This window comes from Periophthalmus magnuspinnatus, chromosome 23 (assembly GCF_009829125.3).
Source record: "Periophthalmus magnuspinnatus isolate fPerMag1 chromosome 23, fPerMag1.2.pri, whole genome shotgun sequence".
Taxonomy (NCBI): domain Eukaryota; kingdom Metazoa; phylum Chordata; class Actinopteri; order Gobiiformes; family Gobiidae; genus Periophthalmus; species Periophthalmus magnuspinnatus.
The window spans coordinates 5428195-5489142 of record NC_047148.1 but is presented as its reverse complement, the minus strand read 5'-3'; the positions used below and the strand labels follow the sequence as shown (position 1 = coordinate 5489142).

The 60948-nt window shown below is 36.6% G+C and overlaps 2 protein-coding genes across 3 annotated transcripts; both read right to left on the bottom strand.

The window, feature by feature from the left end:
- Positions 1-484: 484 nt before the first annotated feature.
- cntn1b (contactin 1b) lies at positions 485-19776 on the bottom strand. The gene is made up of 23 exons (XM_033989078.2): positions 19677-19776; positions 17808-17949; positions 17179-17214; positions 16964-17090; positions 16256-16437; positions 14534-14629; positions 14210-14422; positions 13491-13590; positions 11513-11697; positions 11021-11145; positions 9155-9272; positions 8671-8821; positions 8470-8597; positions 7805-7977; positions 7381-7504; positions 6698-6865; positions 5789-5938; positions 5357-5427; positions 4453-4705; positions 3528-3839; positions 2960-3081; positions 2727-2883; positions 485-1115 (listed from the first exon to the last, which is right to left on the bottom strand). Exons 2-23 carry the CDS (start codon positions 17860-17862, stop codon positions 1033-1035), a joined length of 3129 nt encoding a protein of 1042 aa, XP_033844969.1. The 5' UTR covers positions 17863-17949; positions 19677-19776; the 3' UTR covers positions 485-1032.
- Positions 19777-24642: 4866 nt separating this feature from the next.
- nrcama (neuronal cell adhesion molecule a) lies at positions 24643-49117 on the bottom strand. Of its 2 annotated transcripts, XM_055231924.1 has the most exons (29): positions 49072-49117; positions 48489-48506; positions 48081-48186; positions 46697-46890; positions 46480-46602; positions 45507-45677; positions 43311-43422; positions 42586-42767; positions 42067-42198; positions 41566-41709; positions 41307-41418; positions 41066-41232; positions 40507-40654; positions 39221-39345; positions 38533-38562; positions 37833-37934; positions 37186-37383; positions 36576-36646; positions 36272-36497; positions 36076-36191; positions 35239-35449; positions 34611-34733; positions 34324-34530; positions 32136-32204; positions 31260-31382; positions 31019-31174; positions 29803-29934; positions 28992-29070; positions 24643-25396 (listed from the first exon to the last, which is right to left on the bottom strand). In XM_055231924.1, exons 4-29 carry the CDS (start codon positions 46830-46832, stop codon positions 25162-25164), a joined length of 3630 nt encoding a protein of 1209 aa, XP_055087899.1. In that variant the 5' UTR covers positions 46833-46890; positions 48081-48186; positions 48489-48506; positions 49072-49117; the 3' UTR covers positions 24643-25161. The 2 variants fall into 2 exon arrangements, with proteins under 2 accessions (XP_055087899.1, XP_033844967.1); XM_033989076.2 differs by lacking the exons at positions 31019-31174; positions 31260-31382; positions 32136-32204 and having other exon boundaries at positions 34354-34530.
- Positions 49118-60948: the final 11831 nt, after the last annotated feature.

Below are 60948 nucleotides of genomic sequence, written 5' to 3'. Positions count from 1 at the left end.
ACAAAACAATTTATTAACAAATAAATTTTTTTGGAATTTAAATTTAAATAGATTTAGCTTTTATGCCATGGCTTCATACCCCATGAGGCTTTCTGGCTGTTTTGAAAAAGTTCTAGTAAAAGCGTTTTGTAATTATCTGATATTTTGTGTTTAGTTAAGTTGTTGTTAATATAACTGCTTTTGTATGTGACACCTGGTTGCTACGCTGACAAGGTGATGGAAAGGTTCTATTCATCAGTTGGTCTGTTTAGAGACTAGCTCTAAGGAGTTGAGAGTGCTGTTGTTTTGCTCTTGTTTTGGCGTGGGTTACTTACAGCCTACAGTAGCCCTTGAGTTCAGAGCAGCGACAACAACCAAAACAACCAGAGGAAATTTGTTTTTTGTAAGTTTTCTTAGAACATAACACTACAATATATTATGAAAAACATACTTTGAATTATATAAAAAGAAAAAACAATACTGATTTGGTATTATTTATTTATTTGCAGCTTGACAGAACAAATCGAGGCGGCCTACGGCTTGTACCTTTACACTGGAGGAGAGCACATGATCTGACAGTTGGTATTATGTATTTCAGAGCATACAAAAATCAATATTGGTCTAGCCATAGCTCTATGAAAAGTGTAAATGTAATAAAAGCCTGCTGTTGTAGGTGTGATAAACGCAAAAATAAATAAAAGAACAAATAAATAAATAATAATACGCTGTGTGGTTACTTTGTCAGTATTTCCAATTCTAACTCCTGAATCATCACAAACATGTACAATATTTACACAGAACGTTCCACTGATGGATTTAGACCCTGTTTTTTCAGCCTGTAAATGTCATAGTTGACTCTGTGAATACAAAATACTGAGTTCCTTGCGTATTTTTTAGCAGTACAAAAACACTAACCAAAAACAACAGATGGCAGCGACTGGATTGTGGAATAATCTACTGAGTGGCTTGAGTGTTGAAAGGCAAAAAATGTGAAGACTTTTGATCATGTCCCAGAGTTAATTATATTACAGTGGAGAGGAAGGTGAAACAGGTTTAAATTTGCAATCCCACAATGCACAGGGCCAGGAGCAACAAAGGTACCATGCTCAAAGTGGGTGTTGTCATTGTAGCTGCACCTAAAAATGTAAGAAAAAAAACATGTAATTAGATTCAAAGATGATTGACTATTTCATAATTTAAATAGTCTGTTACAGAACTGCACCCACTATGTTGTTGTTATGTTATAGACATCTATGGAAGCCCGTTTCCGCCATGAAAAAAAAAATAAAAGCCCCACAGAAAGTCGAAATTACGAGTTTTAAACTCGTAATTATGAGTTTAAAACTCGTAATTATGAGTTTAAAACTCGTAATTATGAGTTTAAAACTCGTAATTATGAGTTTAAAACTCGTAATTATGAGTTTAAAACTCGTAATTACGAGTTTAAAACTCGTAATTTCGACTTTTAAAACTACTAATTATGAGTTTAAAACTCGTAATTATGAGTTTTAAAACTACTAATTATGAGTTTATAACTCGTAATTTTGGGAATGTAACATTTACAAAAAGTGAACCTCATCAATTTTGATTAAATGAATTTGGTATTTTAATAATTTCCTCAATAAACCAGCGGGGTTGTGACCAGCTGGCACTCTGCTCAGACCAGGAAAACGAGCGCTCACAGACACAGAGCACAGCTCATGAGTGGTCAGAACAGCACTCAGGGCCCACTGATTTGTTCAAGACGCCAGAAACTTTACTGGAGCTTAATTTATTCATTTTTTAAAAGTATGTAGGTGATAAACATAACAGTCCTCCTCCTGTCTCCTCTGCTCTGTACACTCAGTTGCAGTGTGCTACAAGCTCAATTAAGACTTTAAAAGTTCAAATTACGAGTTTTAAACTCATAATTAGTAGTTTTAAAACTCATAATTACGAGTTTTAAACTCATAATTAGTAGTTTTAAAAGTCGAAATTACGAGTTTTAAACTCGTAATTACGAGTTTTAAACTCATAATTACGAGTTTTAAACTCATAATTACGAGTTTTAAACTCATAATTACGAGTTTTAAACTCATAATTACGAGTTTAAAACTCGTAATTTCGACTTTCTGTGGGGCTTTTATTTTTTTTTTCATGGCGGAAACGGGCTTCCATAGACATCAGATTATTTTTTTTTTTTTTTTTTTTCAAAAGTCTTAAGTGCACATCACAAGCTAGATACAATTCAGATAGAATACAGATAGAATAATTGTTTACTAATCAACTAATACAAAATAATAGTTGGTTACCAGTGGTGGAACCTAACAAAGTAAAAGTAGTAATGTACTGTACTTAAGTAGAAATTTTGGTTATCTGTACTTTACTGAAGTAAAGAAAGTACAGTTTAAAGCGGATACTTTTTAATTTTACAGAACAGAACTGAAAAGTAAAAGTATTTTTATTATAGTTTGAGACATTCATAGTCTGAGCAAACTAAATTAAACAAATAAAAACAGCCAGAAAAAACAAAACAAAAAAACAATGGGTTCAATTGTTTCTGTTTAACAAAATTCTGCACAAATCAATTACTACATTTAAAGATTTAAAGACCTCAAAATACTTTTTACTCTTTAAACAGGTATTTTTACACTTTTATTTAAGTATTTTTTCATGTGATACTGAGTAAATTGAGTACTTCTTCCACTACTGTTATTAACAACATTGATCTGGCGTTACTTGGTGTCTTAAGTGAACACATATTTTACCTAATAGATGAATCATTCTGACAGGGCCGTCTCCTCCTTCATATCGTCCACGCACCAACAGCTCATAGTCTCCGAGCTGAGGCATCGGGAAGTCCATGAAGTGCCAACCTGTGACATACACTTTCCCATAGATGTAGCCTGTCTTCCTGAACAAAACCTACAAAAAAAAGTATTGCAATTAGTGGTACAATAAGAAAACAGTTCAATAGTAAATGTATGCTATGATGTTCAACCTTGTAATAGAGGGGGAAGGAGTAGTTTCCAAAAATATCATATGTGACGTGATCCCACCAAACGTACAGCCACATTCCAGTCCAGGAGATCCAGCGCCACACTCTAGGAGCCTCGGGAGGTGCTGGACAAGACAAAATTAATAAAACAGGGTCATAGAATATATTATATTTTTGAGCGATCATGAATTTAGTTTATTTGCAAATATACCACTATTAAACTTATGTCAGAATTGCTTTTCTGTAATTATGATATTAATTATGTAATACCCACCTCCTTTTATGTATGTTTTATTATTGATATGCACTGTAGTTTGGAGCAGGGGTTAGAGTTTGGATGAAGAAATTGGGCTATTAAACTGTACCGATTAAGATCTTTCTAGTTCATGTTAGTTAAGTCAATATTATTTTTGAAAAGAAACCAAAATTTAAATCGACATATCATGTATTGTGATTTTTTTTTGCAATATCACCTGGCTAGAGCCTAAATATTTAACGCAATAGTGAGTTATATATATGGAGATCTTCAAACCAACCACATTTTTCACCCCTATGATCCCACTGGTCTTACGCGCTCTCTTGGTGAACATCTCGCAGTGCTCCCCCGGTGGTCCCAGCCCGGCTCCGTTAAATGATCGTACTTCAATGAGATAGTGGGAGTCTGGCTGCATGTTCTCCAGTCGGGTTTGGTTAACGTGAGCTGGGACAAATATTCGGTTGGCCCCCGGCTCTGGGTCGTCATACTTTCTCCAGTATTTGACCTGGTACCCCTCGATGTACTGCTGCAGGCCAGTCCCAGTGTCCACCACCGGGAGCCACCACACCAAAGCCTCTGTGGAGGATACGGGCCGGGCGTACACATCGGTTGGAGGCTCTATTGGGACTGTATAAATTGTAGAACATATCAGGATTAGGGTTAATAGGCTTGAATGTATTCCAGGATCATTTTAAGTGCATTCATATTTCCCTGAATACTACTTGGCAGGCGAGTAGATGAGGGGACAAAGAGGTCTGTTATCCAGGGGCCCAGGGTCTTAGGAGCCCAGAATTAGACCCATATCCTATTAATTTATATTGGAGAGGGGCATGAAGAATATAGGCGTAAAGAAATAAAATCTGATAGCTTCAACATTAATTTGACATTATTTATTTTATATTATTAGTATATAACTTTTGTTTCGAATTATGGTTATAGTTATAGAATTACCTATAAATCATGTCATCTTGAAATAAAAAAAAAAGAAAACAAATCTTGGAAAACGGAACTGTACATGAGATATTTATCAAAATGACTGTAGTGAAATAGCTAGTCTAATCATATGTAGTTTTTAGTTATTTTGAATAAATTTTTTGTTTGCTACAATTCCATATGTGTTCATTCATAGATCTGATGCTTTCAGTGACTATCTATATTGTAAATAATCATGAAAAGAAAAAGAAAAATAAATGAAAAAGTGTGTAGAAACTTTTTCCTGATAGTGTATTTTAACCCTCACCATCTCGTGGGTAGTAGATGATCGTGGTAAGGCTGTAGGGGCCACTTCCTTTCACATTAAAACACTTGATTTTGACCTGGAACTCCCGCACCTGGAAGTCCTCGTCTGTGGGAATAAAATAAGAGTCCCTGTGCACATGCCTCCTCGTCTCTGGGTCCGAGATCGTCTCATACCACCAGTCGTACGCGTTATGGGGTTTGTACGCCAAAATGTAGCCAAACTTCTTTCCATAGAAATACCAGGGCTGAACAGGCTGGGAATTAAATGATAAAAACAGATAAAAAAGGGCCCATATTCTGCTAATTTCTAATCCATGTTATAATGTTTCCTCATCACAAACATACCTGGAGTTGTGTTATGTTTCATTCACATATGTTTAAAATACAGACTTCTTCTCTCAAACAGAAAACACTCTCTTCCACCTTGTGACGGAATGTGGTAATACAGGAAGTGCTCCACTGTGTTTTTAAACTACATACACCTTCACTAGAATCATTTGGATAATTTCAGCCCTGGAATCCCTAATTTCTACTGAACAAAAGATAAAAGGTAGCTGTTAAGTTGAAAACTAGGGGGAACAGAGCATTTTAAGCTTTGGAGATGGAGACAGACAAATAATGCAGGATTACTGAAACATGTGTGAATTAAACTAAACTTCAGGTATGTTTCTGAGGAGGTAACAGCATTCTAAAATTGTTCAAAGTTCACAGGAATCTATTTTGCACAAAATTGGACCTTTAATAATGACTTCATGATTCAACTCTATGCTAGAGGTGAGTGGTAAGATATTCATTTTGAGTTAGCAAGCTGCAACAGTTACTCAGGTATGTCACTGACAAAAATGGCCTATAATTCATCAATACGGTTTAAATACCAGTAAAGTTTCAAGTAAGAAGGTACATACTGTCCATGTGATAACAATCTCTCCATTTCTTCCTCCATAACCAGCAACATCAGTAGGGGACACAACAGGAGCTGAAAAAAAAAATCAAACTTTTTATTAAATAATTATCAAAAAAGCATGATTGGAATTGGACCACAGAGCATGACAAACTGCCGTCCTAACTTGCGGAACACATCTCGTCCCAAAAATATGTTTCTCAGCCCTCTTTTTTTCTATTTTTTTTACTTGTAAGCTGCCATGTCTGTTTTGACACAAACAGACCATCTGCCTGTCAACCATGCCCTTCTGAAATTGGGGACACAGAATAAGTTTCCAGATCCATATATCTTTGCAAAGTTTTGTCAAAGTATGTGGTTTTGCCTAGCCAGGTAAGTATTTTCCACTGAAATCTTGCATTGTATTGTATTTTGTGTTGTCTTGCTTTAAGCTTACGTGCGTCCCAGGTCTTGATCTTGAGTGAGGGAATACTGGCCTCTCCGGCTCCATACTCATTGTGGGCTATGATCCTAAACTGGTACTCCATCCAGGGGTACAGGTCTGTCACATCAGCCTTCTCCATAGAGCCATCAATCACTGTGGGGGCTAAAAGTAAAAGTGGTAAACAGATCATTACAAGACTGTGCAAGAATACTTCTCATCAACTAGTATGAATGGTGCTTCAAGTAACAGTGTTTGCCATATGGCAGATTGGGATCTAAAAGTGTACTGCACAAGAACGCTGAAGCCATATATATTTTATTGTACTATTAAAAAAATAAATAAAATGTAAATGTAAGTTTTCTACAGACATGTTATTGCTTTTCCTGGAATGTTCCACATTATAGTATGTAACAGTGGTAGAAGCGAACAAAGTAAAAGTAGTAAAGTACTTAAGTAAAATTTTTAGGTAACTGTACTTTAAAGTACATTTTAAACTACAAATGTACTTCACTACATTTGAGAGAATTTATCTGTACTTTCTACTCCACACTTGACTGAAAAGTTAAAGTATTTTTTTATTATTGTCTGAGACCTGCTGAAAAGTCTGTGGGGTTTATTTTTAACACAATCATAGTTTGAGCAAAAAAAAACAAAACAAATAAAAACAACCAGAAAAAAAAAATGTTTCTATTGAACAAACTTCACCACAAATCTGTATCAAAATCACTAAATTTGCAGCTTTATTAGAACTCAAAAAATGTAAAACATTTATCAATATAACATTTAACGGACAGACCCCCTACCAAAAAAGTAACATAGTACACCTTTAACCTTTAACCTCACAGTAAAATCAGCTCAGAGCCATGGGACTTACAATGAGAAATTTGAGTGCACCATCTTGTGGCTGGATGAGGTACTTACAGGTACTGGCGTTCCTCCAGTCATCGTCATACAGAGCCCAGAAAAACCTGGTCTGGATGGTGTAGTGTGTGATGGGACTGTTATGTTCTGCTCCTTTAGTCCACACAAGCTTCACCCAAGAGTCTCCAATCTCTTCAACCCTGATCACACCTGGAGGCCCGGGTTTACCTGGGAAAAAGGACAAATAAGTGATATGAACAGAGGCTAAGGATTCAAAAGTACATTTTAAGTGTAAGATATGTCAGAGAAAAATGCTTGTTTAAGAGTTTAATAGATAAACTGTGTAAATATGTCTGTACTGGTGCCTCTCTGTAATCTCGCTTCTGCCACTCAACCAGTTGCTAAAACATTCTTGTTTCTTGCAGTATAAGTAATTAACAAATCAAAAATTGTGGGGCCAAAATTGTCAACTGAACCAATTACAGTACATGATTTTAAAATCTTGTCTCATCCTCGTGGACCAAATAACGTGTCTTGTCTTGTGAGAATAGTGTCTTGTCCCACCGCTAACATTAATTACATGTGTGAAAAAATAATTTGCAGTGTGATGTCGTACATAATGTAATCTACACAAGCCCATAGGACTCTCTGCACTCCTGAGACAATATACTTCCTTGGTGTTGAAAAAACATTTGACAATGTATAAAAAGCCTGCAAATAGTAAGTAAAGTAGTAATACCAACCAACAACTTTAAGATCAGCATATGCAGAGTCACTGTCTACCACAGTCTGTGCTGTGCAGGCATAGCGCCCCCTATGCCACACCTGGGCATTCTTTATCCTCAGGTCTCCAACTCCATCCTCTGCCTGATTTATATGAATAACAAAAAGGTCAGTCAGAAATAAGAACGAGTATATATATATAGAAATAAGAACGAATATATATATATATATATATATATATATATATATATATATATATATATATATATATATATATATATATATATATATATATATATATATATATATATATATATATATATATATATATATATATATATATATATATATATATATATATAACGAATATATTGTTATAAGTTGTCAAAAAAAGATTATGTTCCTTATTTTCTAATGATTGAATAAACAAATGCAGTTCTGTACCATGACACGTTCATAGTGCTGCCACTCTAGACTGAAGTCAATGATCCTGAAGTCTACGGACCAGATGAAGGTGATGTCCAGCATAGGGTCGTATGAAGCGGAGCACCTCAGAATGATGTCATCCCCCACCCGCACCTCTGAGTCCTCAGGCACCACGGTCAGACTCGTGGCCTCTGGAAACAATAGACGGAAGGTAGAGACATTAGATCAGCTATCAATTTATCTTAATCCCTACATATATAACTACAGTTATTTTATATTTTTTTCAGATTACATTGAAAAAAATAATAACAATATTTTTGCAATGTTTTCATTAATATTTATCATACATTGCTCTTTTTTCTTATTTGGACTTAAAGGGAACTTACTAATATTTGCATGTAAAATATAATAATTATTAATAAATAAATGTACATAACTAAAGAAAAGAAGACAAAATAATTCTAAAAACATTCTTCAGGCCTACAATATTTAATACAGGTGGGGGCCAGTAAAATTACTATTGTATAATCATTTCTGATTTCTGAAGGATGAGTTAATAGGCCTATTTGCAGATAGAAAACACCAAGTAATCAACAAATACAACTCTTTTTTTTTTTGCCTCCTATCTCTTTTACATAGTTTCTGAATCAATATGTAATGTGTAATATTTTCAACAGACTGACCTGTGATAGTGAGATATCCAGTGCTGTTGCCTTTTCCCCTGTCGTTTTCAGCAAAGCAGGTGTAAAATCCCTCATCATTTTTAGTAGCATTCAGTATCTCCAGTGTCCCATCGAACATGATAGAAATACTGCATAGAAAACATATGCTCACTCAGTACAAATCCACTATTGTATTGCAGTATATATTTGTGAACACAGCACCGTGAGTTGTTGAAGAGCAGTTCTTTGCCCTTGGTCCAGGTGAAGCGAGGTCTGGGGGCCGCTCTGGGTTTACACTCGATCAGCACACGGCCGTCTTTAGCCCCCAACAGCTGCTTCTTCACCGGGTTAAACTCAAATGTCGGGGCGCAGGCTGGAGAGGAAGCATCACAAGTAGTCTTCATTAATGTACTGTGTTTCTGACCCTCACCTGTCTCAAATGTGTAGTTAGATAACCCTGCAAGATAACTTTTGATCTGTAGTACTGCACATCACTATGGAGGTCAGCACTTCGAAGCCCACCGTGGTTCCATCCCATTAAGTTTTCCCACAGACAAATTTCAAATATTTAAGTTTAAAGGCATGAGAAAGGTGGTAAGTAATGTTCATAACAATCCGAAAAACTGATTTTAAATTTGGGTTTAACTCTGAGTTTAAGTTTCATAATTGTAGAATTTGCTGTCATTAGTTAGCATATAGCACTTACCAATCACCCTTAGCTCAGCATTAGCATATTTAATCCCCCAGTAGTTTTCAGCAATGCACTGATACATCCCTGAGTCATCAAAGGTCAGACTGGAAAACTTCAGCTCTCCTTTTCCATACTGCACAAAACAGAACAGTGAATAGAAAACAATAACACAACACACAGTGCATATATACTGGATGGATACACCTCTGAACAGAGCCCATGAAGCAGATACACGCCTGGTGGAGGGTGCCCTCAACCCCTGCAAAGGCTCCATACCCTTGCAGGTGTAAGTCAAGGAGATGGCTTCAACAATCCATTGAAAAAGACTGGATATTGGTTTGCCCGAATATGGAGAAGCCCATGACATGAGCAACTAATCTGCCTTTCTAAGGCCAGGTGTTCTGCCAACATACACTCACATCGCCTAGACAGGGCAAATGGAGTGAAGTTGATGCTCCTTGGAGGAGAAAGACAGGATAGAAAGCTAAAGTAGTTAAGCCGTATCCACCTTTGGCAGAAAGGTTGGGTTAGGGTACTGGTACACCGAGGGGCAAAGTGCAAACAGGTTGGGCTAACTGACAAGCCAGCACTTCGCAGACGTCAAAGCAAGAAGCAAAATTGTCTTTAAAGCAGCATATTTCAAGGAAACAGCCTCCAAGGGCTCAAAGGGGTGAAAACAAAGCACATCCAGCATGACGCACAGATCCCACAGGGGAACCAGGGGTTTAACCACGATAAAAAGACAGACTAGGGGATGTTGACCTACTGCCTTGTCTCTAACACCACATGGCAGGATGATATGGCGGGTAAATAGACCTTGATTGTAGAGAAAGCCTTACGCTTGTCCACCAACTGTTGTAGAAAGCAGAAAGAGCCACAGAAGAGACACAGAAATGATCTGTCTGGCCTCACACCACTCTCCAAACACACTTGCAGTTAGGGTTAGAGATAGGACCCTGGTGCGGCTCCACATAATTATCGTCTGCGCCAGTCTGTGCAGCCACAGTGAGTGTGTGCTCCCTGGCGATTGATGTATAGGACCGTGATCTCATTGTCTGTTTTGTGTTGAAAATGTAGGAAAAGTTTTAGGGCAAGAAATACACCCTAAGGTTCCAGCACATTGATTGGTCCCAGATACTGTTCACTGTCCTGACCTCTCTTCGGAACCAGGAAATAACAAGAGAAAAAAACCTCGCTGATACAGGGTCTGGTACAGGGCACATTGCTTGTTCGTTTAACAGAGATGTGACCTTGCCCTCCAAGAATCAAGCTGCATCTCCTTTGGCCGCTCAGACCAGCATGCTTTTGAAAGTGTGTGGTTTCATAGCATATTGAAGCCTGTATCCCCAGTCAATGATCGCAAGAATCCATGGATGTGTTGCGCATGCACACCACTGGGAAGCAAGTGGCCCCATGAAAGTCCCCAGTGGCGTCACTCCCCTGCCAGGTGTAATGACACCTGCCTAAGAAAGAGTGTGATCTCTCTCTTGTGGCAAAGCCTGGAGAGAATTCAAACTAAATTAAATTATCTTTTGTGAAAGAGAGCTCACCCCTAGCCCATGGCCCTGATGTGAATGTAAAAGCTTTATGTTGGAAAAGCATGCACTGGACGAGAAGGCTGTTTGTGAGGCAGACATAATTTGAAGGCTGCACTTTTTTTACTTGTTAAACAGAAAACTGGCCTGAAGCACTGAGGCCAGTTAGCAAGAATGATTACAGTAAGGAGGAGGCCGACTGTATCGTGAGAGTGGGCGGAGCCCAAGATTCTGTTGTCCCGTCTGTCAGAGACAGATGTGGTGCAAGTGGAGCTTCCGTGGCTGGTCACGCCCAGGGAGATTCCCTTTGCAAAACACTGGACAATATTGGAAAAAGAACTCATACCATGTATCCATCCTTGTACCAGCGGATAAATGGGTAGGGCTTTCCAGCTGCTACACAGCGCATGGTGTGTTCTGAGCCAATGTCTTTTTGAGTGTTGTTGATGGTTTCGGCCCATTCAGGAGCAGCTAAAATAGAATCAAACAATTATAAATAATTACACATTTTTCTACTGTCTTGTACTTGTATACTTTAGGCAACACATGCTCACGTCTAGCTTTTTCAGTTCTTGTATCACATTAAACATAATTTTTTTTGTATCTGCCACAAACCAACCAGTGCTGATTTTTTTCTTAAACATGACCATGTTTCCTGATATATTCCTGTAGAAAATACAACATTCATTTATTTTCCTAACCCTTAACCAATACCCTACCTGAACCAATATGAACAATGACACAAATCTAGACAGAATTGGTAACACAGTACCCTGACTTATGAATAAAATAAACTAAAAACAAATAAATCATTGTAATATTTTTACTTGGTACTTACACTCAACATAGAGCCAGGCTTTGTGGTAGTCCTTTCCTTTAGTGTTAATGGCCTCACAGTCGTATCCTCCCACATCTTCATACTGTACATTATAAAGGTGAAGGACAGCCCCTGACTCGCTGATTTCATGGTTGGCAGGCAGGTCTGTAGCATCCACTTTTCTCCACACGATATGGGGGATCGGGCTACAGAAATTATATGATTTTATTTAACTATATATATACAGTGGTCCCTCGCTATATCATGGTTCACCTTTTGCAGCCTTGTGTTTCACAGATTTTTTTGTGTGTGATTTTACATATTTTTTTACAGCAAAAGAACGTGCATTGTGTTGTGCGTCCTAATTTGGACTGTAAACCATTGTCAATCAATCTCCGTGCCGTCTCTCCTGTACAGTACAGAATGTGTTCAGCCAAATTGATGTAACCTTTGATTTATTTGACGTATGTTGTTTTATGTATTAACATTTATTTGTGTCATTAGTATTTTGTTTATTACTTTGTACTTATTTTATTAACAATGAATATTATTTATTATATTATGTTGGATACATTATTTACTTTCTTCATAATAATATTGGTTCCTACTTATTGTTGCTGTACATCGCATTTGACAAGAGCACCGATAAAAATGTAACAAGAGTGAACGTGCACAGGGCGCTCACGAGATGAGTTAAGTTATACTCAGATGCGACTTATATGTGAAATTATTAAAATATATAATTTCACATCTTCATGCGTGAGGGCGCTCTAGGCTTGTGTAACACAACCACGCAGAAGAGGAAGCGATGCTTCATCTACTTCTAGAGCAGGCAGAGTTGTTCAGAAGCGACACTGAGGATGAAGAATTGAATGGATTTAGTGATTTGGAGTGAGATCGAGAGTAAATTTGTTAGCTTGTTTTTTATGCTTTAGTTAACTTCCTGTTCTCCAGTTCATCCTTGCTAATGCAAAGTCAATAGAGCAGTATTTAAGAAACACCTGAAAAGTAAAATATAAAGTTTTTGAGTCACCGGTTTGTTTACTGGCAGGCCAAAGTGGTATGTATATTTCCCATGTGTTCATATGGAATTTTTTGCGTATATGTATGCTTATGTTATTTTTTATGTGTTTGCTAGTTCTGTGAACTGTGATGAAGAAGTAAGACCACAGTAAATATCGTGTCTCTCTGTTTGTGGACAAGCCAGCATATATTATGGTTGGGTAGTTATCTGATTAACTGTTAATATCTTATGTCATACCAGACACATAATCAGTTCGTTGTCTATGGCCGTGTTTCAATTCGAGGGCTGCACACTTCGAAGTACCGTTTGAAGTACCATTCGAAGTACCTGGCCAACGAAGGGTAGCCTCTGTCATCCATAAAGGCCGTGCCGAAATGGGACAGGCCTACGTCACGGAGCATACTTCAACTATGCTTACGTTATGTAGCTTACGTTACGTCACCTAGCAACCATGATGGCTGCTGATTATTGAGCTATACAGCTGTTGACTCATGAGCTAAACGTGTAAAATGGACACTAGTAAGGAATTAATCTTTCCCTTTGAATATCCATAGGCAAATATAACGTTCTAGATGATTTTTTTTCCAAATTGTAGCTAGTATTGCATAACTTTAAGAAAATATACCTTTTTTCTCCCATAGAAGAAGTCACGCACGATACATGATGGGATGCACGCTTCGTTCATGTCCGATCTCCATGGAAAAGCTGGAATCGCAGGGCACATTTGTCGGCTGCATTCGTCGGGAGCATTGAAATGGGACAGGCCTTGTCGTGCCGGAAATTACTTACGTGCCCTTCAAATGCAGCTGACGAAGTGTGCAACCGTCGAATTGAGACACGGCCTATGTGTTACGTTAGCATGCTGTACTGTTATTCAGCCTGTTGTTCTCTATTTTATTGTTATTATAACTTGCCTTTAAATATAATAAAATACAGAAAATATGGTATATGTTATGGTATATGTTATTTGCTTACTTTCCAAGAGCAAAGCATTCCAGAGTGATATTAGAGGCCAACATGGCAGTGGTGTCTGGAAACTTCACTCTGATATCGGCAGGGTACTTTCTCTCTTCACCTGTATGGAGAAAAAATATGTCATAAGAAACGACAACCAGATTACTCTTTTTATATATTCTTAGGGAAGTGGACAAATAAAGGCACAACAAAGCAGTGTCAATTATTGCACAGTCCAAGAAAAAAAATATGGTAACCTCATCATTGCCAGACGACAACCTCTGAAATAGCTGCTTTTTGATCCAAAGGGTCAGACTTTGAAATAAGGTTTTTTATAATCATAAATAAATAAAATGAAATTGAAAACAAAAAAACAAAAACTTAATCAGATTAAAAACTGTTTTGTCAAATCGCCCGGTCCACTTTGAGACTATTGTTACTATTCTATTATTTTATTCTATTATAGCACAGGTACAATACCTGTGTAGACACATGGAGAACATGCCATAAGTCAAAAGAACAAAAGAAAAGACAAGAATGAAAGAAAAGGCCCCAGAAATAATTGATCATGGGACATTCTTGCAGGTAGATAGTACTGCTAACCAGCAATGCTTGTGTAGAGTTTTGAGAAAATCTGATAGAAAGGTGTCGTTGCGAATGGAGCTTCACATCAGACATCGTTACCACCAATAGCCAAATACTAATCAGTATATACTTTTTTGTTCTGTGTTGTTACATACCATCTTCAGGTGGTAGAGGGATGAGGGGAATGAATTTGGAGAAAACGCCCTTTCCGATGGTAGGGCTGGAGACAAAGCATGAGTAGTTCCCTGCGTCCTGGGCCTCTACTTTGGCAATGTAAAGGTTTCCTGTTTTCTGTGACACAAATCTGCGGTTGTCTGTAGGCAGGAAGACTGGGAACTCATTGTAGATCCAGCGGTATGTCACCTCCTCTGGAAAGACAGAAGAAATCATCACATTTAGTACTGCAAAATATTTAAAAAATGGGGATGTATTTTTTGTGTTATTCGTGAATAATGAGACATCAAATTCAAAGGACATACGTGGATAGGCTTTTGGAGGGACACAGAGCAGAACGGCACCCTGCCCTTCTTTCACATAAACTGGCTCTCTCTCCTCACCAGCAAACTCTTCTATATCTTAAGCAGAAAAGTAACAAAAAGACTTTATGAGGCATGTGTTGGATATCAAAATCCAACCAAGATACCGCAGCAAGGTTTATTTAAACTCTATGAAATGTGGCAAACACATTTTGTTATATATCTTTTGTTTTGGAGTTCCACCACCTGCTTGTCTTCATGGGGATGTTGTTGCCTTGCCTAGATTGTCCAACAATATGGTATTCACCAATTTGGATTTATTCAATTGCATGTGTTTATAACAGGGAAATATAATAACATCTAGAACAGACACTATGGCCCGCGGGCCACGCACGGCCCTTTTGAGCTTATTAATCCGGCCTGCTGAACGTGACCAAATTATATTAAAATAGGTAAAGGTAAACCTTGTTCAATTTACCTTTCTCCTGTAATGCTAACGTTTCCTCAAAAGGTGGTGCACTTCAGCTACATCAACCTTGTTTGTGTATGTTACTCTCTTATTCTCTTATCAGCCCTTCTGCAAAAATGAGCTAATCAAAGAAAAGAAAAGTGGATAGTGAGCGCCGAGTGTTCAGTACGAAGTGGAAAACAAAATATTTTTCCACTGAAGTCCAATCAAAGGCTGTATGCCCAATATGCTAGGAAACTCATCGCATAGGCTTTAAAATCGAACACACGGGCAGCGACAAACTGCAGCGACGAGCAGCAGCTTGTCACGTCGCACTCTGTTCCAGAGCAGATCGCGAGCCTCCTACACGTCTGATTGGCTGTTTATTTGGAGGGAATTTTGAGATTAATAGCGGTAGATGGGAAAAAGATGCTAAAATTAAATCTCATAAAGTTTTGCTTCATTTGACTAAAATATTACAATTGGTTGCACTCTACAAAACAAAACAAAAAAGCGATCCTGGGTCCACCGTATTCTGCAGCTAATTCTGTTTAATGTAAAAACCTTAAATAAATATATTTTTTTAATGTTGAATCAGTCTTTAATACATTTGGTTATTAGCCTCCATAAATTTATCTGAATTAACAAATTTGCGCATGTTAACTTACCACTCATATTCACCCTGGCACCAACGAGTTCCCAGGCAGCAGCTTTTTTGATATATCTCGGTAGTCTCTTTGAGATGTCAAAAAGAATTGGGAAATCCGACACCGTGAGTATAATTTTCTCCTCCATGATGTTTGTTAAGTGGACAGTGCATTGGCTCGTCAATCAAATTCTCGCTGATTGGCTGTTGTGCAGGCGACAGACATAAAAGTAGAACATTTTTCAACTTTCATTAGTCGACATGCACGAGCGCGAGGTTTTCACGTGCACGACTTTTGCTTATCGTGGAGGTGAGAGAGACGAGGGATTTTCGCAGTGTCGCACAGGTAACATTGAAAATAAATGGAGAGCGAGCGACATCGCTCCCCGTGTGTCGAGCCCATTATTCTGTTCTTATCCATAAAAACAACTTGAAAACAACTTGAAAAACAAGAGCTAGGCTATTTAAAATTACATCTCCATGGAGACCAGCAGATGGTGGAGAAATGCCAAATAGTGCCCCTTTATATCAATATATAATAAAAAGGTGAAAATAAAATGTCAAACACCACTCCTTGCATTGAACAGCAGCCTATCATGACTTTCACATTATAAGGGCTTGATATGCTCACATCCAAACTTGACGCGGGCCTCTTTGCTGATGACGGTGCCGTAGATATTTTTGGCCACACAGATGTAGGTCCCGGCGTGTTTCTTCTGTCGCGGGTTGTTTATGACCAGGTTTCCTCCAACCAAACTGTAGTGCTCATCAGGCTGCTCCATCAGTTTGATCTCCCAGTTATCACGCCTCCATCTTTACACAGAATAACATCACAAAATATAACATGAAGTTTTAGAATGAGGTTTTATAGATTTGCAACCTCACCAAAAAAGGTGTGTCCACATGATATCAAAGTATTTTGACTTGCCCATAGTTAAAGTTTGAGGTGGAGAGCTAATGAGTAATAAGCTGATTTCTTTGCCTTTAAACAGTCATATTGCAGATGTTTGACCTGGTGAATGGTTATTTTGGTACATATTAGGCCAAACAAAAAGTGGCACAGTTCAATGCCCACATGTAAAATGGAGTTGTCAGATGAAAAAAACCTTCAGTAACAATATTAATATGGCAGAATCCTTATCTTTGACAACAATTATAATTTACAACCTTTGTGGAGTTTCTGTTTAGCTATTTCTTTTAAGAATCGAAAATAATGCCCACAGTTACATAGGCCACTGCCATCTATCCAAAACTGTGTCCAAATCAGAACCAACAACGTGAATGTATCAGATATCATCGCAAATTACATCATGTCCTGAGTTTTGATATAGGGTATTACCTGTATGAGGCTGGAGGATTGGCTCTGGCTCTACAGTTCATGGAAATCCTGCCATCTGGAGAGTCCTCAGTGTAGACCACATCCACCGGCTCCTCCTCAAAGATGGGCCCGTAACCAGTGGCATCATCTAATCCATTTAATACAACAGACCTAATTCTATTACCAGAACTAAGAGCAATACATTTTACACAACTGGAAGATGTAACATCACCCACCTCCAAATATTCTTGGCTCATTGAAGAGGACTCCCACTGGAAACATGTTTACATTCAGAAAAGTTTGGATTGGCACACATTGTTTATGATGTTATGTTCTAGCATGAAGTAAAAACTGCATCATTTTGAGACATGTTTTTATTTATTTTAGTTCTACGGGTCCATTTACATTTTGAACCGGCATATGGAGTGTGTTCATTTGATTATTTTGTTGAAACTCAAATGACATTAGTTAATTGAAAGCTTAGGATAAAAAGACTCCAATTTTTGTCACGTCAATATTTGACATATACTTAATTAAGCACTGTAAACCTGAGCTTTTAATAAAGAGTAAATACATCATTTTCTGTCTGAGCTACAATAATTAGAGTTAATTATCTGAAACTAGCCTACAAAGCAATCTGCAAACATCATAAATAAAAGGTATAGAGCTTTTATGTTCTAGTTGTTTACCTTCTCATTCTTTTGGGTGTGGTTAAAATGTGAACAGAAATATTATTAAAACAACTGCCAATCTGATCGCAATCACAAATTTGTCAAATCGTTCAGCCCTAATAAAGCTATGCCACCTAGCCATTATGGTGTACAGTTATATATAACATATAAGAAAAAGGTTGACCTGTTGTTACCTGTAAATGATAATGAAGAAGTGAGGGCCAGTGACAGAAAGATTATAAACGCCATGTCAGTGAGCAGTGTGACTCAAGCCAATTAGAGAGAAGACAGAGGGACAAACAGAAAGGGGACGCAGAGGGAATAGACTGCAGTGATCTGAAAGAGAGAGAGAGGGGAAATAAAATGGACATACCAGTACTTTAGAACCACACAGGACCATGAGTACCACAGAACCACTGTTGTAGATGATATATTCAATAATTAAGCATAACTTCAGATGATATACTGACACATCAAATAGATGAGCTCAGCCCCATAGCTGTTGTCTTTTATTATTTTGTGTTTTAAATGTGTCTTCTGTATGACTTTTATAACCAGCTTTGTGGAAGGAAAAAATTCTGTCACCCACTGGAGCAGACAATTTTTATCTTATACAGCAAATGCTGTCTTTGCCAAAGTTGTCCCAAGAGTGAGATTATTACAGAATATTTTAAGAGATTATTATTTTATCTTTAAAGTGTTGCATTTTAGACTCAACAATAAACTGAAAAACCCTGCTCAAAACAGCCATCAAATAACTGCATCCCCCCTTTTTTATCACTTTCATTTGTGTTTTATCTGTCTTGAACTGTGTGAAGCATCTTTGAATGTCACAAAAAGCACTATACTAGTGTTATGTATAGTAATTATCATTATTGTTGTTGTTGTTGTTGTTGTTGTTGTGTTATTATGAACAATATTTCAAAGAGACAGTTGTCAGAGCAGTCAAGCAAGAGGTCAAGGAACACAGCAGGTGACTAAAACTAAAGCTGTAAAACTGAAAAGTATAAAGAACACAGGCAGAAACGGCACACGTGAAACAATTTCAATTATCAGTACAGTGTTTTCACATGTTCTGCTTGGTGCTAATCCTAGCTCAGATCCTCTTTAGACAGACTACACCAAACTGGGTCAGCAGCACAAGTATTAACTCTACACTCATTGAATGAATATCCAGATCTGTATTATATATATATTTTATATTGTGTTTTAAGGCCTAAAAATAACATGTTGACTTTATGCAGGGAGTGAACAGGAATATGAACATCCTGTTATGTAAGTATTCTTATTTATATACAATGTTGGGAAGTAACTGAATACATGTACCAAGAATATGTATGCAGGATACAAATTTGAGTAACTGTATTCTTGTATTCTCTGTTACTTTTTTCACATTTGGTGGTATTCAGAATACAGTTTTTACACTTTAATTTAGATGCAACTCAATGTAAAAGTATTCTAAGTATTCAGAAAACAGTACTCTGATTAAACCACTGTATACGTACCAAAATAATATTCTTTAACTAAATACATTTTCAAAGTATTCTTCCCATCACTGTTTATATAGTACAGATAGGCCTATATAAAACAGTTTCTACATATTGAAAAGAACAGGGCTTTGCATCCTGTTACAGAATAGCCACTGGTGAAACTGTTAATGATCTGTAATGCACAACTTCTAATATTATAAGAAATTGTTTTGACACGTGACCATTTTGGGAGTCGCCCTTTTATGATGGAGACCTGAAAGTCATCCAGCATCACTTTCGCCCTTGACACACCTTGCATCCTGCATCCACAAACTTAACATCCATAACTGCGTCTCCTTCTTGTGTCTAACCAACTTGACTTTGTCGCAGTCCTATCCCATTACATCCAGACATGCAGACGCAGCCCCTTGCATCATTTGACACTGTGACGACTGAGCAGCACCGCTAGTCTTGCAGTCTGCAATGCGGTACTCCACAGCCGGTCCACTTTAGCCCCACCAGGACGCAAACATGCCCGATTAAAAGATGACAAATCCCACAGACAGCAAGCGCATCTAAACACAGATGACCTACCTTTGGGTTAAAATGATAAATTCAGACTTCAGTCCTCATCATGGTATATTTGGACCGAACCACAACGTCCCAGCACTACCCGGCCCACCAACACCATCCCAGGGAGAAAGTTTCCTATTGGAGGAGAGTGCTGACAGGCACCTCTGGGCGGCGGTGCTCATCTGGCGCGGGATAGTCCATGTCCGAAAGGGGGGGATGGATAGTTCTATTCTGCAATCAAAATGTATATCCTACAAACAGTACACAGCTATACAAATTTTACATGATTTGACACAGTCTTAACAAACCAAATATTACCCAAATATTCTTGTGCAGTATACTCACAACTTTTTATTCACGTGCGTCGCTGTAAATTGTAAATTATCATAACACCAAATCACAAGAAGAAAGAAACGAGAATAACGAGTTAACTAAATAACTTGGATTAGCTATTAAATAACTAGGAATAACTATTTAGGAATAAAAGCTATATCCCAGTACCATCACAAACAAATTATTGTCCAGCACGCACATACTCTCCACGCATGCGCAGAGGAGTACATTAATAATCCATCACAGATTAACTGAGATTTATCCCCAAATCTCATCCTTTTCGCCAGATAAAATATATACGTATAAACAGACACTAGAGGGCATACTTTACACACTTACTTGGTTATGGCCTATGTTTCTAAAAAAATTTTATTTTTCACTCCAAGTACCACCTAAATCTAAGGTAATACTGGGTTTCCTAAATTGCGACTAAACATGGTATAAGATTAACCCTGGGTAAGGTAGTTCTAAAGCATGACTAACCCAAAGGAAGACAGTAATATAAATCTATACAGTTTTTGTCCCCTGTGTACCACCAGGGGCAGCCCATGTGTGACAGTTTGAGAAATATTTCCCTAAACAAAGAACTGAGTCACTGATTTGAAATCCTAAAACCAACATTTATTTAATTTTAACTTAAATTAAATACAAAATAGTTTGCAATATTATACTGTCAAGTAAACAACAATAATGACAGCCTTTCATGCGTCTTGTGTGACTTCAACATTGACCAGAAATCATCATACCATATTAATATAGCCACTATTCATAGAGAGGGCATTCCACTACAGTGTCCCAGTTTTCTCTGCACGCCAGTCTCTTTTTGGAGAAGTTGGTTTGTGACAATACGTTGGACAGTTTAGTCTGAGAAATACCGGGGGTGCAATAATTGTTATAGTCTTCATTAAGAGGTGCAAGCAGAAGTTCTTTGCAGGTGAATCCATATTGTTGATACCTTACAGGCTAAAGAGTTGAGCTGGGAATAGTATCTGACAAGTTCAAAGTATAAAAGAGAATTAAATAAACTAAAACACAGCAAATAAAATGTCCAAACTGCAAATATTCTCATCGCACACAACCAATTTGTCAAAAATATTACCTATAATGCAGCAGGGTTGACTGAGGTCTCACACTCAGACCTCAACACGCTCAGTTCAAGCCTTTATTTACAAAATACAACAAGAATATTATCTACATGGTGAAAGCAGACACATCATAAACCTAAAACTTGATGCAAGTTATGGTAACATAATCATACAATGGTTTTCTTGAAAATTAAGTATCCATTTGAGACTGACACACAACTGCTGGAAAAAATATGGTTAGTGCTAAATAGTTGGCTCCGCAGGGACTGGAGTGATGGCGTAGCTCTGGGTTCCATGGTAATGTGTAAACTTTTGTGGCTATGAACTGAACCTAAACTGTTTATTCTTGACCATTTTATTATTTGGTGTAAGCTGACATAAGATAAGTATGTTACAAACTGTTGATTTTATTGTTGTTATTTATTTATTTATTTTGTATTATATACTATAACATAAACCCACCTCTTCTCCCTGGTATTTAGTTCTAGCTAGGTGGTATATCTTGCTATTTTATTGTCATTTGCCTGTGTTGCATTACCTATATATTTGTTTTTTGTTTACTTTTGTGTGAACCACTTTGGGCAGCTCAAGTTGTATTTAAATGTGTCATATAAATACAAGTGAAATGAACTGAAACCTTAACCATAACCTGTTTCCAAACCTTAATTAGGGTTAAGGGCTAAAATATCAATATTGTGGACTGTTGTAACGGTATATATATATATATATATATATATATATATATATATATATATATATATATATATATATATATATATATATATATATATATATATATCATGAGACCATTCAACTGTGTGTTTTGTTAGAGAAACGACACATATTAAGAGTGTTAGTGTTTTACCAAAGAAATACTGTTTTAAAAATGTACTTAGTTATTAAAAATAGTGGTATATGGACTGTATAGAAAAAAATCATTAGGGACCTTGTGACTCCCAGCCCTATTAATTACACAATCTTGTTTTTAACCTTCCTCACTTCCAATAGCCAATCACAACAGACTGTCCCTCCAGAGCATACTATCTAGCACCAACCAAAGCGAATCAAGTCACGCACGCTATAATACGTTAGCATGCATGTGTCCACTCATTCACACAAGCTTCATTCAGTTACAGGTATAAAACCCACAGAGTGCTGCTGTACACTGCCTCAGTGTACCGTGACATACATAGATATAAGGTTAGATGCATAAATCAAAGTCATTAGTGAGCTTACTGGTATCACTTCAGAATAACTACATTTTTAATAGCATGAACAGAGTTAATTAACAAAGAAGAAATTGTTTATTAAGAATGATTCAGGTTTAGTAAGAAGTTAATTAATACTCCAAACCAGTGTTTCTCAAGCTGTGGAATGCAGCTCCTTCAGGTGGTACTTGGAGAGTTATGTGGGTTTGCCGAATTTAGAGTTTATTTTATCCATCTTTTTGTCCTGTAGTGGAAATTATGCAGTTCACTTTTAAACCTGATTCAGCTCTAGTTTAGGCCTAGAATAGAGCTGTTATATACTTGATTTAGATCTGGTAGTACTTGGAAAGCCAAATGTTTTCTTTGGTGGTGCTTAGTGTGAAAAGTTTGAGAATCGCTGCCATATACTCCTAACTTGAATTTCTTCATTATAAATTAGGTCTTTGTTCATGCATTACTAAGGGTAACTAAGGTGCAGTTATTATAAAGTGGTACCAGTTTACCATTTGGAGAGAAACAAGCAACATTTTCATTCACAAAAAAATAACATAACACTTGATTCCACATTCAGTTTCAATATCCAACAGCCTTCGCTTAGCGCCTAAGTGCTACCATTAGAGGAAGTTCTCATACCATTATTCACACTAATATGCAGCCTGCTTCCTGTTGGCAGTTACCTGGTAGGTTGGCAGTAGTTAGTCTCCTCTTTGGATGAACATATGGGAGGAGATAAATGAGACATGAACCTCCTTAACGTCTATGATGCCTTCTCAGTCCTTGTCTCACAGCCTACACATATCTGCATATTTAGTTTAGTTTTCTGCAGTCAGTAGATGTTGTGGTAATGTGATTGTTGACCACGGTCACACATGTCTTGCGCTATACCTGTTTTTCAAAAGTATTTGGCAACTTCATACCTATTAGCCAAAATGCGTGTATTTTTATTTATGCAATCTATATGCCTTTAAAGGTGCACCATGTAACTTTTTTCTGAGAAAATATGTTATTGTTTTGCCGGAAATGTTCCACTGTAAGATAATTAACATGTTTATCTCCATGTAGACAAGTAAGTGACACTGAAAGGCCAAGTTACACGTATGATCACACACACAGTAAGAATGCATGTGTTTTAGCAATGGTAACAACTGTAATTGAATCAAAAGCAAAAATAGATTAATTTAATGCCACATTGCGGAACATTCCAGACGAAAATGTAACACCTCTTTGTAGACAAGCAGACCACCAGGAAAGTTACATATTGCAGCTTTAAGATTGACCCTAGTTTAATCCATATTTAAGCCTAGTTTAGTCCTAATGTAGACTTGGTTTGGCCTTGTTCTAAAACTGGTTTAGTCCTGGTTTTATCCAGTCTCAGTGAACCAGTGACAACATCACATCACCTGAAACAGATGTGTCTGAGAATTGGATGGAAGCACTTAACAGAGATATCTATTCCTGGTTTGTTAGTTTTTAGTAACAATTTTGCAAGTTTAAGGAAAATTTGCAAGCATAAACAATGTACCTGAAAGTAGGTCAGTGTAAATATTCTGGCTGGTGTGTCAAATTAAATGATCAAAAGTGTGTATCTTTTGCCAGGTTTCCAATAGCTACAAATGGACATTCCTGACCTTAAATAGTTATATATCTTTGTCTTTACTCTATAACATATGTACAAAGGGTTACATGTCTCAAAAAGACATTAATTAGACTAGTTTTGCATTCTGCAGCTTTGCCCCACACAGACAAGCTGTCACTTTAGTCATTCAAAACAATATAACACTTCCAACAAAACAATAGAAGGCATAGCCAGCTCCTGTGACACGGCCCAGTCTAAACGTGCACCTCAACTCTCCGACTCTGAGGGTGGAAAATGCTGTATTGAATCAGTGAGATCGTCCATGCAAATGCTCATGTTTTGAAGTAAATGCATTGTACCTCCTTTCCGGGTTCACTCAAATTACTCATTGGGATACACAGCCCTGGAAATATTTAAAATACCACTCTTAAACACAAACCAATCACGACCCCACTTGCAGAGAGAAGTGATTATAGTTAAAGTGCATATGACAGGTTAGAACACTAAAACATTGTAAACATAAATGTACCAATTTTGGGGAAGTTTGTAATTTCACTGGTTGAACATGGGCAGGAACCATGTTATTAGACACTATAGGCTATTTGATGAACACAAACACCTTTATTTCTAATCCCTGGACATTGTGTTTTCAACTTTTCTTCACATACTTGACTAGACTGATAGGGAAAAGTAGGATATATATATTTACCACAGGCATTATCCCGCCAAACACTAATAATAATAACGACAAAATTAAAAGAAAAGAAAGAAAGAAAACTGTCATATGCAATTTAACAAATGTAATAATTCGGAGTGACAAATAGTTTTATATGGAAATGAGGAGTGACCAGAAGGTTGATGGTACCGTTCCCACACATAACCATTATATATTGTCTTTGTGTCCTGAGGCAAGACACTTTGGTAACCGCACTTAGAGTATGTGAACTACCAGCCAAGAGTGATTTCATATTTTTCCAGCGCTGCATATGAGATTATTCAAAAGATTAAATGGCACTGAGACACTTGACCATAAACTTTGTGTTATATCCTTGCTCCTTTTATATTGCTTCCCTTTTATCTCCACTCAGGACAGCCCATTCCTTTTTCTTTATTTGGGATGTGTGGCATTTGTGTGGTTTTTCGATGAAGTCACAGTGGGACAGGGTGGGGCGATGGGCGTGAAGATGGGAGCGTGTACCAGTAGTCCCGTGTTTTAATTTAAACCATCACGGTCAACAATTCAACAACAAAGTGGGGGGAGTGGCCAAGACGGATGACATCACAGCCAGGCCCCGCTCCTTTCGTTAGACAAAGGAGTTCATGGCGTTGACAGGAGATGGTGCCTCTGAGCTCTCGTTGCCTTCGTGTGTGTCTTTCTCTTTCTTGCCGCTGTACTGACCAATGAAAGATCCGTCTTCGTTAAACTGCCCATCCCCGCCTTCTCCATAGTCCACCAGGCTGTCGTCGCTCTCGTCCCGCCTCACTGTCCCGTTTGAGGGGGTGCGGCTTCCCTTCAGGGGCTTGTGGTCCTCGGTGTCACTGCGAGGGGATAGACAAACGAACAATTATTCCAGGAAGCTTGAACTGAAATTTGATTTTCAGTCAAAAACCCCTGTGCTACTCATGGCAAGCTCCAAGATGTAACTATAGAGTGAGCCTTTCCACTGCACAATTAGCTTCCTCTTAGATTATTAATTGCCTTTTGTATTAATAATTGTAAACATTAAAGGGTTTGTTTGTTTTTCTGGAGGAGGGTCTGCCAACTTTTGTTTTTATGGAGACGTTATTGTTTCACTTAGAATGTTCCATTGCATGACATTGCTATGTAGCATTTCATTGTATTCAATTAGAGACTTTTATTGCTAACAAATTACCCTGAAATACAATGGGCTTGCCTCTCCACCTGTCTGACCTGTAACTTGGCCTTGTGGTGCCAACTGAAAGTAGGTATGTTTAATGCCATACTGAGGAACTTTCCAGGCAAAGTAATAACAAGAGGTGGTGGACCCTGCAAAAGAAAAATAACACTGCTTTAACCGGATTAGCCTAATACTGAAATAATCCTCACTCTGTTTTTCAGCAATTATATAAAAAAACTGTATGCTGCAATATATTACAGAGTACAATATGGTGACAGTGGAGGAGCCGGTAAGTATACGCCCTAAAACCAGAAGATTGATTTGTCAAATGACACGCAACCTGAGGTAAAAAAATGTCAAACCAAAAAGACTGATTCAGAGTGATTATTGCAACATCTAATTCTCTGTTAAAGGGCCCATATTACACTATTTTCTGATCTGGTATAATGTTTCCTCATCACAAACATAGTGAGAGTTGTGTTTTGTTTCATTCATACATGTTTAACACACAAGCTCTGCATATTTAGGCTGAGTTCTTCGCTCATACAGCGAGCGAAGAACTCAGCTCATACTCCACCTTGTGAAGTCATATGGTAAGTGCTCCATTGTATTTTTAAATTCCTCACATCTTCGCCACAATCATTTTGATAATTTTAGCCCTGGAATCGCCAGTCTCTACTGACCAAAAGGTAAAAAGTAGATGTTAACTTGAAAACTACAGCTTTACGACAGAACAAGGTAGAACAGAGCATGTTGAGCTTTGGAGATGTAGACAGAATAATAATAAAGGGTTACTCAAAAATGTGTGAATGAAACAAAACACAACTCCAGGTGTGTTTTGGTAACAGCATTATAACATGACTTAAAGCCCTCAAGAGTCAATGTTGTGTAATATAAACATTCAACTTTTTTTTTTTTCCATTAGGGTCCTCCCAATAACATGTCCTGCTCAGATCTCGTTGATAAAGATGTTGACGTTTTCTAATGTTGAGCCATATTAAAGGTACAGTGCAGTGGATTAGCTCTAGCTCAAATGTTAGTTAGCTCTAAAGGAGAGCCTGGTAGCTACATGGTTCAGGGTTAGTGACTACTGCTTGATGTGCACGTGCCATTCACTTTCTCTCTGTTTACAGAATTGTCTACATGCGTTATTCAGAAATGCAGTCGTCCACAGTCTCCAGGCAGTCTCCAAAGAGGCATCCTTTTAAATAAAGTCATCTTGTGCATTAGTGAGTTTGCATTCAAAGTATTCAAATCCTATGCATGTGGTAAGAACAGTACAAGAATGTTGTTATATACATATCTTAAGTATGTTGTTTAATGCATTTTCACCACCATGCCTATGCTTGAGTTAGAGCAGTGATTCTCAAACTTTTCAGACCAAGTACCACCTCGGAAAAACAAGTATGCTACTAGGTGTGTATGAGAAAAATGTGTGATAATCAATGACTGTGTTTTGTAGTACAATAACCATATTACTGCAATATTTTATTATACATTTTGACTGAATAAGTTTAGTTATATTAAAACAAAAATGCACATGCCTTAATTTAAAAGCCTATGTGTGGCCTAAACCAAGACCAAAGGCTAAATTAAGAAAAATCTATAGTTAGGTCTGTCACGATAACAACTTTTGAAGTGCAATATTATCTGAAGTAAATATCGACAATAAGCAATAATATTGAAACTAATGAATGTCACTGACACAAGAACCCAAGAGCAGATTTATACCACAAAAACTATTCTAAATATACAATATAAAAAATAATAATAATAATAAAATATGAGCCGCACTAAATAAATAGCAGGAATAAACATTTTAGTACTTTGGATCTGTAATGAGTAATATAAGTTTTTTATTCAACCTTTTTACAGCTGAAATGTTATCATATAGCCAAAAAGTAACCAAACATTCCCCAGTTGTGTAAAGAAAAAGTATACACGATAAATACTGACCTCAAAAATATATTGATCCAACTTTCATATACTGAAAGATAAATCAATATAGTAATTATCGTGACAGGCCTATCTATACCAAAAATCTTACGTTTTCTTTCAAAAAATTGTTAATTTCTGACATTGCAATATATTTATGTTCTGGCCATATCAATTATTGCTTTAGCCAATATTGCTAAACAAGTACATTAGACCTGGAAAAATGAAAGGGGCACTTATAGGGACAGAACCAGGACAAACCTAAACTTAAACCAAGATCTACCTGCACATTAGTGTAATCCTCACTCACAGAAAGGCAATGATCAGAGGAAGCATACACCACAGTTTGAGAACCACTGTGTTAGAAGAGGTTGTGTAAAGTTCATGCTTCATTAGACCACATGTGGTCTTACCTTTCCATAGACCTGAATCCCAAGAAATAAATGAAGGACACATGAAATTCGGTTAATGAGAGGCATACAGTGATTACTCATCTGTTCGAGCATTACTTCAGGCAAAATAATGTTACTAAAACTCCAAATAAAAGTAATATTTTACAGCCAGTTAGCCCTTAAATGTGTTAGTAAATATATTATGACACCAATTTTAGCTTGTGTACATTGGAGAAAATAATTGCAAGCCCTGCATTCAACTTAATCACACGCCTATGCAAGAATACAGTATGAGAGAAGCCAGAAGAGTTTAGCAGCCGTTTCAATGCTTAAGTATGCAGTACTGGTTATCATTAATGTGCTAAATAACTATACAATTAAACATTTTAGTTTAAATGTTTCCCTCTAAGATAATTTTAACAGTTTAACAGCCAGCGGGAGTTTGCGTTTATTACATGCTGCAATTTTTGAACCACATGTTGTCTTACCTCTCCATAGACCTGAATCCCAATAAGATGTGAATGAAACGACAAATATAAATCAGCAAATGAGATGCACACAATGGTTACTGTTTCACCTCTACTAAACACAGGCACTGATGAATCATACCAGCAAGCTAATACAGTTATGTAGAAAATGAGTCTTCTGTCATTGCTACGTTGCATGATGTTAAGTTGTTGCTACAGAATGTGATATTTTAGTACATTTAGATCAATTACAAAGCAGAGATTTGTTAAAACAATTGTATTATTTTGGGTTAATATATTGCTGGTAATTCCTCTTGCCTCTAGCACTGTTTGGTAAAGGTGTCTGGAGGGTCGTGTATCTCTGCATCTTGGTAAAATGTTCTACACACAACAGTACACACAGTCATATTAGGATGAATACACAATATATGCACTGAGTAACTAACCTGATATAAAGTAAATGTAATATAGTTTTGCTTGCCTGTATTCTCCAAATGTGCCATCGTCCTCCTTCATGGGCTGAATTTCCGGGTCTTGATGAGCATCTTCTTTCTCTTTTACTGTAAAATTAGATAATAATAAAGTTTGATTATAACAACAAAGCAGGGGTGCACAATATGACAAAAAGATACAAATATTACAATAGATACAATATTTGATAACTGCCCGATAAAGGCCGAAACGTGTTGGTGTGACCCATAAATAATATTTTTGTGTATAGGATCCATATTACGATATTTTCTGATCTATGTTATATGTTATAATGTTGTTTCCTCATTATAAACATAACTGGAACTGGGTTTTGTTTTATTCAGACATGTTTAACACACAATACATGCATATTTAGGATGAGCTCTTGTCTCAAACAGAAAACACTCTGTTCCACCTTGTGATGTCATGTAGTAATACAGGAAGTGCGTCACTGTGTTTTTACATTCTATACACCTTCACTAAAATCATTTGTATAATTTCAGCCCTAGATTTGACAATCTCTACTGAACAAAATGTGAATGGTAGGTGTTAACATGAAAACTATTGCTTCATGACATTACAAGGTGGAACAGAGCATTTTGAGCTTTGGAGGTGTAGAGAGACTAATAATAAACCTGAGTTTTTACAAAATTATAATAAAAAAAAACAAAACAAAAAAAAAAACTGTAAAGTTCAGTCAGCTAATAACTTCCTCTGAATACAATATATTTATTTTCTTGCCATAGCAAATATTTCTTTAGCAATATTTTAGCAATCTTTTGCAATATACAAACAAAAACATCAACAGATAACTGAGATACCTGGGTATTTTCCTCCTTTGTTCCTTTTTATGAAGCAGACGATGAGAAGCACCAGGATGAGTAGGGCTATGGCACACATGAGCCCGATAAACCATCCCTGTGTGGCTATGTCCACCTGTCGACTGGCCACCGCTGCATACAGAGAGGAGACAAGGACATTATAATGAGAATATTACAAAATTATTAATATATTTAGGTTTTTAGATCACAAATGGGTGGGATCAAAATTGGCTGTGAAAAGAAATGATAATGGGTTAATGGGTTAAGTGATGGTATAAGAACTAAAAAGTAAAACAAAAATTAAATTAAAAAAACTGCTTTCGAAATAACGATTAACGAACACATGCATTATCTGGAGTATATGGAGGTTTCATGCTGGTTCTCTTTGTAACTACATCTCAACTAACTAGAGCTGCACAATATAACTAAGGCAAATTATTGTGTTTTATCTTCAGAAAAATGGAATATTACAAACACAAATTATTGTTCTATTTAAAATTGCAATTCTTCAGAAGAGGTTTAGTAATTCACAATGCTAATATTTTACTAATACTAATTAAAGGGCCCATATTACATGCTATTTTCTGATCTATGTTATAATGTTGTTTCCTCATCACAAACATACCTGGAGTTGTGTTTTGTTTCATTCACACATGTTTAACACACAAACCCTGCATATTTAGGCTGAGTTCTTCTCTCTAACAGAAAGCACTCTGTTTTACCTTGTGATGTCATGTGGTAATACAGGAAGTGCTCCATTTCCTGAAGTGTGTGTTTTAAACTCCATACAGCTTCACTAGAATCATCTGGATAATTTCGGCCTGGGAACTGCCAATTTCAACCGAACTAAAGGTAAACTATGTTCACTATGGCTTCATGACATCGCAAGGTGGGAGAGTATTTTGAACTTTGGATATGTAGACAGACTAAAAACTTACTAACTTACTAAAAACAAAACACCAGGTAGGTTTTTGAGGAGGTAGTAATAAATTATAACATGGCTAAACGCTCACAAGAATCAATTTTGTGTAATATAGGACTTTTTTTTTTAAATCTTGAACTTGTGCAGCTCTAATCTCTCTGCTATCGTACAATCATGCCAGGGCAGTTCTCACAATGACACTAAACTGTAAAAAGGATGAGGAAAAACATCTAAACAACAAAACCAAACTGCGAAAACTACGGTACAACCATCTATCGAGACATGCCACTTCACCTGGCACTGCCACCTCCACCTCCTCAGTGGAGTGGACCGTGGATGCCGAGGGGTCCCGAGCTACCACACGCACCCTATAGGTCGATCCTGGCTTTAATCCTTTTAGCATATGTGAGTGAGAACCATTTACCAACTCCTTTTTCCAGTCATCTTTACCTATGGAACCACATCAGTTCACATTACAAAGCTGCCTTATTATAATGAATTTACATATCACTGCAATTTTGTTTTTAACTCTTACTATTTTCTATAATGTACTCCACATAAACATTTTTGTGATGTCCAAAGTATTCCCAAGTGACCACAGCACCCTCTTCAGAGACAGATGTGTTAACGGTGCCAAAGGCTGGACCAAGAGGGGGTGCTAGACATGGGAGAAAGAGAAAAGCATTTTTTGTTTTGTTATAGGCAATACAGTTTTGCTGTGTTTTTAACTGTAAACAGTCTGTGTTTTTTTTGGTAATGTCTCAGATGTGTTGTCACACTACATGTCTGTTGTCTATGAGGTAGAAATATCTTATAATGTCAAGTTATGCTGTTTATAGGCCTGTCATGATAACAAAATGACAGGCCTATAAAGCAGGGTCACTCCAGTAAAACATGTTCTGTGACCCATATTGTTAAAATGCATGAGCTGCAACAGATAAATAGAAGAATGAAACACTACTTCGTAATGTAGTGGCAACTAGTTTGTATAGATAATGAGGAATAGAAACGATTTATTTGACCCTTTATCTAAAATCTTATCGTAGAACAGAAAAAATATCAAAAAGTTCCTACAATATAAAGTTCCTACAATATAAAGAAAATATTGCTCCAGCTTCTATATATCGAAGTCAATATAGCAATAATTGTGACAGGCCTAGCTGTTCAATTGTTTAATGTTAACCTGCTTTAGTGGAATGGATGCATTTTAGCTAACTCCTTTAACTGTGCTAACTTTATGTTGAAACTGCTTGCTGACACACTGATTAATATGCACAGACCTAATTCAAATAAATAATTCAATAATGCAAAATAAATATGCAATTTGCTGTGACATGTTCAGTCATTTAAATATGTGTCCGGGGATTGTTTTGGTTTGTGTTTGGGGTGTAAAGTGGGCACAGTGCTGTACCCTTGTGCGACGTGGGAGGCGGTGCTTGTGTGATGGGGGTAGTTGTGGGTGGAGGGGGCACTGTGGGGCCTGAAAGAACACGGAGAGAGTGAGACATCGCAGAAACATGTACCAGAGAAAAGTATAGCGTTTGCGAGAAAAAAAAAAAAAAAATCATGCTTTGTTAAAGATACACTGCCCAAAAGCTGTGCTTTCTAATTAAAATTGGTCAAATTAGTACCTGTGGCGTTTGCTATCAATGCCACATATTTTAGTATGCTATAAAGCAGGCATGTCCCTTTGATTTAGTGTTTTTGAAAAAGCACAGTTTTGTACAGAAGCTTTTCCACATGCAAGTATAGATTTTAAATTTTAATACAATTTTGTGCATTAGCTGGTTAAACGTTAAAGGACATAAATCTTATTTATGGGTTAGCTTTAGTTTAGAATAAGCCAAGTGTCATGCTAAGGCTTTCAATGAAACATGTCCATTTGAAGATGTCTAATATCAAGAGCTAATACCAAGCTACAAGCACTATATATATATATATATATATATATATATATATATATATATATATATATATATATATATATATATATATATATATATATATAAATAATTAAACTATGTTACTTCCTATTCTTTAATAGAGAATAGGAGGCAGATGTGGTTGTTTGCAATTGCCATGGAAGTCTTTTAGACATGCAGGATTAAGAGAAATATATTTAACTATTTCCTCAGTTTCATCTGGCAGTGTGATACATGCAGACACTTCCAGTGGCAATGTCATGTTACCTTTGACCGTTACTACAGGAAACTTAGTACGTGCTTCAGAGAGAAAGAGAAAAGAAAGTACCAAGTGTATTTTAGGAGCAGCGTGTCTTTGTGAGAAATTTTTGAAACAAAATATTCAAAATGGCGGTCGTATCAGATCTATCTATACTACTAAACATCCATTTTAGGTCTGACAACTATAAAGGTGCACTACATAACTTTTCAGGTGGGTTATTCTTGAAAATGTCATGGCTATGTCTAGAATGTTCAGAGCAATGGTATAAATGTATCTATCATTTATTCCATTCCTAAAAACTCACATAGTGCCCCTTTAAATGTGTGTTGTTGTTTTTTTATACCATTCAAGTTCACCTTGAAGTAATCTACCAATGATGTACACTACTACCGTATTTTCCAGACTATAAGTCGCAGTTTTTTTCATAGTTTGGCCGGGGGTGCGACTTATACTCAGATGTGACTTATATGTGAAATTATTAAAATATGTAATTTCACATCTTTGTTACTGTCTCATTGTCACACTGACAACCACAAAATGGCAATCTAGACTTGAGTACCAGTATCTACTACTCCTATAGGCAAGGCAAGGCAAGTTTATTTGTATAGCACAATTCGTACACAAGGTAATTCAAAGTGCTTTACAGAATAAGAAAGACATTAAAATCACACAAATCAAAACATAAATGATCACAAATAATCGTAGCATATAGCAGTGAAAAGTTAAAATTTCAACATTACGGTAATTTAAAAGACATCTGAGAAAGACTGAACAAAAATGCCCCCTAAAAGAAAATCGTACTCTGCTGAGTCTGATGACAGCCACTCGGAAGCAGAAGCGGAAGTGGTGCTTCATCTACCTCCGGAGTTGGCAGAGTTGTTCAGAAGTGACACCGAAGACGAAAAATTCAGTGGATTTAGATGTGGAGTGAGATCAAGTGTAAACTTGTTAGCTTGTTTTTTATGCTTTAGTTATCTGATTAACTGTTAATATCTTAGCCAGACATGTATTCAGTTATGCTTCATGTAGCTGAATAAATATAAATGTGCTATGTTAGTGTGCTGTACTGATATTCAGCCTATTGTTCTCCATTTTATTGTTGTTATTATAACTTGCCTTTAAAGATAAAATGTCTGCTTTTGGTCTCAGATTTTGTAAAATAAATTTGCCAAAAAAAATGCGACTTATAGTCCAGTGTGAAATATATGCTTTTTTCTTCATAATTATGCATTTTTTGGCTGGTGCGACTTATACTCTGGAGTGACTCATAGCCAGAGGAAGGAGAAAAATTTGGTAGTTAAGAACTGCATTTTTACCAGTTAACCGTGCCTTGAAATTATAATCAATGAAGTGAGTCAGATAGCTGTGTCAGGGTTCAAATAAGTGAGTAACTAAGCATTGGAATACTTTTTGACCCATCCTCTTAACAAAGTAGGTATACTCACTTGTGTCCATAGCTGTGAAGGCCTCCTCTGATATGTCCGGTCCCGATCCTTTGATTGTCTTGGCGCTCAGGTAAAACTTGTAGAGCATGCTGGAGTTTAGGTTACTCAAAATGATGGTGGTCTCATTAGGAAGAAACGTCATTTCTTTGATGGGTCCCAGCTCACTGGTGCTGTTAACTGTAAAGACAGGGTATGATTATTTGACAAACGTAACAGGTGAAGTAAATGAGGGTTAACAGAGATAAAGGTTAAAATACCTGGTTGGTATTTGAGTGTGTATCCTGAGAGTCGGCCATTTTTGTGTTGAGGGGGTCCCCATTCCAGAGTCAGAGAGTCCAAACCGGGGTTGACAACATTTAAAAAGGAAGGAGGTCCTGGGACTGGAAAGCACCCAGGGTACAAGTTAATAGTTATTGTATAGTAGTAATTTTCTGCCTAATGTATTCCTTAAAAAAAGTATAGATAATGACATAGATACGTCATTGCTACATGCTAACAAACAATACAAAATTACATTAAAAACCATGAGAATGGCACAATTGTACCTTTCTTACTAAAACAAGACTTTCCCCATTTCACACAAGTGGACTAATGGGTACTAAAACTAGTAACAAAATTAGGTATTTTTTGTGCAAGTATCAAAACTGAAGTCATTACTGTGAGCAAGTATCACTGACTGAATTGTCTTGATCTATATAACTAGACACACAATTAAAATCAGTTATTTTAAAACTAATTATGTTTTAAATTTTTGTCAGCACAATAAAAGTATTACAGTCAGCTGGTGTGAACTGAGCATGAAAGTGCTGTGTAACGCAGTTCAGGTGTAAGGCAGACTGATGCTGGGAAGCAGAATAACAGCCCTGTCAGCTCAGCAGCACTCACCTCCCTCTGGGGTCTCAAAGGTCTTGCTGGAGCTGGCTGGACCCTCCCCTTTGCTGTTAAGGACTTTGATGTAGACGTGGTAGAAGCTGTAGGGCTGAAGTCCAGGCAGACGACCCTCACTCCTGTTTCCACTGAAAATCAGGGACTTCTCCTCCTCTGGCTGAGGCTCGTCCTCTGAGTCATGAAGGCCACGCTCTCGACGATAATACACCTGCACACACAGTTTCGTTATTACGGGTAATTAATATTAGTTGATCATTATAATGATCAACTAATACATAATGAATCTGCGATATGTGAGTAAGCATTGTTTTATGTAAAGGTGCATTAGTAACATTTCAGGGAGCGATCTGCAACCTGCTAATCTCCATGGAGATGAGAATACCTTTCGTCAAATATTCCATTAGGGGATTCAATTTATCTAACTCCATGGAGAGAAGGAGGTGACGCCACCAGGCCAAGATATGGGTCACATCTATGGAACGAGGACCCAACACAGACTAAGAATGCATGGTTCGTCATTTATTATAAGTTATTAAAATAATGTAATTATCTCCATACTAACTTTTATCTCTAAAAAAAAAAAAAAAAAAAGGAAAGAACTGGGAATGCATTCTTCTTGTTAGTTTTAAACGTAAGTTTAGGGGAGGCCTGGACCATTATAAAGACCCTTTTGGATACAGTTTCAAGGATTGTCTAGTTAGTATATTTAAATATCAAAAATTTATAGTTTTAAAGTTTTCTGCTTTTTGGTGCATCTCTGTGAAGTGTAAATAGAAATATGTAGGTGTACAATGCAGTGCTAGATTTTTTTTATTTTTATTTTTTGTATTTTACCTTATATCCTTGGAGTTTTCCCCGAACAGAAGGCATAGACACAGGCTCCCAATGCACCTCTGCTAAAGTACTGTTTTGGAGCATGATCCGTACTCTGTCAGGCGCAGTCAACGGAACTGAAATAAATAGAATATAAAATAAAATAGTTATTATCTAGAGACATACTGACACAAAATCTCATATATAAGTTACTCACGATCTTCTCCGGAGTATCCAACCACTGCGTTAGGAACCGGACCAGAACCATAGTCATTGACAGCCTGAACTTTGATCTCGTAGGGCACAAAGGTGGGGGTCCCGGACACGACGAACTGAGAGACATTGGCTACAGTTTCGGTGGACCACTCCTCCTCCACATCCTTCTGTCTCCACTGCACACTGTACTCCAGACCAGGGCCGTTGGACTGGAAACCTGTCAGTGGCTGCAAGGAGACAGACGTGTGGGGATTACACTTGGAAATGGATTCAATAATGATAAAATAACCGGCCAAAGTACTCACCGTCCAAGAGATGACCAGGTTACCCGGTTCAGTTCCTTCACCTTGCACATTTGATGGACTTACATCAGGAGCTATGCAAATAGAGTAAGAGCATGATAAACATTTTGCAAAGTGGGGAATAGGGTTGTCTATAGCTATTAATCAACACTAACTATGAGCAGGTATCATTACTGAAATAATAAGTGCTGTATAGGACACAGTTGGATGTTTCATGAATAGTTTTAAAATGATCTTCAGCTATAGTAGGACTAGTATAAAATTATAAGGTTTTAAACTATTTTTGTGTTCCGTTCTATTCATTCTCATTGTGTTATTGACATTGGAGTTTAGTATCAAGTCTTTTCCATTGTATCAATGTTGAAATTTGACTTTTATGATAGCACTATAAATCAATTAACACATGTCACACAGAATTGCTCTAAAATCTATTGTATATCATTCTTGGACATTCTTGAAAAAAACAAACTAAAAAATAAAAACAATTTGAATGAAAAAAATATATATACGTATATATTATATTATGTCTGTTTTATTGTAGCTTTGAGATGCTACTCCTTAAAAATTTGCCTTTAACTTTACCATTTAATCAGTTATGCGGTAAATCCTTTACCTGCTGGGTTGGTCCTGTACTGGCGGGATGGTTGGCTCGGGTCACTGTAGCCGACCCCGTTCAGTGCAAGTACTCTGAAGGAGTAGTAAACATACGGAGACAGGTTTAACTGAGCTGTGGGGCTGGTCCCAGGAACCTCCGTCAAGTTCACCCACACCCCAGGCTGGTGAAGGTGGTCCTCGTACTGGATAATAAACTCTGAAAAATATACAAGGAAAGAGAGATTTTGTTAAAACTAATGATTTCCTATTCAAATGACTTCTGCATTTTCAAACACTTTAGATTAGTCTTCATTCTCTTCAACAGACGAACACCCTGATCCATCCTTTGCAAACTTCAAGTGTTTTGATGAAATCTTCTAATCTAGTAAAACATATTTAAATAGCCCTTACATTTTTTACATAGAATCCAGTCTATTTAGTTCAAAATATGGTACATAGGAAAGTACTATAACAAGACTAATCCCATGTTGTAACTTGGGCTAAAACAGGTCTAAAATAAAAACATCATGAGAAAGTAATTCCTACCAAAACGTCAAAGTAAAATGTGCTCCTCAGTTGTTGTTAGTATGTGGAATTTATTAGGCAACATAGTGTATTTTGAAAGCCCTTTTAGTGTTAGCATTTGCATTAACAGTATAGTCATACTCTGAGTGGCACTATTGTGCTCGTCCCCTGGAGTCCATGTGAGCTCCACACTCCTCTCCTTCTGTCCCGTCATCTCCAGGTCGGTCGGGGGGTCCGGTCTCTCTGTGAACGCAGCAAAAGATATGCACAATCAACCAATGTCTATGCCAAGTGTATGTTCCTTCAGTTACTTTTGAAACACTGAAAATGAAAAGGTATATGCTTTGTGCAATGTGAAAATAATATTGAGATACTTAAAGCAACACTAGGTAACTTTAATGAAAAAGACCATTTCAGAAGAACAGAAACTGAAAGTTTTAAATGAATTATAAAATATCAGCTCATTGTTTTTAGTTTTTTTTTTTGTTTTTTTTCAGTTGTAAACAGTTGTTTTTGCCATTCATAATCTACGTAGTGTTGCTTTTACTGAACTTTAACCAAGATAAAACAGTGGGTTGAATAATTATGAAATCAAACAGAAACATAAATATTATGGCATAAACAAAAAAAGGTACATAAAACACTCCCAAATATAATAATAATAATAATAATAATAATAATAATAATAATAATAATAATAATAATAATAATAATAATAATAATAATAATAATAATAATAATAATAATAATAATCTAAAATTAAAATGAAGTTAAATGGTTTGAATGAAATTGAAATGATGGGGTACAACACTGTGCTGTAAAATGCACTGGGCGCCTTTACCGTATACAATTGGTGGAGTAGGAGTGGCCTCTGAGACAGCAAGAAGCAAAAGAGTCAAGTTTGGAACAAATATAGACAATATTAGGGATTGAAGAGAATGTTCAAACACTTTAGACCAGCTATTAATACCCACACTATACTATATTATAACTGAATGTCAATATAATGTAAAGTACTTTCTCTTATGGGTCAATATCAGTGTTGGGAAGTAAGTAAATACATGTACATAAAATACATATGCAGAATGCTCATTTAGAGTGAAGTTACTCTTTCATTTGGTTGTATTTTGAAATATAGTTCCTTTCCTACAATCTCAGGAATATATTGCAGAACAGTACTTGATAACACAATTTTGGGTTCAAACTGCACAGTACTAGTGAGAAAAATTGCTCTTGCTCTGCATTGCTCTTTTGGTGAGGCCTGTAATGGAAGGAAATGCATAAGAAACCCTGCAACAAACATAAAGCTGTTTTTAATCCTATGTTGTGTTTTACACTATAATTTAATTGCAACTCGATGTAAAAGTATTTTAAGTAGTCAGAATACTTAATCTGATTGGACCATGTATCAGAATACATTATAAAATACATTTTAATGTAGGTATTCAGTATTCTGTAACTAAATGGATTTTCAAAGTATTCTTCCCATCACTGGTCAATATAATTTGTACAAGTGTACTTGACCTTACCTACGACAGTGAGCATGGCGCTGGCTGAGTCGTGGTCGAGAGTAGTGTTCATGTGGCAGGTGTAGGTGCCCTCGTCTTCATCGACAACGTCTTTGATTGTTAGACTCTCTGTGCCCACCACAAACCTGAAAGAAAACAGTTCAAATCTGTGAGTAATACAGAACAATATTTGGACTTTTGTATCCACTATCAGCCTTAAATCTCCAGCACATGCCAATATTTTGTTTTGGTTGATCTCCTGCCTAAAAAAATACACACACAGCTTTATTTGAACACTTAAATCAAAGAGATAACTGCAACAAAATCTAACTACGTAGCTCTCTTATAGGTTTGTTGTAAAAAAGGGCTACATAATTTGGGGAAAATAATCCAAATCAGCCCAAAAATACTGGCAGAGCTAATTGGCCACCAGTTTCTCTGGATTCTAAACAAACAGCATCGGCCATGAAAAAGCCCACATCACTTTCAAACTTCTAAATAGTCCGTAGTTTAAAATCCATGTTCGATCAGGTTTGTATTTCATAGTAATATATAATTTACCTTCATATTGCTATGATTCTGACCTGGTTTATAGTCCAGAAGAATAAAAAATAAAAATTTCAGAATTTTTCTCGGTCTGCACAAATGAACAAAAGTGAAATTATATTCTCACTGCCTCATCAAAATTAAGACTTTATCCAATCACAAATACTAGATTGTTGTAGCTGAAGGAAGGATGTTTGTGGAGCCAATATGTAAAAGAAAAAAAACCCAAAAAACGATTTTTTCTGTTTACAGTCACCATGGGCGGAAGCCTCTGGAACTCACTCCACTTGACCTCCGCAACAACCACCCCCTTCCTCTCTTCAAAACAACAACTCAAAACTCACCTGTTCTGACAATCCTACACCATATAACTAACCACACCGTCATCCAGTTTTGTACTGTATTCTGTATAATGTCCTAGTTTTGAAAGGTGCTTATAATAAAATGCATTATTGTTAGTGATTATTATTATTATTATTATTATTATTATTATTATTATTATTATTATTATTATTATTATTATTATTATTATTATTATTATTATTGACGAATGCAACTGATTAACAAACCACAAAGGTTTAAACTTAATGGGGCATTTGATACTAAAGCACAAGAATACAACTTGTATGAGGCAGTGTTCAGGCATTACCACAGTAGAAGAACATTCCCACAGTAGAACGCTTGTCATAATGTTATGCTTGAACTATCTTAATCTTCTAATTGTCTCAAAAATGCAACTAAGACTCAAAAGGCATGCCCACCTGTCATCATCAGGAAGTGCTGTGCTGTCTTTGAGCCACGTCATGGTGGGTATGAGGGACTGGTCGTGCTTCACTTTACATTCAAAAACTGCCTTCATCCCCCTTTGTACCACCTCATACTCCGGCTGAATCAGAATACGGGTGGGCTCTGGAATAGACAAAATAAAACATATTTACCATTTAAATATGAGTGTTTGATTTTTTTCTTTTTTTACTTTTCTAATCAAATATTTCATGAGTCATAGTTTAATTTTTAATTACATCCTAGAATAACGGAATAAGGCTGTGTCCGAATGTCCACACTATTCCTTACTTAGGGCCTATTTGGGGGCAATGTCATTTTTCGTGGTGTCCAAATGACCAGTTAGTGAAAAGGTAGTGCACTCAAAATTTCTGAACACGACTGATTGAAATCAGATAGAAGCGCACAGTTGATCCTTAATCGTGAAAAAAAAAAAAAAAAACACTCTTAAATAGATTGTTAGTAAAAGTGATCATTTTGAAATCTCAGCCAAAAATGATAAAAATCCAGTCCACTTTTATTTTGCAGTTAACTGACCTTTGACCTCCAGAAATACATGGTTCTCCTTAATGCCCAGGTTGTTGGTGGCAATGCAGGTGTACTTTCCACTGTTCATAGGTTGTGCCACATGGATTTCCAATGTACCATTTTCATGAATCACATAGGAGTCACCGTTCTTTATGCTGATCTGATTGTCTTTAAACCTGAACGAAAATGTTGGCATATAAATTGATTGTAGTATTTGACAATATAGATTAGAGGACATTTTTAAACTTACCATGTGATAGTGGGAATAGGTGAGCCAAAGGAGGCACAGTCCAGCAGTGCGTGATTGTTAGTGATGACCTGGTAGATCCTGTTTGGTGGAGTCAGAACTCTTGGTGGCTCAGCTTTGTAGAAAAAGGGCAAAATATATACAATTAGTCATCTGATTTCCCTATTAAAGCCAAATTTTGGAAAATGATCAAAGAAATATTGAGTAGAAGATCAGCATATTATTTAGAGCTGACCTGACAATAAACATTATATGCACATACCAAGTACATTGACAAAAGCATTGGCGAGGACATATCCAAACTCATTAGATGCATTACACTGATAAACCGCACTGGACCCGGTTTGGACACTGCTCAGAATCACAGTGTCATCTTCAATCTTTCGACTGGGGTCTTCTGGTGCATCTAAAACAGAAAACACAATTGCACAAAAAAATAAATAAAAATTGTCTGGCCAAATATCCACATACTCTGTATATGTGGGTTTCAGGCAAATAATTCCTTCTTGATTTTTCCAATGTTACAGCAATAACGCAATACAAATCAAAATATTACATATTTTAAATGTGGAAAGGTCCTCACATAATCCTACCAATAAGGAAGAAATCATTTGGCTGAAGCCCATCAATAAAAACCTCCCTTACTCTGTCACACAGTCCTTAAACCAGATTCAGGCTCTTCAACTCCCAATGTAACTGAGAACACATCCTCTTCTCTATGTTGTGTTTAGGTGCATTTGGTTTTTCAGAGTTCTGTACTCACTTTGTAAAGGGACTCCATTCACAAACCAGCTGATCTTTGGTTTGGGGTCTCCGCTGACCCGACAGGTCAAAATGCCAGTCTCATTTGGAGCAAGGATCAGGTTCCGAGGAGCGCTAATCCAGTAAGGGGCAGCTGAGGAAAACAAAATTGATACATGTTAAATTGACACACTAATAAAATATACACAATTTAATTATATCTAAGACAATACAGAATTATGAATAATTATTATAGCTGAGTAACTTATGACCACATGTTTTTTACTTCGCTTATCCTAACAGAGCTGGGCCATAACTCTATCAATATTTTGTTCTGGGAGAAGGATATTGGTAAAGCGGTAGATTTCTTCCTGAATTATTAAATGCAAAATATAACTATAAGAACAAATGATAAACAAAACTATCACATTATAAACTGTCAGGGACCTAATTATTGCAAATCACTTATTATTTTCTAATTGTATTCCATAATTGTCACCTCTAAAATGTGTACAAATACTGGCAAACATGCATGCATTACCTTTGACAGTGACTTTGATGATGTGGTATGCAGAGCCGTAGCTGTTGTTGGCTATACAGCGGTAATTTCCTGCATCAGCTTCAGTCACATCTGAAATCTTCAGAGTTTTATTGAAGTTCTGGAAAGAGACTGTTTTGGACAACTCTCCTCCATCCTTCTGCCACAAGATGTTTGGAGTGGGCCTGCAATAAATGTCAAATATGCAATTGTCACAACCAGCTCTCCACACATTAACAGGATCTGCCCAATATTACTTGGAGTAGGATAAATGGCAAATAATTATGTAATCGTCTGTGAAAATTGAAGGGTTGTACTAAACTTTATAGCAAAAGACCCCCTCAAAAGTGACATGATTCATCTCAAAGGGCTTATACCCCAAATAAATAAATTGGATAGTCTGGTAATAGGATGGTCATAGTATGATAAGTGTGATAAGGATGGATAAATACAAGTAGAATTATTGAAAGTAATATTGGCTAACATTTTAGTTTAGAGTTTTAGGACCTCTATCCCTAACACACTGTTGCTCTTATTCGCACATATACTCTGTTTAAGTAAGCCATGCACGTTATTGGTACAGTTTTATATTTTTAGAGAGCTAAAAAAATGTTTACTGTTGTTGGTGTTGCATACAGTGGAAATAAGAGATTATACATTTATATCTGTCACCAGTGGCACTAGTAATTGTTACAAATAAAACTATTCTAAGGCAAAAGACAACTTACAGTCCCTCTGCGATGCACTCCAGCTCCAGCGCCTCTCCTTTGAGAACCATCTTGGTGCTGGTGGGTCCAAGAGGCATCATAAAACCAGGTTTGCGCTCTCCTATTGGGTTGTCTAAACACAGAGACACACATTAAAACAGACCACACTAATAGACACATAGCATTTTCATGAGGGTTACAGTCACATGGATGAAGTCAACTGAGCCATAATCCACAAATGAAGGGTCTTTGATTAAAGGAGAATGGCGATGAGTGAGTGATGAAGTGTGTATAATGCCCTATCAGTTGCCATGGTAACTACAGGATACAGTTAACACATCTACCGACACATGCAAATACACCTCAGATAATCGCTTGGATTTTTAAAGACAACATTTCTGTCATAGTAAATTGCATTTCAGAACCAACAATTACTACATTTTAATCTTGTCTTCTTTTAATGGAGAGCTTATCATCCATGTGAGGTCATACAAGAGAATGGAAGGCTAAGGGTGTATCTCATAGAGTGAATATGTGATCACTAGGAGAGCCGGCAGGGGGGACAAAGGGGTCTGTTGTCCCGGGCCCCCCACGGTCTTAAAGGCCCAGAATTGGTAGTGTGCACAACAGCACCCGCCAACCTCATTGTTAGTGTTTCTACTTCCTGTCCAATTGTATCTCTATGAGTTTTTTTTGCCAAATGACTAAATATGTAAAGGTCAGGCAGAAAGAGAGATGTTTGTGTCTCAATGCTAATGCTAGAGCAAATGTTGAGACATAACAAATATTACATCAGAAGTTGGGTAGTCTTTATTTTAATTCTTTTGAATTTTAAGAAGTTGTTAATTTTACATTGTCCAGTTTTAATAAAAGTGACTGTTAGCTTTGAGACAAAGTCAGCTAGCTGTGCACAGAGCCAATTGAACCCTCTTACTGTTCATGTCAGTCTTGTTGGCCGGACCCCAAAATTTCTGTAAATAGGTTTGTTGATGACACATGTATAGCATGTGTGTACAATATACAAGTACAATAGACCAAAAAATGTCCTTGGCCAGGCCGTATAGTGTGTGTGTGCGTGTGTGTGTATCGGTGTGGGGGGGTGCGTGTGTGTGTGTGTGCGTGTCTTTGATGTTCCATGGAACCTTTATTATAATTATCCTCTCTATTCCTATCCCTTTCTATCTGTTTCTCTCTCCTTACATCTGGGTCAGGTATGGGGATACTAAGCAAAAAAGCCAACATGATTGCAAAAGCTTGACTCACTGACACACTATGGTCATTTTTAGTATTTTTTGCAACACAAAAACAAATACATTTGTACAGGTTTTCACACACAGCTTATAATGATTTTGCTGTTGGATTTTAGGGTTCCTTTAAGACAAACTGTGCTTCCACCAAGCAAGAGAAACGTACAGTTCAATGCACTGTTATTTTATATATCAAAGGACCAAGGAAATATAGTGCAGAAAATATGTTATTTTTGGGAGAAAATTCATTCCTGGATCTTAAACAATACAAAGATGTGGGACGTTTGTGGGATATAAATGTTAGCTTCACAGGGTAATGGGCATAAGTGAATTGTTGGGTAAAACGAGGGCTGGGTTCATACTAGGGGCGCTGTATGGGAGTGAATCAGCAGCACTCACCACTATAGTAATCAGAGATATTGTAAAGAGCAGCCAAAGTGTCATTCATTGTCTCCACTGAAAATCATAAAACATTGTGAACATGCAAAAATGTGGATAAACAACATCCAGTAAAGATATTATAAGAAGTTGCCATGACTCCATGAGTTTCAGGGCGAGGAAAAATAAGCACGATTGCCATAGCAATTAACTATTCAACACAAAATAATATATCTTTTGAACTGTGAAAAAAATTCAAAATGGCACAAATAAACAGAAAGCTGAAACTTGAAAGCTACTATTATAATACTACTACTACTACTACCACTACCACTTCTACTATTACTACTACTACTATTACTACTGCTACTACTACTACTCCTACATATAGGGCCTACTAAACTTTTTTCTCACCAAAAATCAGACATCACATAGTATAAACATTTTAAAATAATAATAATTCATTACATACATTATATTTATTCATATATGGTAATGGAGTAGCAAGTGTTGGTAATGTAAGATTTAACTTTCATCTTTTAATAGCATGTTGTGATGAGCTCAAATGCTAGTGTTTTGGGCAGTGTCTTACTCTCTAGTACAGTGACGGAGATGGGCTGTTTTTGCTGGATGGTCTGGGTGTGGGGGAAGCGGGCGTAGCAGATGTAGTCCGTCCTGGTGTCACTCAGCAGAACATTGGAAAAGTACAGATCTCCATTTAAGGCCTGGGACACTCGTGGATTCAGTGGTAATCTTTGGAAGTCTAAAGAAAAATTTAAATGATTATACATCATACACTTTCACAAGAACATTGGGAATTTTAATGGGATCACAACATCAGCAAGTAGTAATGAGAAATGTGGACTTGTCATTCATAGGGTAAAATATTGTGAATCATATGAAAAAGGCGTACAGCAGCACATTAGCGAGCTCACTGCATCTCAAAGTCATATTTATTAAAATCGGGGGAAAAAAAACAAAAACATACAATAAACAACCTATTAACATTCAAATTCATTAAAATAAACATTACGCTAACACTGAGGCTGCTGGGTGCTACTGTGCATAGAGCCAATTAAGTATAAAAAACATTTAACTAATATTTAACCAGTTTTATCAGTGCATATGTTTTAGGACACAGTATATCTGTAATTAATAAAAAACTTTACATTACTTAAAGATGCACTATGTAACTTTTCTAATGAAGGGTCCACTACCATGTTCGTGTTTTTTCAGAAATAATTCACAATATGGCATTAAACTTATCAATCTACATTTATTCAATTACACACATTTTAATGCTAAAACTGCATGCATTCTTTCTGTGAGCGGGCTGCTTCTCTATAGATTCGACCTAGAATTTGGCCTGGTTGTGTCATCTGCATGTCTGCATGAAGATAGTAACAATAGATAAGTAACTTGAAATCTCCAGGCAAAGCAATAACATCTCCACAGAGACAAATAGGTGGCAGATCCTCCACTAGAAATGTTGCATAGTCAACCTTTATTTTCCAAAAGATTTCACAGTTTCAGGACAGAAGTATAGAAAATCTCAGCTGACTTACTGTTGTCCATCCACATTATGATGGGAGGGGGCAGTCCAGCTGGTGGTCTACACTGCAGCACAAGGGAGATCCCAAGCTGCACCACGATTTTCTTATCTTTCTCCTTTGACCACAAGGGGGACCCTGCGAGCCACAGGGACAGTGTCAAATGTCTTGCAGCACAGGTAGAAAGAGGACAGACTTAAAACTCAGAATTCAGCATAATGAGATATCTCACTGGATTGGCGGATGACGATGTTGTTGGATACAGCGGTGCCATGATCGTTGTGGGCTGTACATTGGTATGTTCCCTCATACGCCTCAGCTTTCTCTCCACTGATGTCAATGACCAGGGTCCCAGAGTTAGGCTTCATAGTGACCTTGGAGTCCTTCTCTATGTCGAAGTGGGTGCCATTTCTTGTCCATGAGAAGCTAAAATCGATGACAAAAGCATTAACTTACAGTCATGAATTGTTGAAGGCTCTAAATAGAAATTATATGGGCAACGATTGCTTGCTGCTAATGTGCGATGCCTACGTTATTAAAACACAGTGACCTAAAATAAAAGGCTGTTACTCAAGTTCAGGCAAAAGTACATAACACAAATTAAAGCAATCAGGAACTAGAATAGCAATTGTGCAGTCCTATTTAGACATGAGAGAGATATTGATAAATGGATAATATTGTATTTGTAGTTTTGGAGATAAGCAAAACATTGTGATGATCTGATATTTTGTGTTTAGCTCAAAGTCGTCACCTTTTGCTGTTCTTGTAATTGATTATGTGTTGTTGTAAATGTAACTGCTTGTGTATGTGACATTTGGTTGCTATGCTGACAAGTTGATGTGAAGGTCATTTTCAAGTTATTGGTCTGTTTTGGAGACTAGTGATTGGTCTGTTTTTGGAGGTCTAGTGAGTGTTTTGCTGTTGTTTTGGTGTGGGTTATGGTTTAGAGTAGCCTTTGTGTACAGAAAATAAACAACCAGAAGAAATTTGGCATGTTTCCTCACACCAGAAGGCTACAGTACAAGTTAAACCTATTAAAAATTACTTAAAAAGAATACAGAAATGTGTAATCTAATCTCATATGGGTATAAGGTATATTTCTACACTTTTGTGGTTAATTTGATGGTCCATTCACCTTTTGTGCTAGACTTGAACCTCAACCAAGACATTTACAGGCATATTTTAGCATATTCCTATTTTAGACCTGGAGAGTCATAATCTTTATTTATATAGCACCTTTAAAAAGGTTTACAAAGTGCTTCACAACAAAGAACACAATACACACCCAGAGGATAAAATACAAAACACAGAAGAGATGAAAAGAAAAGATACAAACATAAAAATAGAGGACAATTCATAAAAAGGACTGGCGCCTGGTCTGAGAAGGTTTAATCACCCTTTGTCCAGAGCCTCAACTTTGGAATAGCTAACAGGGACCTGCTAGAGGATAAGTGATGTGTTGCCATTGATAATTCAAACAATTCAAGTCCAGTTTTAGAACTAGTTTAGGCTTAGGTGGTACTTGGTGAAAAAAGTCTCTGAACAACTGATTTATGCTAAATCTACACACTAGTAGGTAAAATACTATTAAATTGTGCACTTCGGGAGCATCTTACCTGGGATGAGGCTTCCCTTTGGCCTCACAATGGATCACTATGTTTTCCCGAGGGTCAAAAATGTAATCTTTAGGGGACTGTAGCGTTATAGTAGGGGGCTGGGGCACTGGAAAATGTAAAGAACAAAATGACTTGGCAATAACATATGCTTGGATATTTTATGTAGCAACTCAGCACTCAACATGAACACAACATGCAACAAATCAGTCCTAGGAAATAAAACTTTTTCCAAACAAACAAAAAAAAAAATCATTTTGACTTACCATTCAACCAACTGAAAGACAGCAAACAATTCTAAACTAAACCTTGCACTACAACAAAAGTGTAAAATGCATGCAAGTAGTAATAAGTAATAGTCAAACAACAGCAAAAACTCCACACTCTAATTTAATGTTATAGCCAACTTACATCCTTCCAGTACTTTGGCTTTTTGTCCAGTGAGACACGCCGTACCACAGTAATACAGATTTAGAAGAAAGTGTTAGTTTTTGCAAAGGAGTGAAGAGGTTCAGGTGAAAAAGGCTGAACATTCAAATACTTTGGTGCATTAGACTGAGCCGGACTTGTCTTACATCAAAATGAACCAGGTCCAGTCAATACAAAAGAGTAATTGAAGGTTTTCTCATTAACAAAATGTGTCATATTCAAAAATACCTTTCAAAAATGCATTTATAGGTGCACTATGTAGCATTTCTGGTGAAAGTAACGCCATCTGCTTGTTTCCACGGGGAAGTTACTGTTTTATGTAAAAATATTCCACAGTAGCCATATATGGAGACAAGCAAGTTGTGGACCGTTCCCCAGAAAACTTACATGGTACAACTTTGAGTGTAAAACTAGAGTTAAAACCGTGCTAAAACATGCTTAAAAGTCAGAAAAGTCTATACCTTTTCTGTGGCTAGCACAAACTAGCCAAACTATATTTTGATTAAATTACTGCAAGATTTTGTGCAAAAAAAACTGAAAGGGTGAAGGGTGATAAAATACTCACGATCTAGAGGCACTTCCAGCGCTAATGTGAGATGTTGTAAAACTAAGAGAAGAAACGTCCTGTGTTTGTCCATGCTGAAAAACTGCTATGTCCCAATCCAGGTGTATGGTCAGAACGGTGAGGAGGGCAGAATCCACAAGAGAAAAAAGAGAAAAAAAGCAAATGTTAACACAGAGAAGGATATTAGTTACCGGTATTAAAATCGATAATGCCCCTAAGGTTTGTTTGTATTCATTTACTCTTAGTTCTGGCACTGCAGCGTTTACAGTGAAGGCCATTAGTCCTGCTGAAGTCCTGATTTGGGCCTAGTTCATTCCTGGTGTAACATTTGAGGAAACTTGGTGTGAAGAGGTCAACTGTTTTAGCAAATAACTGTACTAAAGTGATTTCAATTTGCACAAATGTATGTCAAGACACAAGTTAGTAATTCTATTAGTAGGCCATTTCCTTTCAATAAACTGTCAAACGTTTTAACAGCTTCTCAACAGTGTGAGTTAAACAGCAAGCGTCATGTCCGAGCAGCTTGTCCCTCTGCCAATACTCAGAGCAGAGACAGTGAAGATGTCATAACAGACTTAAATTAAGACCTAAACAACTTAAGCTGAGGCCCGTTGCCAACCTGCCATTCTCAAACTTCTCTGGTAAGATAAACAGGAGCATTAATGTGAGACAGGACCTCAGAGGTAGCAAAGCAGACTACAGCATACTGAATAAACGATGGAGACTTCAGGCTAAATACTGAACATTGCACTCACTCAAACATATGCTGCAACTAGAATGTGATTAATATGTATACCAGTAGTGACCCATTTTTTTTATAATGTTTTGGTCAGCGCATGGGCAGTGTATGGACAATTTGCAACAACATGGCAGACTTTAAGAGGTACAGCATTCTCATTCTTTTCATCTTTAACGCAGTGTAAGGTTAGACTAAAAATCTGTTCTCCCTGGTATTTAATACTAGCTAAACAGGATATCTTGGTGTTTTATTGTTCTTTGTCTATGTACTGTGTTATCTGTATATGTGTTTTTGTTTACTTTTATGGGAAGCACTGTGGCCAGCTGAAGTTGTTTTAAATGTGCTACATAAATAAACTTGAAGTGAACTGAACTGCATCCTATAAAATAAGATTTACGAAAATACAGTGAATATTTTGTACTCACAGGAAATAAGAGCATCATATTGCAAAAGATATTATTACAATTTCATATGTAAACAACTAATATCTACCCATTAACAGCTGACCTTACAAAAGAGCAAGGATGCAAACACCATATTAGCCCTCCTTCACACAGCATTACTCTGACGACTGGATGTGAATGCTGATTTGAGAGGAGTGAGTGCACAGAGCCTGAGGACCACGTGTTGTGCATAAACAGGGGACATGTGAGAGCAGTGAGGCAGAAGACTGAAGCTTCTGCATGACGACATGAGTGAGGATGCCTTATGTCATTATTGACTTTGTTTGCTCAGTTGGTAGAGTGTTCGCCCGTTGATCCGAAGGTTGGCGGTTCGAAACCTGCTCTCAACATAAACATTGTTGGAAAAGCCGTCAGATCCACTGACCCACAAGTTGGCAGCGTGATTCCAGCTCACACAAATAAAATACTATTGTTGTGTTCTTAGGCAAGACACTTAACCCATCTTGACCCCAGTTTCTGTGTGCACTGGTGTAAGAATGTGTGTGTAAATGGGTGACTGGTCCCTTGATGTAAAGTGATTTTATTGTTGATACTTTTTCTTTGTACTGGTGTAGAATTTTAGTTTCTCTGTACTACAATGAGATCTTAGCAGTTCAAATGGATAAATATTTTTTATGACTTTTATATAAACTAATAGAGTTTTTTTTCCATTCACCTATTTATTTATTTATGCAGCTAATCTTTTAGATGAATTATAGTACTAGAGATTACCGAGGTACCGTAGTAGATTTTTGAAGGATTATTTATTCTGTCTATTGTCTAAATTTTCTTCAATAATATAATCACACTTCGAAATACATTATAATGACAGGCCTACGTGTCAGCTGAGAGTAGAACCAGAGGAGATGCCTTTCGGTCACTGTGTCATATTATGTATCTTAAGCAATGCAACTGGGGTACGGTTGGCAAAGGGAGATGTATTATTGATGTCCATTCATATTCATACTGTAATATAGCACATACTTGAGATTATATTATCTGTAATTTGACAATTTTAATATTTACAATATCTCGAATATGTAGTTATAAAATACAAATAAACATACAAACAAAGGCATCTATGTCTTTTTAAATAACAATATCCCAATAGTGAAAAGTGATCTATGCGTTATCTTTTGTATTGAATCAATGGCAGAAATACAGCTGGGCATAAGATATACAGAAACATAATCCTACTTTCTTTATGGTATACACATCACTTATTTGAATCTTTATACAATGCAATATCTAATCAAATATATTGATTGACCTTTTAAGTTATATTACCCAATATGCAATAAATGCTGATCAATGTAAACATTTTAATCAGAGAATAATTACAGTAAACATGAGCCAGAAGTGATGCCAGTAACCCCTGTCACATTGACTTTGGAGGTGAATCGGTCAAAGTTAAAAGCTCAGTGCATCTCGTCCTCTTCATTATTCATGAACTGTAGGTGCATCTGTGTGGATCTAATGTCGTCACAGCAGCATGTAGCAGACACAGCATCGAGGTGAAGGTGCCAGGAGAGTGCACTGCAAAACCTGAATAACTGAATATCAAAAAATATTTATCTTGAGTAGTTTTGGCAATGGATTGGTGTTTGGTGATTTGACAATAAAATTCAATTGTGATCTCATCCTTGTGACTGTATGGGATGTTGGTGACACTGTCAAAAACTGTCAGTGCTTCTCTACTTAATGCAGCTGTATGCTACAACACAAACCTTTATTCATACTCTCCTCCTATTGGTCAGTTTCTATCAGCCTCAGAGTGAGTGACAGGTGGATTTAACCAGTCACAATGAAGTGACCTTAGGCAAAAGAAGATAGTTGTTGTTACCCGTTTAAGACATTATATAGCAACAAACTGTGATAAAACTGAAACTTATTTTTGTCATAAATATCAGCAATTTACTGTGAGAGAAAGTATAGAATTTATATTTCTGACTAGTTTCAAGATCTTTTGTTCTACTAAATAGTAGTTTTTTGTTGCCTCATTAAATGCAACCAGTCCCAAAACAACTTGAAAAAATAATCTAGATGATCAAATAACTACATAAATCTAGTTAAAATTTGTCAAATAGAAATTAAATTCTCAATACATTTATTTAGTATTTCATTTTTTTATTTTTTACAGTGCAGGCAGGCATCAGTAAATCTGTGAACTACTGGAGAGGACGGTGTGGACATGAATGCAACACAAAATACACAATCTACTACTGTGTACTCTGAATAGTTTAGCTGAGATCAGCACAGGGAGAGAGGGGAGCTCAAACTACCCTAGGACATGGCTAATTACGGCCACACGTCCCGTCAGATGAAGCTCCTAGTTAATCATCACAACAGAGGGAAACAAATGGGGACGGAGTGTGAACCATGAGGAATTTTTAAACTCTAATAGGATGTAATGAGGGTGCAATACAAATATGGTATCTTTACAGTTTTATATTCATTACTTTCAGAGCTAGGAGCTGAATATATCCCCAAAGCAAGATGTTATTAACCCTATCACTTTGTCTGACTCAAACAACAATTATATAGCGGGGGGAAATTAAACTGTCATATGAAATACTGGAAATTAAAATACACTACACAGCTCAAGTCCCCAGTCTAATCATGACCATCATTGTAACAATACTTCAGTAATTGGCCACATTTTAATATAGTGCTTTAAATCAATGAACCACTCCCCTATTCACACACACATCCATACAACAGTGTCTGCACTGGGGGTGAGGTGGTTTAAGTGTCTTGCTCAAGAATCCAATGAGAGCATTAATCTGCGGGAGCTGGAATCGCACCACAAACCTGTGGGTCTGTGGATCTCACTGCTCAATCAATGTTTACGTCAAGAGCGGGATTCAAAAAGCCAACCTTCGGATCAGTGAACAAATACTCAGCAACGCAAGCAACTGTCGCCCACTAAACATCTAAGCTATTTTATATCTTTATTATATCTTGATTCAGTAATTCTATGTTTAATAAACCTTGTCTGTTCATGAACTGTAATAGGATAAGTCACATTTATTTATTTAATCAAGACTGAGAAATATGTGGCTAATAGCGTAGTGCCAAGAAGACAAAATTTTATGTTAGGTTACTTGGCAAGATCTTGTAGAGATAAAAGATCTGCTTATACCTGTAGCAGAATAATTACACATCAATGAATAGAGACCACAGCATGCTGGATATTACAGGTTAGCAGTAAGAATGTGACTTTAGTGGAGTGAATGTAATCTGAATACCCTACAAAGACATCGTCTTATTTGGATGGTATGCAAATAATGAGACGTCACGGCTGATTTGTAAACAAAATGCCCTCTGACAAAGACCATAATGTTATACAGTCAGTAATGTAACCATATATATGTGCGCTCTTGGTCACATCTCCAGAGAGGCAGAGTTTAATATGAGCCTAAAGGAGGAGTAATCAGACAGAGTCAGGCCCATAAGCAAGGAGAGATGCACAAACATCATCATATCTGCATGTGTAAATGTCAACATCTCCATATAGTAGCTCATCTGGACTAAATGGCAACGACTCTAAAAAACAAATTAAATGTACATGTTCGAACTGCAGAATATTTTAAAATGCAGTAAAAGAGTGACTACTGATAATGCATAGTACTACATGACAGAAAAACACACACAAGCACCTTGAATTAAAAAAACAAATACTACTACTACTGCAGCTACTATTACTACCACCACCATTACTTCTACTATTGCTACTTTTTAAATATACAATGCAAAATATGCTAATGCCAACTTTGCCATATAGCAAGATGGATTGAACATTTGTAGTACAAGTGGCCAGTGACCACTAAATGTTACTTGAATACCTCTTATGCAATAATTACCCCTCGTGACAACTGCTACTTCATGCTACTGCTACTACCACTACTACAAAAGCATGGCCAGTGGAGCTTTTTGAATATGCAGTAATTACCCATGAAAGTTTGAGTCTCTACTGAATTGTAGTTTCTCACTGTAACTCTCATCATTATTATAATTACTTTATTTGATTAAAAATAATGACCAGCACAAATGAATATGATGAATGAATAGTAACCGGGGGACACTGATGGCTCATTCGCTTGTTGACTCAGAGGTCAGAGTTCAAAGGTCATAGAGCCATCCTGTGGCTCAGCACTCCTGTCATCATCAGTTTTTTTAATGTTTCGCAGTCATTTCCTCCCCTCCATCACATCACCACAGTTCTGGCTCCAAGTGTCCCAGATTTTATATTTAGGGCTTTTGAAGAACAAGGGACAAAGGAGGAGTACACTTGAGTACTTCCTTTGGATTAAGAAGTGTTCTTAAATCAAAAACTCAACTGACGATTTCCAACCCCATCTTATCTCCTTGAAAAGTAATGTGAAAAGGGATATTCTCAGACATCAGGACAAATAGTTTATGTATTTGATTTAGGGCTGTGTAAGTAATCAAAATGAAATTGAATCAAATCAAAATGTAATAAATTGTATGTGGATAGGCCTGTCACGATAACAAATTGTGAAATATGACATATTGCTAAAGAAATTATAGATGAAACCATTATGCCACTGACACAAAAACCCTGAAGCAGGATCTCCCCCAAAAGACTTTTCTATATGTACAGTATTGTTAATGAACATCAGCAGTAATAAATAAATTAAACACTTAATGAGTCATAGATGTTAATTAGTTAACTCTCATGTATTGAACTATAAGTCAATATAGTGTTTATCATGACAGGCCTAGATGTGAGACTTTTTTAATCAACATGTCTCAAAAGGCACTAAAAGCATGTGGTTTGAAGAGGATTTCAGATATTAGATAAATATAATGGTATATTACAAGGCAATGTAGTGGAGTATTCCTTTCTTGAGATATTTATTTTAAAAGTCTGTCTTGTCAATGGCCATGCACCTTAATATAAATACTCACATTTTTATGTTTTGATAAGGGGAAAAAATACATTAAATAAATGAAATAAATATGACTTTGATAGGGTTTTATTTTGACATTTTTCCCAGATCGATAACTTCGATTTGATAACTGCAGTTAATAGTAATTTACAACTCACTGAACTAAAGTAAATCAATATTAGGAGCATAACACAGAGTTTTATAACCTGGAATAAATTGTACATCAATAGCAAGGTCATGCACCAAACATGTTTCTGATTGAATCTGTCTGCCCTGTGACCTACATGTGACCTACAGGATAAACGCAATCTTTCATTTGTTTGAGTTCTTATGGCTGAAAAAAGGATTTGAAAAAAAAAAAAAAAGATGAATGTAACACTGTACAGTTTTATATAACATCACATCTGGTCACAACTGGTATGAAAAAATAATTTACTAGAATAATCCACATGCTTTTAATGTAACTGTATTTTATAAGCATGTGCAAGAGTGCTGTTTTGGGAATTAATTATAAAGCATTTGCCAACTATAACTTCTGCTGTTGTTTATGAACTTAAAACTTTTTAAATAGAGTTTTCAGTTTGCACTAACCCAGAAGTCTCAGATTTTGGGTCAAAATCTAGTCTTTGAAAAATACTGTCCAAACTCCAAACACTAATCTGTTCTCTAAGCTCTCATGACTTTGAATCATAGACTATATAAAATTGGACATAGCTAACCTGCTAGCCACTACATTCCAAATATGAAGTGAGCATTGCGCCACCGCTGCCATTCCACCATTATTGAGTCTGGCTACAATTCACTTCACATTGGAAAACTGTTGCCCCTCTCACTGTAACTGCTGTTGTCAGGCTCGTCGCTTTGGTCTTAAAATGTTAGTACTGACCCTGTTGTGTCCTTAATTCAAGATATGAACAGTAACATTGGTAGCATTAGCAACAGGTTTGATTGACAGCGTTGCGAGAAGGGCCATTACCTTCAATAGCCTCGTTCCAGATTGGCTCTTTGTTAAGATACTCCTAATATGAAACTTAGCTCCAAATTCCAAATGCTATGAGGTGGCACTCCCTTAGTGACAATCCTCTTTATACAATCTATGTTGTGAATGCACTAGTATCTTGGTTGGCGCCTTAAATAAAAATGTATTCCCTAAAGACATTTGACCAACATATTACAAATGTCTAAAATGAAATACAGTAATCCCTTCTTCAATCATCCTGGATAAAATCACTCACAGTGTCTTCAGACACACACACAGATATGTTAAGAAAAGGATTTAAAAGAAAACATGTTCTAAATATAAACCGGAGCTTACATTTCTCTTCTTAACAAAGACCAAGAGTGACACAAAACCCAGTCTTTGTGCTCAGAGCCTCAAGCTACAGACCTCTGAAGCTGATCACTGCGCTGAGGAACAGGCGACACAGAAATGTGGGTAAGACGTCAAGGCAAAGTTTCATTTTGAGGACTGTGCTTGGTTAGGAGCAGTGACATGTATTTCATATATTGCATTTAAACCTGTCACAATAACAAATTTTGAAGCACAATATATTGCTACACATAAATACTGATATAAACGATAATATTGAAACTACATTATGCCACTAATTAAAATTGCAATAATGCAAGATAATCCCAGTAAGCCATTTTTAAATAGACTGTTTCATTAAAAGAACTGCAACAAATAAATGGCAGAATATACTAATAATTAGGCATAAAAGGGATTAATTCACCCCCCTCAATTCTCATCTCAACTCATGATAAATATCGAGGCCCAAAATATACTGTTCCAGCTTTCATATATTGAATGATAAGTCAATATAGTAATTATTGTGGCAGGCCTAATTGCATAAAGTAACAAAATAGAGAAATATATAAACAATGAAATACAATACAAACAACAAATAATGGAAATATTTAATTGCTTTATTTTATTTTTTTGCATCACTTCTTGAGAGCAGATATTTTGGTAACGGTGTAAGTCCCATTTCCTAAAGGAATAATTCCACCAGGCACTGATATCTAAGGTCTTAAAAATACAGTAATTCAAGTATTGTGTTGATGCTGTCCTTTGCTTTCCTCATCAAAAAGATAGACATAGACTTCTGTGTTTTTGTTTCATGCACATATGTTTACCACATAAGGTTGACACATTAGGTTGAATTCTTCTCTTAAATGGAAAACACCACCTTGTGATGACATGTTGTAACACAGGAAGTTCTCTACTGTGTTTTTAAACTCCATACATCTTCACTAGAATCATTTGGATTATTCCATTCCTGGAATTGCCAGTCTCTACTGAATTACAAGTAAAAGTTAGCTATTAACTTGAAAACTACCACTTTGTGTCATCACAAGGTGGAACAGAGCATTTTTATTTTAGGAGATGTAGACAGACTATTAATAAAGGGTTAATCAAACATGCGTAAATTAAACAAAACACCACTATAGGTATGTTTTTGATGATGTAAAACCATTCTGACATGGCTTAAAGCTCACAAAAATCATAACATAGCATCTTTAAAAGGCATGACTCCATAAAACGTGAGTATTGGTATCAGAGTATGGAGGTATTGTGACACAGAGTACTGGAACACCACTAACAACCAACATTTTTAGCAAACAGGATTAAGAACCAGGATGCTTGAAATCTCCTGTGGTCCTTTTTTACCAAGCAGCACATACATCGCCTTGTCTAAATCAGGACTTCACCAGGTCTAAACTAGACTATCCTGAACAAATGAATGATATGACCTTTTATTGTGTGGAGAATGACAATATTAACCACCATATGAAAGCCAGGCCACAAGAGTCATTTTAGACAAAGCTTTAGTTGCACACTGAGCAGACAAGTCTTTTGTTCAGTTAAGGCCTGAGGTTAGAACTTTACCTCTGTGTCTAAAACATCATGATACTGGTCTCAATGTGTGAAAACGGGTGACCTCTCATACAGTTTGATTTTAAAGCAAATGGAAAGGCAATAGCTTACATACAACTATAATTAAAACTTAAGTAACATATTTTTTCTTTTATAAGTGAAGAAGACACCATCATTTCTAAACTATTGTGCTTTATAGCTGACTTTATTAAACTACCTGTCTGCCTTGAACAAAGGCCATTGTAAAATGAGAACGAAGCCCTAATTCTTCAGGGCAAAGTCATGGGTCTTTTGATTAAACGTAACAAAATAGTAACAATAACTCCACGATTTCATTGTAATAGAGTTAATACTACTCATAAGACTATCATTGTACCCATTTGCAATTATGCACAGGACAGTATGGATAGATAAGGTTGCTTCTTCAATGCATGGAGACACATGTAATCTTTAATAAAGTATCCAAGTACCAATACAGTAAATTATGAAAGAAAGAAGATTCCATTCTGGTTACACTGGTTTATATCAGCAGGAATAATAAAAAAAATAAATAAAAAAAAAAGTGTCCACCTCAGTGCAAAGTGGATAAGACAGCAAGAGCACATCACAAGCCATTTTTTTAAAGATTCACTTGTTGGTGGCACAGTAGCTGAGTGACTAGCGCTCATGCCTCACAGCAAGAAGGTCAGCTTTCTGAGTCTGCATGTTTCTCCCTGTGTTTGAGTAAGTTTCTTCCAGGCACTCATCAACCCAAACATGTATCATAGGACAAATCCTCCAGCTAAGGTAGTCCTGACCAAGACTATCAACAAGAGATGGAGATGGGTTACACTGAAGGATGGGTCAAATGCACAGGACACATTTCCCTATAGGGACAATAAAGTATACCTTCAAATCAAACAGTGCTCTTCCTACCATGCATGCATTTATTTATTTATTCATATATGTATGTATTTGGCATAGCAACAACCTGTACTGATACCTGTCCATTGCAAAGTAATTTTCTCTCTGAACAAGTCCAAGTAATGAACACAGCCACATGTTTACACACCCGGAAATCAGCATATTACACTGTTAAATTGACCAATAAGCATTTTATTAGCTGCTCTAGACCTTCAAAGCTTGATTTGACTTGGCTGAAGAAGCAAACTGCTGACTGAACAGTGGAAGTTATTGAAACGGACTCACAGTGACTAACACCACTTGTTAGCAGTACAATAGCAAAACTGGATTTGTCCCTATTGTCTAGACTAGTCCACAGACCGGATTGGGCATAGCCGACTAATCAAAACAACCTCTCTCTCCCTCTCTCTTTTTTTGTCTCTCCCTCTTTCCCTCTCTCTTTTGGGGTCAGTTGTTCTGGCTCTGTAGATTTTTCTATTGGGATTTGTATGGTGCTGATGGTGCACGTGCCAGGCCAAACCTCCTCTCTGTCCACACTGCACCAGGGCCCTAAACTGGCTATTCTCTGAAGTCGCACCAATAAAAACACTGATTGATTAATTAATAGCATGTGCTGTGAGATAAATTGCCTGTTTTATACAGTATGTACAGTATCTTAGGTGCCATTAGATGAGTAAAGATGGTAGTCTTAATTAGAGACTTCAATCATTGTTGCATTACTATGCAAATTGCAAATCTAATGTATACTGCATAATGATTATAGATGAAATGCTTACATATTCATGAAATGCTTACATATTTTTTTAAATGATTCAATTTAGAATTTAGATTAAGGGTCATGAAATGGAAGTCACAGTGATATATATATATATATATATATATATATATATATATATATATACATATATATATATATATATATATATATATATATATATATATATATATATATATATATATATATATATATATATAAAATGATGCAACACTGGATGGCATTGCAGACGCTTATCAAAACAATGCCACAATGAATGTGTAATCAAAGCTAAAGGCAGTCTAATGAAATATTAGTGTGTGATCTTTTTCTTTTTTTTTTGGTGGCGACTTTAGTGTGTGTGTGTGTATATATATATATATATATTCTTAATTTCTCTGTATTGACTTGATTATTATGAAATGCAAATGAATTTCAATAAAACACAAAAGTAATCCATGTGCAGCCCATCCTAAGCAATTATAGATAATTGTCATTTACTTAATATGGCAATTCAATTATAGTGATCTCATTTACGGACAAGCATCTCTGAGCCTATGAGCTTCTTTCTTCACTGCCAAAGCCCAGCCCATGTGTACAATGTGTGTGCAGGCTTACCAAATGATGTGGGGACTCTACTATACAACCATATTGGGGACATGCAGTACTTATGGGTTTCTGCTTCCGGTTTATAGGGAAATTTTGAGAACTTTGGACCATTCAGAAGATAGAACATTTTGTTTTGAATTGTTTATTGCTATGACAATGGTTTTCTGGGGACAGAAATCAGTTGCCCATGCTGTAAAATAATTTAGTATTACACCACCAACATGGTTTAAAGTTCAGGGGGTTAAAAAAGGTTAAGGTTATGGTTTAGGTTAAGATTAGACAAGTAGGGGGTTTAAGTTAGAATCAGTCTTCAGGAGATGAAGGTTACTCAATGTACTGTCCCCAAGAAACATGGAAACCCAACCTGTGTGTGTGTTACGCCTATCTAGGGTCATCCCATCACACAGCGGGGGGACTCAATGGACCAGAGGCCAAAGCCATATGGGACTTTATTTTTTTTCATTCAGCACAAGCTTGACCTTACAGTGCAGTATGAAAGAGAAAATCATCATCAACATTAAACATTATCAGTTGATTTATAGACCATGGCATTACTAATTAAATGACCGGAGGGTCATTGTCAGTATAACATTATGACCATCCGCAATGTCTTTTGACAAGTGTATGAGAAAGGAGGA

Excerpts from the sequence above, each read along its gene's own strand:
- cntn1b (XM_033989078.2), bottom strand. The coding sequence starts at position 17,862 with ATGGCGTTTATAATCTTTCTGTCACTGGCCCTCACTTCTTCATTATCA. Across the intron at positions 14,423-14,533 it reads CCCTCCAAAAGCCTATCCAC|AGGAGGTGACATACCGCTGG; the intron begins GTATGTCCTTTG and ends CTGTCTTTCCAG. Across the intron at positions 5,939-6,697 it reads CTGGAGGAACGCCAGTACCT|CCCCCACAGTGATTGATGGC; the intron begins GTAAGTACCTCA and ends TTTTACTTTTAG.
- nrcama (XM_055231924.1), bottom strand. The coding sequence starts at position 46,832 with ATGAAGCCTAACTCTGGGACCCTGGTCATTGACATCAGTGGAGAGAAA. Across the intron at positions 34,734-35,238 it reads CTTTGAGACCCCAGAGGGAG|TCCCAGGACCTCCTTCCTTT; the intron begins GTGAGTGCTGCT and ends GGTGCTTTCCAG. Across the intron at positions 34,531-34,610 it reads CACACTCAAATACCAACCAG|TTAACAGCACCAGTGAGCTG; the intron begins GTATTTTAACCT and ends CTGTCTTTACAG.